The 71,179-nt window shown below is 39.1% G+C and overlaps 5 protein-coding genes across 7 annotated transcripts; 2 read left to right on the top strand and 3 right to left on the bottom strand.

Moving 5' to 3' along the window:
- The first annotated feature begins 16,839 nt into the window (after window positions 1–16,839).
- LOC121987962 (zinc finger MYM-type protein 1-like) lies at window positions 16,840–19,525 on the top strand. Its single transcript, XM_042541662.1, has 3 exons — window positions 16,840–17,893; window positions 18,105–18,457; window positions 19,424–19,525. Exons 1-3 carry the CDS (start codon window positions 16,840–16,842, stop codon window positions 19,523–19,525), a joined length of 1,509 nt encoding a protein of 502 aa, XP_042397596.1.
- A 14,170-nt stretch (window positions 19,526–33,695) lies between these two features.
- LOC121983842 lies at window positions 33,696–40,560 on the bottom strand. Its single transcript, XM_042536491.1, has 10 exons — window positions 40,345–40,560; window positions 39,632–39,708; window positions 39,470–39,547; window positions 38,463–38,575; window positions 38,313–38,378; window positions 37,001–37,102; window positions 36,383–36,926; window positions 34,560–34,765; window positions 34,321–34,484; window positions 33,696–34,055 (listed from the first exon to the last, which is right to left on the bottom strand). The coding sequence occupies exons 1-10, from the start codon at window positions 40,482–40,484 to the stop codon at window positions 33,902–33,904; spliced, it is 1,644 nt and encodes a 547-aa protein (XP_042392425.1). The 5' UTR covers window positions 40,485–40,560; the 3' UTR covers window positions 33,696–33,901.
- Window positions 40,561–41,796: 1,236 nt separating this feature from the next.
- Window positions 41,797–51,031, bottom strand: LOC121983839 (nuclear pore complex protein NUP85-like). 2 transcript variants are annotated; one of them, XR_006112721.1, is made up of 20 exons: window positions 50,535–51,031; window positions 49,826–49,928; window positions 49,574–49,684; window positions 49,411–49,494; window positions 48,409–48,480; window positions 48,247–48,303; window positions 47,674–47,793; window positions 47,406–47,606; window positions 46,605–46,715; window positions 46,484–46,521; window positions 46,215–46,371; window positions 45,139–45,240; window positions 44,477–44,533; window positions 44,239–44,385; window positions 44,084–44,154; window positions 43,871–43,958; window positions 42,960–43,016; window positions 42,357–42,578; window positions 42,108–42,205; window positions 41,797–41,944 (listed from the first exon to the last, which is right to left on the bottom strand). XR_006112721.1 is itself a non-coding variant. In XM_042536487.1 (19 exons), exons 1-18 carry the CDS (start codon window positions 50,912–50,914, stop codon window positions 42,381–42,383), a joined length of 2,154 nt encoding a protein of 717 aa, XP_042392421.1. In that variant the 5' UTR covers window positions 50,915–51,031; the 3' UTR covers window positions 42,011–42,205; window positions 42,357–42,380. The 2 variants fall into 2 exon arrangements, 1 of the variants encoding a protein (XP_042392421.1); XM_042536487.1 differs by lacking the exon at window positions 41,797–41,944 and having other exon boundaries at window positions 42,011–42,205.
- Window positions 51,032–51,827: 796 nt separating this feature from the next.
- LOC121983841 lies at window positions 51,828–52,577 on the bottom strand. The gene has a single exon (XM_042536490.1). It carries the CDS (start codon window positions 52,486–52,488, stop codon window positions 52,189–52,191), a length of 300 nt encoding a protein of 99 aa, XP_042392424.1. The 5' UTR covers window positions 52,489–52,577; the 3' UTR covers window positions 51,828–52,188.
- Window positions 52,578–52,674: 97 nt separating this feature from the next.
- Window positions 52,675–57,778, top strand: LOC121983840 (protein CONTINUOUS VASCULAR RING 1-like). Of its 2 annotated transcripts, XM_042536489.1 has the most exons (8): window positions 52,675–52,934; window positions 53,743–53,795; window positions 55,138–55,247; window positions 55,691–55,858; window positions 55,931–56,028; window positions 56,916–57,042; window positions 57,141–57,242; window positions 57,510–57,778. In XM_042536489.1, the coding sequence occupies exons 1-7, from the start codon at window positions 52,755–52,757 to the stop codon at window positions 57,209–57,211; spliced, it is 807 nt and encodes a 268-aa protein (XP_042392423.1). In that variant the 5' UTR covers window positions 52,675–52,754; the 3' UTR covers window positions 57,212–57,242; window positions 57,510–57,778. The 2 variants fall into 2 exon arrangements, with proteins under 2 accessions (XP_042392423.1, XP_042392422.1); XM_042536488.1 differs by lacking the exon at window positions 57,510–57,778 and having other exon boundaries at window positions 57,141–57,397.
- Window positions 57,779–71,179: the final 13,401 nt, after the last annotated feature.

Here is a 71,179-nt window from a genome sequence, read left to right as displayed (position 1 = left end):
CTAAGTTAGGTCCTGCGTTTGTTTAACCCTTGTGTCTAAGTGTGCAGGAGCTTAGGAACACAGGAAGTCGAGCGGAAGACACGGCTAGCGAGAAGGACGGCACGGGAGAGAGCCGACGGGCTCGGTGCGTCTGAGGGACGAGGTGTCCGCGGAAGAGTACACCGGTGGACGAGAAGAGCGTGCGCGGCGCTCGAGGGACGAGAAACCGGGAAGGAAGGCTGCTCGAGGAGAAGGTCGGAACATGGGTTCGGGTGAGCCCTATTCCGGAAGGCCGAGATCACCCAAGCTAGCGGAGCCGGAGCGAACAGACCCGGACCGAGACTGGGACTTGATGGAGAAGTGATCCCGGATAAAAAGTCAACCACAGTTGACTTTTTGCTCCGGGGCGCCCGGAACCATTCCGGGCGCCCGGAGCATGATTTTGACCAGGATCGCGATTTTCGCAATCTGACCGTTGGGGGATAAAGTTTATCCCCCCGGGGGCGCCCGGAACCCTTCCAGGCGCCCGGACCAAGACTATAAATATAGCCTTGGTCCATCAAGAAAACTACTTGTAATCCGAGTGCTTTCATTTGTGTTATTTATTTCTGTGCAACACTGTAAGAGGCTACTCCGCCTGAGGAGAATCAATTAGTGCATTTCTTTGCATTAGCAATCCTCGATTGCAAACCACGTACTTCCTCTGTGTCTATTTTCTGTTTTAATTAGTCTCTGCCTTTTTAATTACAAGTTCTTTTAAGTTAGTTGAATATCCGAGAAGGGTTTTTGGTTTTATTTTGTAGGGCAATTCACCCCTCCCCTCTTGCCGGAGTGGTATCGAGCGAGGGCGCTTCAGGAGGACTAACCGCCGATCGAAGCAACAAGATGGCCGGACCAAGCATTGTCCCACCAAAATTCGAGGGGAACTTCGCAGACTGGAAGCGTCGTATGGAGGTATTCCTAAAAACAGATTTTGAAATTCGATTTATTATGAAATATGGTTTTGTAGCTCCAATAGATAAAGATGGAAAAGAAAAAGAAGAGAGCGATTGGACAAAGAAGGAGCAGAATGAGTCGGTAGCAAACAGCCGTGCGGAACATCACCTGCTGAGCGTGTTACCACCTCAATAGGTCAACCGCATCGGAAACTATTTATCTGCTAAAGAACTTTGGGAGAAGTTCTTGGAACTCCACGAAGGCACGTCCGAAGCAAAGCTCGCTAGAAGGGACATCCTCCGCAACAAACTGATGAACATCCGTCTGGAGAAAGGTGAGAAAGTAGCCGATTTACACGCAAAGGTAAAAGAACTAGTTACTGGTCTCGAGAACCTCGGTGAAACGATAACAAACCGGGACACTATACGCTACGCGCTCAACGCGTTTCCAAGAACTCCGGAATGGACATCAATCGTCGACGCTTACTACATCTCAAAAGACCTGGAGGTAAGCACTTTAGAAGAGTTGTTTTCTACTCTTGAATTGCATGAAACCAGGTATGCAAGAACGACAAAGGACACAACCCAGACTATGGCGCTGAACGTAACCCAGAAGGATGAACTCGAGTCAGACTCCGAAGACGATCAAGAAGATTACATGGTAAGAAATTTTAAAAAGTTTTTTAGATCTAATAAATTTAAAATGCAGAATAAAAGGAATCAAAAAGGTGGAAGAAAGGTGCGGTGCTACCAGTGTCAGAAGGAGGGACACCTAAGAGAAGACTACCCAGAACTCAAAAAGGCCAAAAGGAAGTCTCCCAAGAAACACAACCTAAAAGCAACTTGGGACGACACTTCTACATCCGAATCAGAAGCTCAAGAATATGCCGGAATAGCACTAATGGCAAGCTACGATAGACAAAGTATATCAGAACCTAGCATCGATGAAGGGGGAGTGACCTCGGATGAAAGCAGTGAAGCAGGGGGAGATTCAGGCTTCAAATCCGACATGGTAAGTGAGGTATGCCTCTTACCCCCTGATCAGCTTTACTCTGGTATCAAAGCTATGACTAAATCCATGTATAAATTAGAAAATAAAAATACCAAATTAGAAAATGAAATTTTAGAAACAAAGAGAATTTTGGCAAAATCATGTCTTATAGAGGATTTTGAAAAATTGAAAATTGAAAATGAAAAACTAAAAGAAGAAATAGAGAGATTGAAAAAATCTAATGGTTCAGATATTCCTACTTTTAGAAATTTAAATTGGTATTATAGATTTCATCAAAGTCAAATTAGAAATATATCAAAAATCTATATACCTAGGAAATACTTGGTTAATCTTGTAGGTAGGAACCTTTACTGGATTCCAAAAACCTGTTTAACTTAAAATTAAAGTCAGACTTAGCATTTTCAGCAAGGAAATTAAACAACTAATTTCTTTATGAGGCTTTGTCTAAGGAAGTGGTTGTTGCTCCAATAACCAAGAAGGCCTAGTGCCTCGCCACGACCTGGAAGCCAACTATCGAAATGAAAAGTTTAATTGACTAACTGAAAAAGCATTAATTTAAATTACTTAATGCTTTAAAAGAGTTATTCAATTTGTGTTAGAAAATAGTTAAAAACTTTCTAACTTAACTTAGAAATCTTTTATTATCTTAGAAATTTTAATGAAAATTGACTTAGAATTTTTTTAAAAAAAATTGCCTTATCATTTTTTTTAAAAAAAAAAATTTCACTTAGAATTTTTTTTTAAAAAAAAATTAGAAATTTTTTTTTGGGAATGCTGAGATAAGTTTTAAACTTAAATTTTTAACACTTATGACTGTTCTTATCTGAAAAATATTTTTTTCAAACGAAAAATTCTGAAGAGTGTCTTTTCTAAATATTTTACACTTAAAAGTTCTTGTTTGAATTTACCTTAGACTTTTTTATAATCCCAAATTTTATGTGATCAAAGGGGGAGAAGTCTGTTAAGTCTAGGGGGAGGTACTATATAATTTTTCAATTGAAAAATATTTGAACTTATTTTAATATAAATTGTTTTTATTGCATATGGTTACCCTAACTTAACTTGGGTTGCTCACATCAAAAAGGGGGAGATTGTTGGAACCCCAAGGTGTTTTGATGTGATCAAACAAGCTAAGTTAGGTCCTGCGTTTGTTTAACCCTTGTGTCTAAGTGTGCAGGAGCTTAGGAACACAGGAAGTCGAGCGGAAGACGCGGCTAGCGAGAAGGACGGCATGGGAGAGAGCCGACGGGCTCGGTGCGTCTGAGGGACGAGGTGTCCGCGGAAGAGTACACCGGTGGACGAGAAGAGCGTGCGCGGCGCTCGAGGGACGAGAAACCCGGAAGGAAGGCTGCTCGAGGAGAAGGCCGGAACATGGGTTCGGGTGAGCCCTATTCCGGAAGGCCGAGATCACCCAAGCTAGCGGAGCCGGAGCGAACAGACCCGGACCGAGACTGGGACTTGACGGAGAAGTGATCCCGGACAAAAAGTCAACCGCAGTTGAATTTTTTCTCCGGGGCGCCCGGAGCATGATTTTGACCAGGATCGCGATTTTCGCAATCTGACCGTTGGGGGATAAAGTTTATCCCCCCGGGGGCGCCCGGAACCCTTTCAGGCGCCCGGACCAAGACTATAAATATAGCCTTGGTCCAGAAGCAATGATCAATCAAGAAAAACTACTTGTAATCCAGTGCTTTCATTTGTGTTATTTATTTCTGTGCTTTCAACGCTGTAAGAGGCTACTCCGCCCAGAGGAGAATCAATTAGTGCGCCGTCTTTACCTTGGATTAGCAATCCTCTGATTGCAAACCAAGTAATTCCTCTGTGTCTATTTTCTGTTTTAATTAGTCTCTGCCTTTTTAATTACAAGTTCTTTTAAGTTAGTTGAATATCCGAGAAGGGTTTTTGGTTTTATTTTGTAGGGCAATTCACCCCTCCCCTCTTGCCGGCCTCCAAAGGGACCTACAATACCATTTTGTTGTAGTGTCTCTGACATTGTGTATTGAGCACAAATGTTATGTGGTTATAAATATTTAGCAAATGGACTAGGGCATTGTTTAGAGTTATCATACTTTCCATAATATTCATCACTGTTGATACAGTCTGACCTGGATGTTGTTTTGCTGTTGACACTGATTTAAGTTTGTATCAGACAATTAACTCAGATTAATTACTAATCCAGGTTGACTAGGTTGACCTGATTGAAGCAGTTGGAAAGTCCTGGTGAGTGAAGCCAGGTGAAAACCCTAGTGAGTGAAGCTAGGTGCAAGTCCTGGTGAGTGAAGCCAGGTGAAAACCCTAGTGAGTGAAGCTAGGTGCAAGTCCTGGTGAGTGAAGCCGGGCAAGGGAAAATCCAGATGGATCAAGGGTGATCGGACATCTGGTGTTGAAAAGTCCAAGAAGGAAACTTGGCATGCGGAGTCAGAAAGGGTTCGGTAGCTCGTTCTCTAGGACCAGATGAAGTCGGAGAGGGCTAGGGAGCTCATTTCTCCGGACTAGGTCAGAGAGGGCTCGACCCGGACTGAGTCAAGAAGCTAGATCGGTCTGCAGACCGATCTAGTGAAACCTTATACCTGATCGGTCTGGCGACCGATCAGGAATCGATCAGTGGCTACTGATCGGTCTGCAGACCGATCAGAAATCGATCAGTAGCCCACTGTGATTTTACTGATCGGTCTGCGGACCGATCAGAAATCAATCAGTAGCCTACTGAGATTTTACTGATCGGTCTGGAGACCGATCAGGAGGCTTTAAGCACTGGGACGAGCGACGCCTGATCGGTCTGGGGACCGATCAGATTAGTACCTGATCGATCCGCAGACCGATCAGAAGCTGCGCACCTTCGGAAAGAGCGACGCCTGATCGGTCTGGGGACCGATCAGATTAGTTCCTGATCGGTCCGCAGACCGATCAGCAATGATCCAGAAAGCGTGGTTCGGTCTGCAGACCGACCCACGGTATTGTTTGCTTTGCATGCACTTTTTCTGATTGCCGTATTTGTATTCACCTATCTGTTTTTAACCATTTGCTGTGAGTCTTTCTAGCTTGCAGGTTGCAGGTCACATTCTCATGTTTGGATTCAAATTAAGCTTCATTAAGAGAAGAAGACAAGTACCCTTTTCACTGTAATTTGCTGCAACAGATGCATTTGAGGCATCAACGTTCACTGACGAAATCTGATTACGTTTGGGCTGCTCAGTTTGACCTCTAGCTATTGGTTCGTATCCAGAGACGCCAGTGATTTCCATTGGCATGGGTTCAGAGAATCAGAAGAGGAGGAGGTGTGATTGGCTACGCCTGGCTGGCAGCAGCGATTCTGCAGACGGCGGTGATTCGAGCAGAGAGACATAAGAAGGAAGAAGAGGAGTTCAGAAAGGGATTCTGAATTCTCTGTCTTTTGTGATCAAGCCTTCGAGAAAGCAAGTTGGTGAAGCTGTGAGCTCTTTGCTGAGAAGGTTGATTGTGCGCTCTCTGCTCTGTTCTCTTCTCCGCGTGGCTGTAAGCTCATCTTAATATTTTTCTCAGCCACTGTAAGTCTTGTGCTTAAATCTATAATCATCTGAGATTTTGTTGAGAGGTTGCTCCACCGAGAAGGAGACATCTTTAGCCGGATCTTGTCTGGGGTGTGATCTACCGAAAGATCAAGGAGTCGTCCTCCTTACGGACACGCCGAGGAGTAGGGGCAAGTTATCCCCGAACCTCGTATATCCTTGTGTCTTCTGTGTGTGCTTTTGTTCCTTCGTCTTCGTTTTAGTTTTCTATTTCCGCTGTGCTAACAAGTTTTTCTTGAAGAAATTTCTGTTTAGTGTTTTTCAAAGAGGCTATTCACCCCCCTCTAGCCATCTAAGATCCCAACAAGTGGTATCAGAGCCTGGTGCTCTTCATCTGGACTAACATTCCAAGGAGCAACAAGATGGCCATGAAGGAAGGATTCAGCACTAACAGACCACCCTTCTTCGATGGAGCAGACTTCCAGTATTGGAAGAGCCGCATGGAGTATTACCTCAAGACCGATATCTCCATGTGGTTCTCCGTCAAGGAGGGATTCTCACCTCCAAAGGATGAAGAAGGTAAGGAACTTGACTCATCGAGATGGTCAACCGAGCAAACTCGCTAGGGACAAGCCGATGCCAAGGCGGTTGTCACTTTGCAATGTGGGATAGCCAAGGATCAACTTGTCAAGGTTGGTCCTTTCACAAGTGTGAAGGATCTATGGAACAAGCTCATCGAGCTCCAAGAAGGGACTCGAGACTCTCGGATCGCCAAGAGGGATTTGTTCCTAAACCAACTACAGAACCTTGTCATGAAGGAAAATGAAACTGTAAGTGAGATACATGGAAGGTTCAAGGAGATCATCAATGGTCTCCATTCGGTGGATGAACGAGTAGAAAACCGTGACCTCGTAAGGTATGCTCTAAAAGCTTTTCCTAGGAATGCCTTGTGGTCATCTATGGTGGATGCCTACAAGGTATCCAAGGATCTTTCCATTGTTAAGTTAGATGAATTTTTTTGTGAAATGGAATTACATGAACTTGCTAACAAAGGGCAAAAAGAGAAAGGTATTGCTTTGGTTGCAGAAGAAAAGAGCAAGGAGGGAAGAAGGAAGAAAGAAAAGAAGAAGGAGAAAGAAATTGTTTCATCTTCATCCTCCTCCGAGTCCGATGATGAAGGTGAATCATCATCAAGCGAGATGGCCAACTTCGTGAGAAGAATCATGAGAAGGAGCAGAAGATACAAAGGAAAGGAAAACCTAGTGAAAAAAATATTGACACACCTAATGTTACATGTTATGAGTGCAGAAAAGGGACACTATCGAGCGAGTGTCCGAAATTAAAAGGAAGGAGGAACGAGCCAAAAGAAGGAGGAAAGAGTCAAGAAGAAGAAGGCTCTAAAAGCTACATGGGATGAGTCTTCTTCAAGTTCATCTGAGGAAGAGAAGAGGGAGAAGAGTACACGGTAGTTAGCCCTCATGGCAAGAGAGGAGTCCGAGTCCGAGAGTGAGGACTCAAGCTCTTCAGCCGCGACTTCATCATCTTCGGATGATGAAGAGGTAACATCTCCCCATTTAGAAAAGTGTTATAAAACAATTGCACATTTGTCTACTTCCCTTAAAAAATCAAAAACAGAAACTAAACTGCTAAAAGATGAAATAGAGAAATTAAGGGCCCTTAGGGCAGATGAGGTCGATGACCTTTATCAAGAGGCCCTAGAGGATGAAAACAAAACCTTGAAGGGTGAAATTGAGAAGCTCAAGAAAATGCTTGAGAAATTCTCAACCAGCTCTAAGACCTTAGACATGATTCTAAATGCCCAAAGGGCGGTCTACAACAAGGCTGGATTAGGATACCAACCTAAGGAGTCTAGTTTTATTTCTTTAGTGTCAAGAACCCAATTTCATAGATCGCATGTTTCTAGGGTTCATGAGACTAGGAAGAAGGTAACAAAGGCATGGGTGCCTAAGTCTTTCATTGTAGATGCATTAGGTCCCAAGATTTGGGTACCTAAAACATCTATCTTTCGTGTCTTGTAGGCATTGGTAAAGGGGGAGCGTCTATCAACTTGGTTTGTTGATAGTGGATGCTCCAAGCACATGACCGGGGACAAGTCACTATTCTCTATCATACAAAATAAAAATAGAGGTAATGTGTCTTTTGGCAATAATGGTAGTCTTAAGGTTATAGGGGTTGGAGACATTCATATATCCGAATGTCTCCACATCAAGAATGTTCTTCTAGTCAAGGGGATGACTTTTAATCTCCTAAGTGTCAGTCAATTGTGTGATACGGGTTACACAATTGAATTTCATTCAAGTCAATGTTTGGTTAAACACATTGACACATTTGACACGGTACTAGTAGGCACAAGGGTTGATAATATTTATCAAGTATCGTTTAAAAGTGCTACTAATGCTTTGATTAAGTGTTTCATGTCAAAAGAAGAAGAGTCTTGGCTATGGCATAGAAGGTTGGCACATGTCAATATGAAGAACATCCGGAAGTTGGCCAACCAAGGATTAGTGCGAGACTTACCCAGCATCAAGTACCACAAGACCAAACTATGTGATGCATGTCAAAAGGGTAAGCAAACAAAAGGTGTTCATAAAGGTAAAAGCATTGTAAGTACATCTACTGCTTTAGATTTATTGCACATGGACCTATTTGATTGCAGTGAGTGTAATATCATTGAATGGAAGTAGATATTGCTTGGTAATCGTTGATGATTTTACTAGATACACATGGACTTTCTTTTTGAAACATAAGGACCAAACTATAGATATTTTTATTTCCTTTTGTAGAAGAACTGAAAATGAAAAATCAACAACAATTAAAACCATTAGAAGTGATCATGGTGGTGAATTTCAAAACCATAGGTTTTTAGAATTTTGTCAAGCAAAAGGGTATAGACATGAGTTCTCAACTCCAAGGACCCCACAACAAAATGGGGTTGTGGAGAGAAAGAACCGAGTCTTACAAGAGGCTGCACGAAGCATGCTCAATGAGTACTCACTACCGAGTTACTTGTGGGCTGAAGCTGTGAATACAGCTTGCTATGTGCAAAACCGAATCCTGATACATAGGTTTTTAGGAAAGACTCCCCATGAACTTTGGTTTGGGAAACCACCTACAATTAAACATCTTAGGGTGTTTGGTTGTAAGGTGTTTATTTTAAATACCAAGGACCATCTTGGAAAATTTTCGGCCAAGGCTGATGAGGGGATACTGGTTGGGTACTCGCTCACCAGCAAAGCCTATCGAGTCTACAACAATAGGACTAAATTGATTGAAGAGTCCTCTGATGTAGCTTTTGAAGAAATCCCTAACTTAAATGATCAACCAAGGGATGTAGGAGAAATTCAATTTGAACTTAGAAATCTAAGTTTGAATGATCAAAATGAAGAACGAGTCGAAGTTGACTCTGATGTTGATGAGCAAAGGCAACAAAGAACTCAATTTGATCCTTTGCCTGATATTGAGTCCTTGCCTGTGCCTAGTGAGACCATTCATGAGGCACCACCAACACCAAGACAATCTAGGATAACCACTAGTCATCCCCAAGACCAAATTGTGGGAGACATCCAACAAGGGGTTAGGACTAGATCATTCTTCAGAAATGAGTCTAATGAAGTCGCATTGATTTCAGAGATTGAACCAAAATTAGTTGATGAGGCATTGCACGATCCTGATTGGATCATAGCTATGCAAGACGAATTAGGTCAATTTGAAAGGAGCCAAGTGTGGGACTTGGTTCCTAGACCGAAAAAGACCACCATTATTGGAACTAAATGGGTCTTCAAAAATAAGTTAAATCAAAAGGGAGAAGTTGTAAGAAACAAGGCAAGACTTGTAGCCAAGGGCTATAGTCAAGTCGAAGGTCTCGATTATGATGAGACTTATGCTCCCGTGGTCCGATTAGAGTCCATTCGTTTGATGCTAGCTTTTGCTGCACATAGAGGTTTCAAGCTCTATCAAATGGATGTTAAATCTGCCTTCTTAAATGGTTTCATTAAAGAAGAGGTCTACGTTGAACAACCACCGGGGTTTGTGAGTACCGAAGCTCCAAACCACGTATACAAGCTCAAGAAAGCTCTCTATGGGCTTAAACAAGCACCACGAGCTTGGTACGAAAGGTTGTCAACATATTTACTAGAAAAGGGTTTTGTGAGAGGCCAAATAGACCCAACACTATTTCTGCGTAGAGATGGTGACAATATTTTTGTAGCCCAAGTATATGTCGATGACATAATTTGTGGCTCAAATAACAAGGGCTATTTGAATGAATTCATTTTTCACATGGAAAGTGAGTTTGAGATGAGTCTAGTAGGAGAGTTGACATTCTTCCTCGGACTTGAAATCAAACAAACTCGAGATGGAATTTATGTCCATCAGGCAAAATACACTCAAGAGATGCTTAGAAAATTCAATATGAGTGACTCTAAGGAAGTGTCCACTCCAATGGCGACAAGCACTCGCCTTGACAATGATGAGAGTGGAAAACCAATTGATCTAACGCAATATAGAAGCATGATTGGTAGTCTTCTATATCTCACCGCTAGTCGATCGGACATACTTTTTGTTGTGGGCATGTGCGCTAGATATCAAGTCCGTGCCAAGGAATCTCATTTAATTGCAGTTAAGAGAATATTGAGATACCTTAAGGGCACAATTCGAGTAGGTCTATGGTACCCTCGTACAGAGTCTTTTGACTTGATAGGCTATACCGATTCCGATTATGCTGGGTGCAAATTGGATCGGAAAAGCACTAGTGGGGGTTGCCAATTCTTAGGTTCATCATTAGTTAGTTGGTCAAGTCGGAAGCAACATTGTGTTGCTCTCTCGAGGCCGAATATATTGCCATGGGAGAGAGTGTATCACAGTTGTTGTGGATGATACACACCCTAGAGGATTATGGACTTTCTTATAAGGGTGTACAAGTGCTATGTGACAACATTAGCACGATCAACCTAACTAAAAATCCAGTCCATCATTCAAGGACCAAGCACATTGAAGTGCGTCATCACTTCATAAGAGATCACGTAGCTAGGGGAGACATTGTGCTCACATATGTGGAGTCAAAGTCAAACCTAGCCGACATTTTCACCAAACCCCTTCCGGAGAATGAATTTAGTCATTTAAGGAGGGAGTTGGGAATGTGTTTGGCTCTTTAGGTCATTAGAACTTCACCATGATCAATAAGGACTATTAAAATGACAAGAGTAATTGGGACAATAATTTGGGCAACTTGGGAACATCTCACACAAACTATAAGGTTTAACAAAATATTTTTGTTTGCTAGAAATGGGGTGAGATGCTAGGATCAACCTAATTATTCAAAATGTATCATGCATCCCTTGAATAATTAGGTTGAAGAGACATTAATGGAGTATGGGGAAGGTCATTACATAATTCACGTGTATTTGGCTCCTAGATCTTACTCATATATTCCATCCAAGGAATCTTGGTTGGACTCTTGCCTAGAAATTTTTCTAATCATGGTTGATGGTTGATGGTTGATGTGTTGATTGGTATTGTTGTTTGGTTCATGTCATGACTTTTGATTGATAAAACGATAGGTTATTAAAGGAAATAATAATAAATTGGATATATTTTGACAAACTTGAAACTAAACATAACAAGAATCAAGAATTTCAGCTTTCATGCCTTGATTGCAAATTAGGACAAGTTGTCTATTTTGACAAACTTGAAACTTGTCTGAAATCTCAGTGTTTGTAGTCGAATTTGAAAGTCTCAAATTATAAACAAATTCACACCATAAGAGCCCATCGTTAGGACATAGTTATGCTTGTAGATTCTCAGGGTTCTAGATATTGATTTTGAAAGTTTTACTGGAGAAACTTCTACGAACTATCAAACATATCTAAGGATTTGATTCTGAAATCACCGAAAATTTCGATGTCGAGACATCGATCGGGCTACCCGATCAGAGAAGATGGATCGGTCGACGACCGATCCAACTTCCCAACCTTTACATGTCAGAATCTGATCGGTCGGGACCGATCGTTATTTTACTCACCGATCGGTCCAGGACCGATCGGATAACTGACACGCATAGGCTCTTCCGATCGGTCCATAGACCGATCGGTGGTTCCAGAAATTCCTGGTGACTCTTCTTTGTCGATCTCCGATCGGTCTACGGACCGATCGGAAGTTCCGATCGGCGGTGACCGAGAGGGCCACTGATCACCTTCCGATCGGTCCACAGACCGGTCAGGAGGTTCCCTGATCGGTCTGGTGACCGATCAGGGGCGTCGGATACCTTCTGATCGGACAACCGTCCGATCATTTCTTCACTGTACACCCATCTTAACCCTTAAAACCTCCCGATCCCCTCTTTCCCTCATTCACGCGAACCCTAGCCGACTCTTCCCACCAGCCCACCCTTTCTCTTCTCCTTGCACGCCGAAGCTCCAGCCCTCGGAAGCCCTAGCCGAGAGTTCCATGGCTCCAAGGTAACTCCTACCTCTATAGAACTTGGCATTGTGTTTTCATTTCTCATCTTCTGTTGTTGTGTTTGTCTCGGTTCTTATTTGTTGGTGGCTCCGGTGCTCACTCATTGCCCCATCTTACCCCATTGTGTCCCCTTAGGAAGAAACCAGTAGGAAGGTACCAAGTCCAAGAGATAAATCCAAAGCTCCTGCTGCTCCTTCTCGACCCCAACCAGCTAGTTCCAGTAGATTCCCAAACCGTCAGTCTGAGCAAGCTTTTCAACAAAGGACATTCAAATTACTTCCTTGTAGGTCCGTGGATAGAAAATTCATGGACAAATTTTGCCCACAAGTGTCCGAAATCATAGCATACTACAAACTCGATTCACTAGTCTACTTGGAACGGGATATCAACTATGACTTGGTCTCTGAGTTCTATAATAACCTTCATGAGACTAATGATCAAGGTTTTAAAACAAGAGTTGCTAAGCGGACTCTTGATTTCAGTATCTCATCTTTCTTTGAGTATCTCGATTGTCGGAGGTGTTCCGGTGATGTCTTTTCGATATTTCCTGACTTACCAGATCAGTTACTTCCACCGTTTGATATCTCATCTGACGATATATATGAGTACTTCTTCAGACAGCCTAGACAAGGGCTAGATGAGCTAGATGTTGACTTCCCTACTTTTGCAGCCTTGAGATTATCTCCTCAAGATTACATTCTTTTTAAAATTGTCACGAACTGCCTTCTACCTATCACATCTAAACCATTATCTGAGATCCGATCATATCATTGTCTTATGCTTTATGGTTTGCGTCGGCGTCTCGATTTTGATATCATGTCGAACATCTACTCCTCGATCGTATCATATTCTCAGCCTAGCGGCTTCACTATTTATATGTCTTATGGGTATATAATTACTGATTGGCTTGAGACCCTTCAGGTTGATGTCTCTAAGGGTAGAATAATCAAAATGGTCAGGCAAGATTGCCGACTTGGGAAACGGGCATTTTCCAAGTCTGGAATCATAGGGCGAAATGGGGATGTTCAGTGGAAGGATGGGAGAGCTTTAGGTGAGTTACCACGACAGGCTGCAGCTGCTCCTGTTGCTGCTCCTCCTGCTGACATTGGCGAGGCGGATCCAGACCTGCGCTGGCAGATCGCTGAGTTGGAGAGCCGATTTGATCGTCACGAGGAGATGGTGGCTGCTGAGTTCGATGGACTACGCATACGGATTGACCGGCGCTACGATGACCTGCGCGGGCATATTGACCAGCGCTTCGATGATATGCGCAGTCATCAGGTGGTGACACAGCAGTTGCTACTCGGATGGATGGCACGCTACCCGCCTCCGCAGTCTTACCCAGGCTATTCATCCTCCAGCGTGCCGCCGGACGTTGATTGATATATTGTGTGTCACCTTGTCTGTATGTATTTTGGATGTTATTTGTTAGTCTGATCTGGATGTTTACACTTCTGATGCTACTCATATATTTATGCTACTCGGTTTTATATTTGCTTGCTCCTTATTATGCTTCATTTTCTATGTTTTTTTAATAATATGCTGTTCCTATGCCATGATTTGATTGTATCTTTTGTCTTTCTTACTGTCGTATTGTGACCTTAGAGGGAACTCTAGGTCAGTTAAAAGAAGGCAGTATGGATTAAGGGGGAGCCTTTTTAGTTTTTGTCACCTCATTTGCACCTTTTCGGTGTTTGACAAAGGGGGAGAGGATACCTAAGTTTAGAAATTAATGATCTAAAGATTTTAGGGGAGAGGATAACGGGAAGGATCTTGATTCCCGTCCTTGACTTGGTGGTGTATCCGTCTTAGGGGGAGGATCCTGATTTCCCTAAAATTATGGGTATATGAGCATTTCTGATCTAAACTTAAATCGTGTTGTCAAACAACAAAAAGGGGGAGATTGTTGATACAGTCTGACCTGGATGTTGGTTTTTTGTTGACACCGATTTAAGTTTGTATCAGAACAATTAACTCAGATTAATTACTGGTTGACCTGATTGAAGGTAGTTGAAAGTCCTGGTGAGTGAAGCCAGGTGAAAACCCTAGTGAGTGAAGCTAGGTGCAAGTCCTGGTGAGTGAAGCCAGGTGAAAACCCTAGTGAGTGAAGCTAGGTGCAAGTCCTGGTGAGTGAAGCCGGGCAAGGGAAAATCCAGATGGATCAAGGGTGATCGGACATCTGGTGTTGAAAAGTCCAAGAAGGAAACTTGGCATGCGGAGTCAGAGAGGGTTCGGTAGCTCGTTCTCTAGGACCAGATGAAGTCGGAGAGGGCTAGGGAGCTCATTTCTCCGGACTAGGTCAGAGAGGGCTCGACCCGGACTGAGTCAAGAAGCTGGATCGGTCTGCAGACCGATCAGAAATCGATCAGTAGCCCACTGTGATTTTACTGATCGGTCTGCGGACCGATCAGAAATCGATCAGTAACCCACTGTGATTTTACTGATCGGTCTGCGGACCGATCAGAAATCAATCAGTAGCCTACTGAGATTTTACTGATCGGTCTGGAGACCGATCAGGAGGTTTTAAGCTTCGGAAAGAGCGACGCCTGATCGGTCTGGGGACCGATCAGATTAGTGCCTGATCGGTCCGCAGACCGATCAGAAGCTGCGCACCTTCGGAAAGAGCGACGCCTGATCGGTCTGGGGACCGATCAGATTAGTTCCTGATCGGTCTGCAGACCGATCAGAGATGATCCAGAAAGCGTGGTTCGGTCTGCAGACCAATCCACGGTATTGTTTGCTTTGCATGCACTTTTTCTGATTGCCGTATTTGTATTCACCTATCTGTTTTTAACCATTTGCTGTGAGTCTTTCTAGCTTGCAGGTTGCAGGTCACATTCTCATGTTTGGATTCAAATTAAGCTTCATTAAGAGAAGGAGACAAGTACCCGTTTCACTGTAATTTGCTGCAACAGATGCATTTGAGGCATCAACGTTCTCTGACGAAATCTGATTAAGATTGGGCTGCTCAGTTTGACCTCTAGCTATTGGTTCGTATCCAGAGACGCCAGTGATTTCCATTGGCATGGGTTCAGAGAATCAGAAGAGGAGGAGGTGTGATTGGCTACGCCTGGCTGGCAGCAGCGATTCTGCAGACGGCGGTGATTCGAGCCAGTGAAGCAGAGAGACATAAGAAGGAAGAAGAGGAGTTCAGAAAGGGTATTCTGAATTCTCTGTCTTTTGTGATCAAGCCTTCGAGAAAGCAAGTTGGTGAAGCTGTGAGCTCTTTGCTGAGAAGGTTGATTGTGCGCTCTCTGCTCTGTTCTCTTCTCCGCGTGGCTGTAAGCTCATCTTAATATTTTTCTCAGCCACTGTAAGTCTTGTGCTTAAATCTATAATCATCTGAGATTTTGTTGAGAGGTTGCTCCACCGAGAAGGAGACATCTTTAGCCGGATCTTGTCTGGGGTGTGATCTACCGAAAGATCAAGGAGTCGTCCTCCTTACGGACACGCCGAGGAGTAGGGGCAAGTTATCCCCGAACCTCGTATATCCTTGTGTCTGCTGTGTGTTTGTTTTCTTTCGTTTTAGTTTTTCTATTTCCGCTGTGCTGTGCTAACAAAGTTCTTGAAGAAATTTCTGTTTAGTGTTTTTCAAAGAGGCTATTCACCCCCCTCTAGCCATCTAAGATCCCAACAATCACCTCTATCAAATCAGATAATTTTTAACTTCTATCTAATTGTCTTTCAACCTCATTAAAAAATACCTCTAAGATATTTACCAATAGATATTTTTCATGCAACAAATAGACATAGTCATAATGTCAATAATCATGAAATATTTTTCTCTTCCAAGGGATTGAACATCAAAAGGTCCACATATGTCGGTATGTACAATTTCTAAAAGTTGTGTGCTTCTTGTAGATATTTTCTTAATTATGTGTTTTGTATTTTTCCCTTAATACAATCCACACAAATTTTAAGATCAATAAAATCCAAATCATGAAAAATTTCATTCTTTACTGCCCTTTGTAACCATTCTTTAGATATATAATCCAAATGTTTATGCCACAAGTAAGCTGAGATTTCATCCATTAAACCACATTTTGTTCCAATATTATGATGTAAGCTAAATAGAGTCTCAATAAACAAACTATTAAGCTTTAATGTATACAAGCACTGGCGGAGCTTACACGGGCCCAGTGTGGGCAGTTGCCCACACTGGGCCCGGACAAAAAAAAAATATATTATTAATCTTTTTTTTTGCCCTAAGTCAACCCCATTAAACTAATTGCTCTCTGCCTCTCTAATCTTGCGACGAACGAATTCTGCAGTCTCCACGCCGAACCTGCAGAGAGCCAGAGGCCCAGAGGAACACCGAACACGACTACACGAGTTGGGAGAAAAGTATCGTGTGCGACCACACAGTCGGCTACACGCCTGCAAGCTGCAGCAACCTCACAAACGCCTCCCGAAATACCCATCTTCATTCTTCAGTAGTCAGTCTTTCCTCGCCGGCCAGCGGCCGCCGCCTCCTTTTCGACTTCATCTTCCTCCTTTGCTGCCGCACTCCATAGCAATCTAAGAAGCCCAAGGACCCAAGGTAACCCTTAAGGCCTTAACCTAAATGCTTTTTTCCTGTTCCGAAAAAAAAAACGGCGAACTATGCTTGGGTAAAAAAGTTATCTATATATTTTTATTAAATAATTTTCAATAAAAAGCTATCTATATATTTTTTTGTTTTCTACTATATGCTAATAATGCTTAAAAATTAACAACTACAGCCACTGCCCACTAATGTGATAGTTAACTATGAGAATTTTTTTTTTCTTTTGCAATAATTATTCATATACAAGGTTGTGCACGGCAGCATGGGTAAAAAAGTATGGATAAATATTAAATCTATGCTATGTTAATTAAATATATAATTTGATAATTTTAGAATTTTGTTTAAGTTTGGATTGTTAATTTATTTTTTATTTATTTATATTAGGAAATCACTATGTCTACAATGCATAGATTTTTTAAAAGAAAAGCTCCAGAACCAGAAGAACAAAATACTGGAAATGTTACAGTTGGAGAATTTGATTTTTCACAACTACCAGCAGATCCTGGACAAAGGATTCCCATTTGTTCTTATAATGTTAACATTAGAGATCAAGTTCGAAGGATATATTTACAAAAAGGCCCATGTCAACCTTCAAGTTATGAATTCCCAAAACGAAAATTTGGAGTAAGCCAATTTAGACGGTTCAATCCTTCATGGTTTAAAGAATTTGGCGATTGGTTGGAATATAGTATAGAAAAAGATGCAGCGTATTGTTTGTATTGTTATCTTTTCAAGACAACTAAGGGGAAACAAGCCGGAGGAGAGACTTTTGTTAGTGAAGGATTCACAAATTGGAAGAGTAAAGATAGATTAAATATTCATGTTGGCCAACATGATAGTGAACATCATAAAGCTCGAATGAATTGTGAAGCTTTGATGAATCAAGATGAGCACATCCAATCAATTTTTCACAAACAGTCAAAGCAAATGCGAAGTGATTATCGTATCCGTCTCACTGCTTCGATTGATTGTATTAGAGTTCTGTTGCGACAAGGGAATTCATTTCGGGGTCATGATGAGACTGAAGGTTCTCTTAATCCGGGTAACTTTCTTATTCAACTGGAGTTTTTAGGTGCTCATAATAAAGAGATTAATGATGTGATATTGAAAAATGCTCCTAAAAATTGCAAGTTAACATCACCGGATATTCAGAAGGATATAGTAAGGGCTTGTGCAACTGAAACAATTAATGTTATTATCAAAGATATTGGTAATTCATTATTCTCTAATTTAGTTGATGAATCTCGTGATGTGTCAATGAAGGAGCAAATGTCAGTTGTTTTGCGCTATGTTGATAGTAGTGGGCATATAAATGAGCGTTTTATTGGAATTGAACATGTTACTAGTACTACAGCACTCTCACTTAAAGCTGCTATTGATAAGATGTTCGCTAAATATAATTTGAGCATATCTAATGTGAGAGGACAAGGTTTTGATGGAGCAAGTAATATGCAAGGTAAATTTAATGGTCTAATAGCACTCATTTTAAAGGAGAACCCATGTGCATTTTACATACATTGTTTTGCCCATCAGCTTCAACTAGCTCTTATAGCTGTGGCCAAGAAAAAATCTTCCAATTTCTAATTTCTTTCGTATTGTTGGTGATGTGGTAAATGTTGTTGGATCATCCTGCAAACGTTCTGATCTTCTTAAGGAGAAACATTCAGATTTTATTGTTGAGGCACTAGAGAGGGGTGAAATTTCAAGTGGTCGAGGGCTTAATCAAGAAACTACTCTTCAACGTGTTGGGGATACACGTTGGGGGTCACATTACAATTCTTTGAACAGTTTGATTTCTATGTTCTCTGCTGTCAGTGATGTGCTTGAAATGATTTCAGAAGATGATTCCAGTTCTCCTGATCAAAAAACTGAGGCATTTAATTTATTGGAGTCAATACTTTCATTTGATTTTGCATTCAATCTATACTTGATGAAACATGTCTTAGGGATTTCGAGTGAATTGTCGACGGCATTACAAAAGAAAGATCAGGATATTGTAAACGCAATGGATTTGGTACAAGTATGCAAACACCGACTCCAAAATATGAGAGAAGATGGTTGGGATTCATTTTTAGAAAAGGTTTAGTATTTTTGTCAACAACATTACATTGATTGTCTCAAAATGGATGATATGTTCACACGTTGGGCACCACGTGGTCGTCCCCATCGTAATCCACCATAAGTGACAAATTTACATCACTATCGAGTTGATTTATTTTATGGTGTTATTGATATGCAACTTCAAGAATTAAATGATCGTTTCTCAGAGGCAAGTACAGAGTTACTTCTTTGTGTAGCTTGTTTGTGTCCACAAAACTCTTTTATAGCTTTTGACAAGAAAAAATTGTTGCAACTGGCTGAGTTTTATCCACAAGATTTCTCAAGATTTGATCTTCTCGTACTTGATGATCAACTTGAAACTTATATATGTGATATGCGTTCTAACAAAACATTTCAAGGATTGAAAGTCCTCGGTGATCTTTCAGAGAAGTTAGTTATGTCAAAGAAAAATATGGTGTATCCATTGGTTTTTAAACTTTTGACATTAGCATTAATTTTACCAGTTGCGACTGCGTCTGTAGAGAGAGTATTTTCTGCCATGAGAATTGTGAAAGACAGGTTGCGCAATCGAATGAGTGACGATTGGATGAATGATAGTCTTATTGTCTATGTAGAGAAAGATATATTTCTAACGGTTGATAATGAAGCTATTATACAAAAGTTTCAAAATATGAAGACTCGAAAAGAACAATTGTAAGGTAATTATGTTGTGATGTTTGATTTCATATTGCATGCTTTGTTAATAAAAGAATTAGCTTCTTGACTTAAACTCTTTACAACTCTTCTTTGAAATGAATTTATTCTTTAAAAAATCATGTAGTTTTACTAATTGTTGAATATGTCACGTTATCACTCATAAGTATAAGTTTTAGCTTTCCATTTTAAATTTTCATGGCAAGTGCTAATTTGTCTTATTCATTTGCAGCTATATTTCTATACAGATTTCATCAACGTGGATGGTATTGGCTTGATGCTTGAAAATTATGAACAACTTTTGAGTGTATCTTATAACCAAGAATCTTTTTGAAGATGGTGGAATAGATAGTTTTTTTGATATTAGGGAGGATAATCCGGTTGGACAAGCTCAACGGGTTAGTTTTCATTTTGTCATTTACGGTTTAATTATTATGTCAACTTTTAATCTTTTATGCATCATATTCTGTTCTATTATATATTGCTTAGTCTTTGTTGATCTTTAATTTTATACCATTACAATTATAAAATTGAATTTTGTTTTACTTTATTAAATATATTTTATTATTGCCTACACTCAACCAATATCCTAGCTCCGCCCCTGTATACAAGTCATCATAAAAAATACCAAAACCAATAGAGTGATTATTCTTAAACAAACTGAAATATTTATTTTCAAACTTAAATGAGTATCCAACTATATCAAGTTTTGATAAAGAAATTAAATTTCTACTAACAGAAGAAATATAAAGAGTTTGAAAAAAAAAATCTAAATGATATCTAGTGTATAAAATCAAATAATAAGTTCCAATAGCTTTAACTGGAGCCTTGACTCGATTTCTCATAAAGGTAAACTTTTCATTTAGCTTTATGATTTGGATCGTAAGAAATCTCTACATCATATTTGAAACATGAGTAGTACAACAAGAATCAATCCACCATATATTATAAGGAACTTCTGCCAAATTTGATTCAAAATATACAAAAACAGCAGGTTTACTTTTCTTTTCTACCAAGTCTTTCATTTTTGATAATCTTTCTGAAAGTGTTCAGGCTTATGATAAAAATGATACTTATCATTCTTTTGTCTCTTGTTTTGATTTTGGACAGATGACACATTTAACTTTAAGTATCCGTTATTGTTCGTTGTATTTTTCTTTCTTGATTTCTTTTTGACATGAGATTAATTGAGTGAACTCTTTGTTTTTTAACCTTGCTTCCTCTTGAATAAGCATACTTTACAATTTAGTCACATTTCATTTATCCTTTATAGTATTATAGTTGATTTGGAATGACTCATACTCAAGAGATAGGGAGTTTACAATAAACTACATAAGGAAGCTTTGGCTCAATTTCATTCTCATGGAATTCAATCTTGCAGTAATATTCATCATTTCAGTGATATGCTCATGCATGATAATCATCAAACTTCATGATGGTTAACATACCCATTAATATCCCATAATAACTTACCAACAGACTCAAATTGAGATAGATTTTCTACAAACTTCATAAATTCTCTAGCATCATCAATTTTAGGAATTGTTGACTTAATGATATCTGTTACGAGCATTTGCATAAATATTAAGCTAAGTCTATTTGATCTTTCCCAAATCTTATGGAAAGATACTTATTCAATGTTGCAAGTATCAGTAAGTGCAACAGGTTTATTTATAAGAAGTGTCAAATCAAGATCTAAAATATCTAAATGAAGCTGGATTTGTTTACTTCATTCAGAAAAAGTAAACCTATTGAACCTCGAAATAGACAAAGCTTGTGAATGAAGAGCAACAGTTGTTGATGCTGCAAAATATATAAAATGCTCATGCTTACTTTGAATTATAAATCATAATGTAAAATTTAGATAACATTCATATGAACTTTAAATGCATAATGAGATTCTCCTTTGGATGATACTACAACATGTTGGAGCAGCGGGGTCGGTAAGAGGGTGCATCGTCTGTTAAAAAGTAAAACAAAATCTTTCTCTGTTTTTTCAATTAAGATTAGTAGCACTATCACAATAATTATAAACTCAAATCAACAACTGAAACAATTAAAAGAGGCTAACAGGTTTAACTTAACTACAACCTATGTGGTTGTTAATTCAAGACGGTTGCAAAGCTCCACTAAAAATATCTCCTTTTTGTAGGCGGAGAAGTCTCTTATAATCTATGAAAAGCTCAGAAAAGACTAGAAAATTGATTACAGCAGTTGTTGTGCTATTTCCTAGCTCTAGGGGCCTTTTTATAGCTTCTGGATGTTGGATCGTGTAATTCGATGGAGGGGGGGGTGAATATCGATTTAAAATTTAAGCGAGTAAGCAGCGGAAACACGAAAATAGAACAATGCTAACACAAGTAATTTTTTACTTGGTTCGGAACCTATGTCGACTCGTACTCCAAGGCCCGCACTCATTGAGTGCTTTCGTTGGGCAATCCACTAGAAATTCGAAATATTACAAAAGTAAAGTACAGAATTGCTTTTAAAGAAAAAGAAATACCGACAATAAAGAGTAAAAAGAAAAACAACACTTTGTCGATCACAACGTCGTAGGAGCACAGTAGAGCAAGCAATGGAAGATCTTGTGTTGTTAGTTGTCTTTGCTCCAACCTTCACCCTCCTTATATAGGAGGCTCCGGGCACCCGGATCCCTTCCGGGCGCCTGGAATGTGACGTAGCCCAGCCAATCACGAAGCTCCACGTGTCGACGTGCGTTGGAGGATAAAACTTACCTCCGGACTCCCGAACCCTAGTTTTCCAGCAATCTCCTTCCTGCAAGAAAACGTTAGTCCGAAGGCAAATGTAAATTATATATCCTGTAAAACAAAGTGTTAGCACAGTTTATAATTAAACAGAATAGTAATTAGATTCCGTCTCACCGAGACCGAAATCTAGTCAAGATCTCAACTTAGCGTTCCAAAATGGTTTTAAGTTGGATCGACGTCTAAGTTCCCTTCTCGGGAACGCGTCCTCACAGTCACTCTCCTCCAGTGACTTACCACCACTTACTTGCCAGACGTCCGGTCAGCCCTTTGACCTGTCTGGACTTCGTGCCAGCTATCAGGTCAGCTCATCAACCTAGCTGGACTTCGTGCCAGATGTCAGGTCAGGCCATCAACCCGTCTGGACTTCGTGCCAGCTATCAGGTCAGCCCATCGACCTAGCTGAACTTCGTGCCAGACGTCAGGTCAGCCCGTCGACCCGTCTGGACTTATGACAGCCTGGGTTAAGTTAGTAAAAAATATGCAAGTAAAACAAGCAATTATAAGGTTTTTTAAGTTAGTCTTTATTTGGTATTTCATTGATTTATTTTAACTAACTTAAGCCACCTAACCCTCCCCCTTTAACATTCATCAAAAAATAACACAGAAAAATAAGTGATTTAGGGAAGTAAGAGAAAAATTAAAGAATTAAAGTTAAATTGACTTGGGGGAGTCTAAAGTAGAAAACATAGAATATTTTACTTAAAACCTTAGCTTTTAGCTTTCTAAAAAAAATAACTAAGTTTTAAAGGAAGATAACTTTTGAAAAATAACTTTGTAAATTTTTGAGTGATTTTTAAAGATAAAATTTGCAAATTTAACCTAATTTTTGAAATAAACTTTGTAAATTTAAGACACAATTTTCAAATATAGCATTTTTACAAAAGGAAGATTATTAAAGCTAAGTCCAATTTTCAAATCAAAATTTCAAAACTAAGTAAAATTTTATTTTTCAAGACTAAGTTTGTAAAATCCAACTTTTAAAATCAATTTTCAAAACTATGTTTGGAAAATCCAACTTTCAAGACCAACTTTTAAAACTAAGTAAAATCTGTTTTCAAAACCGAGGTTGTACATGAAGGGTGCTGGAATTCCGTTCTGTTTAAATTTCCTCGTACAAAAATTGTACAAGTACAGAACTATTCTTAGCAACCCGCATGTTCGATCAGACATGTGTTTGATCAATCAAGCAAGTTCTTGACGGATCAAAGCACACCTTGATCGAAGTACAAGATCGCTGGCCTCTTGTGTTGGTATTCAAAATCAATAAAAAGAAAACAAAACTAGATACGCAGCGGAATTAAGAACTAGTTGTACATTTTCTTTGTAGCTAAAGACCTCTTGATCTTCTGTCGTATTCCTCTCCTCTTCTTGGACGTCGTGTGGGCGACGATCTATCAAGACAACACCACTCTCCTTCTCTTCTCGGTTTCCAAACCACCGGCTACAAAAGGAGGCTCTAGGATGGGGCACCTTCCAATCTTTTTCCTTCTTCTCTCCTCTTCTTCCTCTTCTTCCTTTTCTTCCTCTTCTTCTTGCCGCCGATGACCAATGGATTGCTAGGAAGGGGCGCCGACCCTAGCTAGGAGAGGAAGGGGGAAAGGGGTGCCGACCCTAGAGGGAGAGAGAGGTGTCGCTGACCACAAGATAGGGAAAAGAGAATTAGGAAAATTAGGTTTTAGGAGCCACCACCTACTCCTTTTTATAAGCTTGCCATCGGTTACAAAAAAAGAAAAATAACAGAATTTTGTTTAGAAAAAATCTCCCTTTCTATAACCAAGTTAAACCAAGACAAGTTAAACCAAATCAAGTTAAACCAAGCCAAGTTAAACCAAACCAAGTTATGCATGGGTGGATGCAAGACTTTATATAGAGGCTACAACAGAGACCTAGAGGAGAATTGATTTAGGCCACCTGATGGGCTCGGGCTTCCTGTGTTCGACCCGAACATCCAACCCAAGTCCATCAATAATAACTCATACCACTAAAGGGTTATTATTGAACTATCGTACCAATCTCATATTACAATATGAGCTCCTTCTTATCATGAGTGAGTTAATCTCCCCGTGTTTAAGATATCGTATGTTCATTAATTAATTAAGTCACTAACAACCCAATTAATTAACATCTGATTCCAAGAGTAGTACCACTCAACTTTATTATCATGCCGGACTAAGTCCACCTGCATGGTTTATATGATAATCCTTATGAGCTCCTCGAGGGGACATCATTAGCTTAAATAATTAGGACACAGTTTGCTTCTGTAATTAACAACACACCATATAAATAATACTATCTTCCAACTCATCGGGCCTATTGATTTAACGAATAAATCTCATCCATTGATAAGTTAAAGAAATAAATACTAAGTATACGTGCTTGTTATTATATAGAGATTAAGAGGACGCATATCCATAATAACAAAGGTGTTGTTCTTTTACGTAGTCAGTACAAATAAAACAACCTCAAACGGGCATGCTCAATACACACATAGTGTATTAGTATAATTTTATAACCAAGATAGACTAATACCAAATTATACTACAACCATTCCAATGGTTTGTCCCAATCCATCTTGGTTATGAGCTACTATTTATAATTTATAAGGAACCAATAACATGATATTTTGTGTGGCACCACACACCATGTTATCTACAATATAAATTTGTTGGAGTGTATATTGAAAGCCTAAGCTTTTGTAAACATTTGTTTTGAATAAAGAATCACATTTGGTCAAATTATCTACATTTGTTTGTAGTTGTTCAATTAATTTATATTGTAGATAACATAGTATGTGGTGTCACATGCAGAAGATGATGTTATCAGTACCTTATAAATTATAAACAGTAGCTCACGACCAAAATGGAAAGGAACAAACCATTAGAAGGTCGTAGTGTAATTAGGAATTAGTTTATCTTAACTATATAATTACACTAGTACACTTAAAGTGTATTGAGTAGGACCATTAGAGGTCGTTTCTTTTATACTGACTTTATAAAGATATTAAAGACCTCAGTTATTATGAAAGTGTGTGCTCTTAATTCTAATATAATAACAAGCACATATATTTGATATTTATTTCTTTAATTTATCAATGGGTGAGATTTAGTTCGATGAATCAATAAGCCCGATAAATTGGGAAATGATATCACTTATAGTGTGTGTTGTTGATTATAGAAGGAAACTGTGTCCTAGAGATACTAGGTTGATAATGTCCCCAAGAGGAGCTCATAAGGATTGTCATGTTAAACCCTGCAGGTGGACTTAGTCCGACATGATGATAAGGTTGAGTGGTACTACTCTTGGACTAAGATATTAATTAAATGAGTTGTCAGTAACTCACTTAATTAGTGGACATTCGATATCTTAAACACAGGGAGACTGACACACTCATAATAAGAAGGAGCCCAAAAATATAATTTGGGATTGGTGCGGTAGTTCAATAATAGTTCTCTAGTGGAATGAATTATTATTGATAAAATTAAGTTGTGTGTTCGGGGCGAACACAGGATGCTTAATTTTATCGGGAGACCAAAACCAATTTCTCCTCTCGGTCCCTATCGTAGCCTCTTATTTATAGAGTACTATACCCACCTATACCCACCTTCTATACCCACCTAAAGGGGGCCGGCTAAGCTAGCTTGGGGATCAAGCTAGGGCCGGCATAAGCATGGTTTATGGGTGGCCGACCCTAAGCTTGAACCCAAGCTAAAGGGGGCCGACCTTAATAAAAAGAATTTTAATTTTAATTTTTCTTATGTGGAAGATATAATTTATTGGAGAGAATTAAAATTAAATATCTCTCTTAAAAGATCTACAAAAGATTAAAGAAAGAGATTAGATCTCTTTCCTTATTTGTAGATTGGAAAAATATTTTATTTTCTCTTTGTAAAATTATTCACATGTTGAAAAATAAAATTATAGAAATTTCTTTTTAACCATGAAGGGATTTTGAAGAGAAATTTTATTTTTTAAAATTTCCAAAGACAAATAAGGAAGTTTTAATTTGTTGATTGAAACTTGTCTAATTTGTCTCTCTATGATGTGGCCGGCCATTATAAGTTTAATTGGGAAATTTTATTTTATTTTTCTCAATTAATTCATGTCAAGGAAAATTAAGGAAGTTTTATTGTAATTAAATTTCCTAATTTACCAAGGCTAAGGAATATAAAAGAGGGGGTTGGGGTGCCTTCAAGAGGTACAACCTCTATTATTTTTCTCCCTCTCTTATTCCTTGGTGTGGCCGGCCATCCTCTCCCTCTCTTCCTCTTTGTGGTGGCCGAAACCTCTCTCTTGCTTGGAGCTCTTGTGGTGGCCGGATACTACTTGGAGAAGAAGAAGAAGGAGGAGAGAAAGCTTGCATCCCTTGGAGCTTGGTTGGTGGTTTTCTTCATCCTTGGTAAAACTCTTGTTTTGGCCGAACCTAGCTAGGAGGAGAAGAAGGTGCTTTGGTGGTTTCTCATCTCGGAAGATCGTTGCCCACACAACGTCCGAGGTTAGAAGAGGAATACGGTAGAAGATCAAGAGGTCTTTCTAAAAGGTATAACTAGTAATTTTTCCTTTCCGCATCATACTAGTTATTTTTGGAAATAATACCAAATACAAGAGGCTTACGATTCTAGTGTTTCGAATTTATTTTCGATGTAGTGTTCTTATGTTTATTTCTTTTCCTTGTGATTTGATTGTTCCTTTCGGTTAACCTAAAGTTATTTTAGGAAATTAAATATTAGCTTTCCATAAAAGGTTTTGTCTAGTCGATGGTGGTTGCTCCCATATCCAAGAAGGTCATGTGCCTCGCCATGTCAGTACTGGGAACCAATTATAGAAATTAATATTTAATGGAATTAATAACTTAGGTGATTTGGATCAAACGTGTTAAGTTCCGCAGGAGATCCACGTCTAAACCTAAAAGAACAAATAGATTAAGTTTTGGATCAAACGTGTTAAGTTCCGCAGGCGATCCAAAATTTAATTTAAAAGAACACATGGTAGCTAGGAAAAGGTTCAGACTTTTGTACAAAATTTTTGTAGAGTGGAACCTCTAGGTTTTCCGAGTAGCAACCAACAAAATTAAATGGACAACTGCATTGACATATATATAAATATAAAATGCAGACATTTGACCAAGGTGATTCTCATTTCAAAATATTTCAAAACAGATATTCATACAAAAGCTAGGCTTATAGTATACATCCTAACAATCTCCCACTTATACTAAAAGACTATGTTGCCATAAATGCTGTCATACATCTGATTCTCATCCCCTCAACATGCTTATCAAAAGCTCTCGTCGGAATGACCTTAGTGAAAGGATCTATCAGGTTATCTGCTAATGTAATCTTGGCGACAACAATCTCTCCTCGTTTTACGATGTCTCGTATCAGGTGGTACTTGCGCTCAATGTGTTTACTTGCCTTATGAGCTCGTGGTTCCTTCGAGTTTGCTACTACACCACTGTTATCACAATAAATTGTGATAAATTTGGGCAAACCAGGAATCACATCTAAGCCTATCAAGAAATTTCTGAGCCATACAACTTCTTTGGCTGCCTCAAAGGCTGCCACATACTCAGCTTCCATGGTGGAGTCTGAAACACATTTCTGCTTAACACTCCTCCATGCTATGGCTCCACCTCCTAAAGTAAACACATACCCCGAGGTTGATTTACTGCTGTCCCTATCTGATTGAAAATCCGTATCCGTGTAGCCCACAGGGAGCAAATCATCTGCCCGGTAAAGCAGCATATAATCTCTAGTCCTCTTCAGGTACTTTAATATATACTTTACGGCAGTCTAATATCCAGTCCTAGGTTACTTTGATATATGCTAACCATGTCCACGACAAAACAGATATCCGGTCTCGTACATAACATCATATACATTAGTCTTCCTACAGCTGAAGCATAAGGAACTACCTTCATCTCCTCTATTTCCTTTGATGTTTTAGGACATATCTCTTTAGATAAAGGTACTCCATGCCGAAAAGGTAGAAAACTTTTCTTGGAATTTTGCATGCTAATACGAGCTAGGATAGTATCGATGTATGAAGCTTGGGATAAGCACAACATCTTTTTCTTGCGATCCCATATTGCTTTGATCCCAAGAATATGCTCACATTCTTCCAAGTCCTTCATATCAAACTGCTTGGACAATGATAATGCACAAAATCTATATTAAATGTCACAAATAGGCTTTATCAAATTAGCAAATGTATATTCCACTGAACCCCTTAATTTCACAATAGCGTTGTAGTAACAAGCCCAGGATCGATCCGAGGAACCAACGGTAGAATGTAATTTAGGATTGTCTTTTATTCCTATTTTTCGGGGTTTTCGATATAAAAATGGAGTTGGGGGTTTAAGCTTTAAATCTAAATCTAACAGAGGAAAAACACAGCAATTAAGAAATTAATCTAAAGCAAGACTGAAACATAACTATGTGCCAATGAACAAATCATTTCGCATTGTCACACTACGTTGTGATAAATCCATCAACACACATCAAACTAAGGATGAAATTACGAGACTCAAATAAATCTGATCTAAAACAAGATGTAAACCCTAACTTAGAACTTAAACTCTAAACAATTAATCAAGCACAACTTAAACTCAAATTAAACTACAACAAGGTAAAGAAATACTAAATTACTTGCATAAAAACATAACAACCATTAAAAGAAACAAGTTCTAAGCTGTTGAACAGTAAGAAAAAGAACTAGAAAGAAATAAAAACCAATCATCTCACAATCAACTCACAAACTTCATACTCTTGCCGTCACACAAGAGACCGAAATCGAAACCACCCAATTTCGGACCTCAGTGGAGAATCTCATCTGCGTCTTAGCTCAAGGAAGGCTCAGCTACACCGACGGACCACCCCCGACGAGCTAGAACAACCCGGAACCCCATGAATGGCCGAAAATCTGGATTTCTGCTACCCGGAGCTCTCTGGATCTGGGATGATGCTGCGGACTGCGGATGGGCATCGGATGAAGCTCAATAACGCCGGCGGACCACCTCCAAGCGCCACTGATGGGAATCGGAGTCGCCGATTGGAAGACCACCTCCAAATCGGGCTGGAACAGAGAAGTTCCGAGAGCAGATTTCCGTCGGAGAGAACACCCAACGACGGTTCCAAATGATCGGGATGAGCTGCTGTAGAGATTATCCACCGAGGTTGAAGCTTGGGAAATGGATTGGAGAAGGAAAGGGGTCGAAATCCGAAGAAATGCCGCCGGGACGAAGCTGCTGTGCGTGGAGAGATCGACGAAGGAAGCTGGGTACTGTAGCTTCTGTTTTGAATCAGATCTGGATCTGAACGGACGGCTGGGATTGATTTGGAGCTAAATCAACGGTGAAAGTTTGCCAAAAATCCGATCTGAAGGTACTGATGTTGATCTAGGGTCTGGATCTACTCTCCCGTAGGTCGGATCGATCAGATCATCACTGGATGGCCCGGATCTGCACAGTCATCATTGAACGGTCCAAATTAATCCGGCTGGATCAATGGCTGGATGAACTCAGATCTGGATCAAAACTTCTGGATCTTCATCAATGGCTTAGATCTGCTCCCCATTAGGTTGGATCGGCCAGATCTTCAACGGATGGTTCAGATCTGTCCTATTCTTGATGAACGGTCCATAATGCTTCAAAGCTTGATCTTCTTGTTTGGACTCCGATTCGAGCCCAATTTCGGTCCAAATAGATCCAAATCTAAGATCCTTTGATGCCTACAAAATAAGAATTAAATATTAGCATCAAATAACACCAAAAATAATATAATTTGCAATTAAGTCTAAAAATACACACTATGCACAAAATGTGATATAACCATGATTTAAACTATGAAATCAACATCAAACCATGCATATATGAATCAAAATAATGCAGTAAAATCATGGTTATCAGACAACCATACCCTTACGTCTGGCAACACTTTGTCATTGTTGCCAATGAGCAAAATGTCATGTACAAGAAATACCACCATATTTCCGTCACTTTTCTTGTATACACAAGACTCATCCAGACACTGAATGAATCCATAAGACTGGATCACTTCATCAAACCGGATGTTCCAAGATCTCGAAGTTTGCTTCAGTCCATAAATCGAGGACTTCTTTCTCATGTCCGGAGTCCATTGTTCCGGGTCTAGTGGGTTTCCGGAGTTGTCGATTGGCACCTTGTAGCCTCTTGTGACACTGAACCATTGATCAAAATCGGTCTTCAGGTAGACCTCCATCCGCTTCTTCCAGTATGGGAAATCGTTCCCGTTGAATAGGGGGGCGTACTGTGCTGAAGCTTTCAATTTGAGACATATTTGTCCTGCACACACAAACAAAAGCAAGAAATCCCAAGACTTTGTCTTGGATTAATAGTGTGGTATTAAGAAAAATATGTAAAATTGAATTGGTGTTGCACCAATTCAGATTGATTGCGACGAGAAGATTTCTAAAAAGGTAACGATACCAGTTTAGAATATAACGAAAAATTGAAAATCAAAAAAGAAAATGGAAAAGAATTTCACCCCCTGTCTGATTGGTGGTTGCACCAAATCAGAGCGGTGCTTGCTCTGATACCACTTGTTGGATCGTATAATTCGATCGAAAACAGAACAATGCTAACACAAGTAATTTTTTACTTGATTCGAAGCCTATGTCGACTCCTACTCCAAAGCCCGCACTCGTTGAGTGCTTTCGTTGGGCAATCCACTAGCAATTCAAAATATTACAAAAGTAATGTACAGAATTGCTTTTAAGGAAAAAGAAATACCGACAATAAAGAGTAAAAAGAAAAACATCACTTTGTCGGTCGCAGCGTCGTAGGAGCACAGCAGAACAAGCAATGGAAGATCTTGTGTTGTCAGTTGTCTTTGCTCCAACCTTCACCCTCCTTATAAAGGAGGCTACGTCACATTCCAGGCGCTCGGATCCCTTCCGGGCGCCTGGAATGTGACGTAGCCTAGCTAATCACGAAGCTCCACGTGTCGACGTGTGTTGGAGGATAAAACTTGCCTCCGGGCGCCCGGACCCTTGTTTTCCAACAATCTCCTTCCTGCAAGAAAACGTTAGTCCGAAGGCAAATATAAATTATATATACTGCAAAACAGAGTGTTAGCACAGTTTATAATTAAACAGAATAGTAATTAGATTCCGTCTCACCGAGACCGGAATCTAGTCAAGATTTCAGCTTAGAGTTCCAAAATGGTTCTAAGTTTGATCGACGCCTAAGTTCCCTTCCCGGGAACGCGTCCTCACAGTCACTCACCTCCAGTGACTTACCTCCACTTTCCTGCCAGACGTCCGGTCAGCCTTTCGACCCGTCTGGACTTCGTGCCAGCTATCAGGTCAGCCCATCGACCTAGCTGGACTTTGTGCCAGACGTCAGGTCAGCCCGTCGACCCATCTGGACTTCGTGCCAGCTATCAGGCCAGTCCATCGACCTAGCTGGACTTTTTGCCAAACATCAGGTCAGCCCGTCGATCCGTCTAGACTTCTCCTGCACATTTCGTAGAAGTGTTAGATCAATATGAAACTAATTTAACCTACTTTGTCATTCATCAAAACTTGAGTTAGACCGTTAACGTGACTGCACCAACACTGGAAATCCTATCCGTAGCTTGAGAGCGCCTCCCAAGGACTTGGAGGGCGCCTCCAGCGAGACGTCAAAGGATAAAACTTTATCCTTTGGCAACGGCTAGAAATTTAGTCAAGGGTGCCCTCCATAAGCATGGAAGGCGCCTTCCATGCTTATGGAGGGCGCCCTCCATGCTTATTGCAGGGCGCCTTCCGTCTAAAGGTGGCAGAGGCGCGGGCGCGCCTCGGAGGCGTCTTCAACCCTTGTTGAGGGTGCCTCCAGCAGTCTTTACAGCCTCTCTGCTCTACTGCTGCTCTGATCGCCTGGGTGATCGTGGCCAGCCGAAATAAGACTCACCCGAACCCAATTTCTGGCCTTCTTCTCGGGCAGACTTCTGCTCCGGCTTCTCATCCCTCGAACGCTGAGTACGTTCTTCTCATCTACCAGTGTAATCTTCCGCAGCACTTCGTCCCTCGGATGCACCGAGCTCATCGACTCCCTTCATGTGTCATTCTTCTCGCTAGTTGCGTCTTCCGCTCGACTTCCTGTGCTCCTAAGCTTCTCCACACTTAAACACAGGGATCAAAATAAAACATGACCTAACTTTAACTTGATTGATCACACACGGGTAGGGCTGTAAATGAACCAAACGTTCGTGAATAAGCTTGGTGTTTGGCTTGGTAAGAGCTTGTTTATGTTCGTTCAATATACATAAGATTAATTAAACAAACAAGTTTGAACATCTCGTTAAGCTAAACAAACAAGCTTGAACACATATGTGTTCAGCTCGTTAATGTTCGTGAACAACGTTCATGAACAATGTTCGTAAACAATATTTATGAACCATATTCATTAATAAAACTCTTTTCAATGTGTTAAATAAACAATAAAATAAAATAAATAAATTTAAATTATCAAGCTCAATAATCAATCAAACAAGTTTAAATTGAGAGCTTGATAACATCTAACGAACCAAACTCGAACCAAGCTTGAACCAAACTCAAGCCAAGCTTGAATTGAGAGCTTGATAACACCTAAATGAACCAAGCTTCAAACAAGTTTAAGCTCATAAAAAATAAACCATGCCAAGCTTGAACACTCATTTCAAAAGCTTGGTTCATTTTAAGCTCGGCTCAGCTCGACTTTGTTATCTTATCAAACAAGCTTCAACACCTTAAAGCTCGACTCGGTTTATTTACAGCCCTACACACGGAGGGTCCAATACAACACACATAATAATTGATGTTCAAATAAAATTTCATATACTATATATATATATATATATATACTCTAATTAAGCATGTTTATTATCTTTGAATATACTAAGATATCTAATAAAACATATAAATAAACGACAATTATAAGTAATCAATCTTGGGAATGATTCTTAATTAGCTTATAACCAGTCAACTTTAAATTATTCACGATAAAAAATAAATATTTCCATTATATTATTTCATAACAGCACATAATCTGAATAATTTAATATTATTTAATTAATGATTAAAACTTTTTAATTTGACCATTTTAATAACTAACAAATTATATGTGTTTAAATTTTAATTTTATATCATACTCATAGAAATCTAAATATAATCAACCTCAAAGGAGAGGAAAACATTTATAACTCGCATATTAAGTAAATATGTGATGATCACTTAGCATATGATGGTCATAATTATTTATTTTAATAAATGAATATATTAAAAAGTATATAAAGATCTAATCAAACATAAATAAATGTAACATATTTAATATAATAGATCTATTAGTAAGTTGAGATGTCAATAAAAGCATAAACAAAAGTTGGCACAATTAATACTAAGTTAACTTTTAATGGGTGTAAAAATATCTCATTGTATTTGTTGTAATATATCTTGAAGTTAGTTGGATGTCTAATTTCCTCTATACAAAGGGTCACTGTACTAGAATAAATAACTTAACCATCAAATTCATTAAAACACAGGTAAAATACACAAAAAAAACCATGATCATGCCTTGGGAGTTCAACAATTAGTTTACTCTTAGGCAGTTCTCATTAAACCAACTAGTCCAGCTTTGCAACCCCTATTCCAAATCTTAAACGATTCAACATGATCGCTAACAGAAAACTAGGATCAACAATAAGGGAAAAAAATCATTATGGACAAATTGCATGGTCAATCAGCTAGGAAACGAACAGAATAGAAGAAATATAATAATAAAAATAACAAAATACAATTCAAACATGCGCAAACTGCAAACTCAAATACTTGATGAGCTTGGCATACATAGGTTTGTCCTTGTGTACAAGTGTCGTGAGCGGAGAAAGAACCCAAGCAACATGTTTACCAAACTTCACTACTTTTTTATTCTATACCAAAGTTAGGATGGTTCACTTTCTTTTATCACCTCTAGGTGTGTCGTCTACAACTGATGCGCTACGGATTCCCCAAAATGACTTCGGAAGTAGATTCTTTTTTGTAGCAGTAAATTGCCAGCCAATATTTGAAGAGCAAGAACCACAGTTTGCGATGGACCAAGCATACCTGCATCAAATAGGCATGTAGTGATTGTTCATATGTGTATATGAAAACATGTATAGTAGTGTAGATATTTCCACTGCTTTGGAATGACTAATCATGCTAAATGGGTGCGCAGCATTCAAGATAACCAGAATAACTTATTACAGAAGGAACTTGTCCAAGAAGGAATCAAGATGATCAGTTTTTAGGACAATATAATTCAATAATAACAATATACAAACCATCTCATGATCAAAAGAGTAGGCTTAGCAGAGTAATATTTTCATACCCTGGAAACCAGCTGTGCTCTTTTACAGGTGGACCACGGATTGCAAGTCCACTGGCATTATAAACAGTTATGGTTTCATGAATATATCCATGTGGATTCACATAAGCATTGAGAGGACCATCACTGGACATTACCAACATGTCACTCCGCTTGGCAATTAATGTCTGCCACAGAATGAAAATCATCAAATATAGTATTGAAGGTCTGAAGAAGATACTGAAAATCTACACTTAGCTTACCTGACATATCTTGCAACGTATAAGGTTAAACCCATTAAGTAATTCGATTTCTCTTTGTAACCTATAGGAAATTCCATCAATCTCTAGCAGCTCCTGCCTTGTAGCTTCTGACATGGGAAGTTTGCTGGCAATATAAAATGACAGAACATCTGGTTTTCTTGCATACTCATCCAAGCTTGGTTTCCCAATTACCTTTCCCCAAAGATCTGCACCACATGCAAAATCACCTTAGAGAAGCACAAAGATGCTTGCATCGAGGGTGGAACACTACAGTAGAGAGCCCATCACCAACACAATACATTGAGATAACTGTATTGAACAACAATACAGCTCTATTAATCAGACTAGTCTTTCTTCTAAATTGTATTTTAATTTGGAAAGGAGGATCAATGCACAGAGAACAAAAAAATCTCATCCATAAATACAAGCACAAATAAAAAAGTATCCTGAATATATTAGAAGTGATATTCAAGTATTCCGATGAGAATCTAGTTCAAATATGAAGGATTATATCAACAAACAAATAAAGAACATAGTAGTTCAGGAAAAAGTCAAAAATCAACTTGACAACCTTAATTCATTTCTATTCAATCCTGAACTTTTGAATCTTGGCACAAAATTATAACTTACCTACATCAATCAAACACTTCAGATTGATGAAATAGCCCAATCATTCAAAAAAGAAGCAACAAAGTTGTCATGGAATATTCTCTTGCTCTCTATAAACACACTATTCGTACTATTAAAAAAAAATCAGGGTTTTAATTTCGTTTCTAGCCAGTATGCATGAATGAAACTTTTCAGTCAGCCTGCCAACCGGAACATAACAAGCCTTGAAACTCACAAAATTCTCAGTATGTAGCCAAGACCTAGCAAATAACTTCCAACAAACACCGTTGCAGGTGCCACCTCCTCAACCTCTCACTGCTAATCTCTATCAATCTCCACCTCAAATCTCACTGCCAATCTCTGTCATCCTCTGCCTTAATTGTCTCTGTCAATCATTGTCAATCTATACCTTAGCAGCACCTCCCTCCCATCTCCTCTGCCTCAACACTGCCCACCTACACTGTTCTGCCCATCCACAAAGGCACAAGGCTCAATCTCCATCTCATAGCTCAGCGACCTCACTTGAGTCCACTTGTTCATGAGGATAAAAGGTTTGAATTCCAGATACACTTCTTTCCTTTTATTCCTCTTTCATTGTTCCCTCTTCCTCTTTGCTGGCTGACACCATGTGTAGACTCTGAAGACAAGGTACCAATACAGTTTCATTTCATCCGGAGGCCCGGACCAGCTCGGAACAAAATTTCAAACCTTGAAACAAACCTTATATATAGAGATCCAATGACCCGAATTCTTTGAAGTATAAGAGAAGAAAAAGAAAGCATAGGGCATTAACCTTCACCAAACCCAACTTCAAGTATTGTGCTAACAAGCCTTATATTTATACAAAGAATCAACATGAAAGAGAGAAACTTGACAAGATATTTTATTAAAAAAAAACTGTCTAAATTATCATGGCAGGACTGCAAAATGCTAGCAAGGTTCCTTGAATATAATAGGATTGTAGTTCATCATGTATAAACACTAAACTAGAACAGATGTGCCAACTCAGGTACCATACTAACGTGTAAGACAATACTCACTTCTCAGCAAGATTCATGCCATATGGCATCTGAAGAGAATCATAAAATAGTATGAAAGAAACACAATCAAATAAATGGGAAAAAGTACCACAATATCCAGGCTAAAATCAGTAACGAATTTAATCTTTTCATGCTGTATAGTGCATATTATTCTAATTGTGACCATATTTTTACCTGCCGCTCTATGAGCAAGAGAATATGAGTCGTACATTTGGTAAATCCAGAAAGGTAGAAAGGATAATGGGGCAGGAGATTGCCATTTTGATTTGTTGACTACCAAGTTTGTTTCCCATTTTTCACAATCATCAGATATCTTTTCTGGAGAATGCTCAGATCCAAATTTCCGAGATTTGGCTAGTCCACCCAATATTTTTGAAAGGGATTTCTTCATCTTTCTATCTTGCCCATGCATGAACTCCTCATCACTCGATGGTTCATCAAATCTGTCATAAAGACCTAAAGAATCACCAGAATCACTTGTAGAAACCAATAATTTCATGTCAGTTGAATGATCACTAGTGATGCTTCCATAAGATCCACAGTCCCAGCTGTTTTCTACCCCATCAAATCCTTGGTGTTTGGCAGGAGAGATACGTGAAGGTGTAACACATGTAAAACTGCTTCTATGAAAGTTACTAATTGAAGCTACTTGGGCAAATGCTACATTTGGTGTTCTAAGAGGAGCATCTTCCTCAACAATTTGGACCTCTCCACATGCCTGTCAAAGGAAAAATCTAACATCAGTAATCTATAAACCACAGCTAAATTGCAATGAATGTAACTGAAACTCACTGCTCCATCATCATCTATCCATTGTCGCCTCAACCGAAAACGTTGTTGACCACGAGCAACTACATTCAATGAACCATTGTCTAATCTGCGGTATTGTCTTATCTAGAAAATCATATAAACAGTGTATGTGATATTATTAAATCGTCGGCAACTTCAATGCAGAGGTATTCCGGGAACAAATCAAATTTAACCAAAGGGACTAATAAATTAAGTAAAATATGAACGACACTTGATATTTAATTTAGAAAGAAATGGAAAGGGGCAATTATAAAATTTAAAACTGCCAATTAAGATCTAAGAGGAGCAGCAAGGCAAACTAAAAGTTTGCAGGCAAACTGCGACATTACCTTTGAAGTTCTAACTTCAAGCGCCAACATGAATATGTTATTCAACAAACTAGGGGAAAAGGATTCATATGACCTAGATTGCAAGCAAAAACATTTGGCACTAACTGTTAGACAACCTGACATAGTTCAACATTAATGAGTTTAAACAAATTTTATTATGGAGAGATATAAGAAATTTGACCTCTTCAGTGATTAGATTTTATATAACCATAAAGTTGGATACCCATGATGCACATGCATGTAAAGCATCCTCAAAGGTTCAATACATAATTACTCAAACCAATCCATCATGTTCAAGGAAATATATCGATGTGGGCCACATATCACTAGTATGCTAAAAATTATCATTGTGCTAGGAAATACCCAAGTAACCATAAATTATTCAAACAATAGAGAAGAAAGGAAATTTTCCTGAAGATCAATCCCTCTCGTCTTCCCTTCTGCAGTCAAACTCCTTCATGTACTATATTCCCGCCTCTTCCAAACTTCTTAACACAATCATAATTTTCAACCAAACAAGGATGAAGCAGTGACTCGAAACAAATCTAATTCAGATGAATAGCCTCAACAGACATCTTTCTCAAGATAAGCAACCTTCAACCAGTTTAACTAACTAAAAATAACAAAACTAGTTTAAAATATGGGTATATCCCTAGATCCATCAAATACAGAATGTTCCCATGAGTTGGTGATTTGGCCTCATAGGGGTAATTCCAAAAACTAATCAAGAATCAAACCAATATTTACAGCTCGTTTAAGTTGTTATACATTGAGATCAAATAATTGGGCTTAAGTTGCATTCTGTTTTTTTTTCCCAATGAGTGTTTGAACGAATCATCAGATATGTTCTCAAGGCATAAATGGATCTGGATAGTAAAATTAGCTGGAAAAATGTCGTGTTGCATAAATAGTCCAGAAGGAAATGTGAGAATACATTGTATTTGCAGCCATAATTAAATATGCACCTCGGCTGTAGTGCCAGTTGAAGCAAAGACAAGTTTCCCATCTTCTGGATGCACATGAACTCTAACCTGAAAACAAGTGCTACATACCCATTACTCAATGCCTCAGAGAACAGTATAAGTAAAAAAGGGGGAAAAGAGGAATTAACATACCACACCTATTGTGCATGGTGCATTAGATTGTGTAAGAGCCCTTTCCACAGAAGCTATAAATCGCCGTTCAAGGACTCTAAGAGGAATTGTTGCTTCAGGAAACAAAACAACTCCTGACGGATCAAAATTTTGTTAAAATATAATTCAATATAGCATAACTTACTCTATGCTCAGTAAAAGTCCAACCTAGGGCAAAAAGGACATTTTAGAAAGGAAAAAAGTGAACTCTAAGAAAGACTTCAGCCTAATCATTCTTGAGCTGCCATCATCAAAGGGCATCAAATACATTGACAGGGAGCAAAATACAACTGCAAAATTTTTAATTTCTGAAAACCTGTTAGCACACAGTGTTCTATTGCCAGTCATGTAGTGTCAAGCATGGAAAATTCTATATTTTGAAAGAATTAGCTTGCCAACAAGATAATACTTAGACCAAATTTTCACAATTTTAAATTTTCACAATTTTTCTCTCACAAATGATGAAGCAAGAATTACAGAATAAAAGATTAACATGGCACTTTCTACGAAATTCTGCCAAGTTGTTACATAGTGCTCCCAATTCTGATCTGTGAACTAAATTCAAAGAGAAGATTTGGGAATAAAATGATTATTCTCCATGGCTTTAAATTTTCCAGTACACTATTACCAGATCCACACCGGCATTTTTTCACAGGTAATCTGAACTCAATCAGTTAATCAACTATACTCTATAGATTGGCCGGAATCAGTTGATCAACAGATGCATTGACTGCTTGGTCAATTTTTAGACTTCAATTAAGAAGTGAAATGGAGAAAGAATAACAAATAACAAAGAAGAGTGAGGCATTTTTTTAAGAAAAGTGGAGTTGACAAAGCAAGTACTTAAATGTAAGACAGAAACAATGGCAATAACTTTCAACCTCAACTTGGAAACAAAACAAACAAACAAGAAACAAATCTTAAGCAGGCAATTTTAGGATGGTGAAGGATTCCAGCAAAACTATAATTCTATTAGTAACTGTACCCACCTTCAGTATAGAACATTGGAAGGTTCAAGACTGTGCCACCATCCAAAAATGATAGTCGAGCATGAGTACTGTCAACCTCTGTCACAGATAAGGACAAAAGAAGCTTTAAACTAGTAAAGCCCAGAGACAATTTGTAAGGAAAATCAGTAAAGAATATATTACCGCCAAGATATGAATGCAATGAAGCCAAACATGTATTGTAGGTGAATCCACCAAGCGAACTAGCGCCTCCACCACCACTGCCACCAAACCAAAAGCAAAGACCACCTCGTTAGATAACTGTTTTATATATCAGCTGACAGCCTCATGTCGGACTAGACAGATGATTTATTCTATTGATTTTTGACCACTTGTCCATTGTATGAACAAAAAAGAGTAAACTTCCATGCTTATTCAACGCAGACAAGTATCAGAAACTAGAGAATATAACTGGAAAGGCAAATGAAGGCCAAAGTCGTATATTTTGACTATCTGAAGCACGAAAGAGCTTAAATAAGCAGGAAAAGCGAGTCAAATGTTATAGTTTAGTAACTACAGATGTTAGTTGAATAAGTTCGCCTTTGCCAATCGAGGTTTAACTTCGCTGCAATTCGTAAAATCAGGTATCCAGAACATCCTACGACCCACAAAACTTTGTCGTAGTCGCGGGTAAAGCTTCTCTTAATCATAACAATTTAAATTCAAAAATAACTCGAAAAAGTTGTCCATAGCAATCAAATTAGGGTTGCTTTTCTCCGGTTCACGCGAGCCGCGATTCGAACAGCAATAACTCAAGAAGCGAGGAAATCCCTAATCCCGACAACATTTTGCATCATGCACCCGTAACCATCATCGAAACCTCAGATCGAGGTTGCAAGCTGAAAATCAAACCCAACCTGATTAAGCGGGGGTCATCGTCGTCATCGGAGGAGTTGCCATCGACCTCCTCGACCCGGAGCTCCTCCATATCGAGCTGCCTTATCTGTTCCATTTGGAGCCTCTCGTGCTCGAGGATCCGCTCGTCCATTCCACTCATTCGTTTGTCTCCTCTCTCTTTCGTTCTCACAGTTCGACCTTTCCCTCTTCTCGAGAAGGCTCCTTTCGCTGCGCATATATAGATATTGTTTTCTCGATTGGCGCCTGCGCATCACGTGACGCAAAAGCGGATGCGGCAGCGGTCGCCAATACTTTTCTACGAGCCAACCCCCTGAATCGACCCACGTTAGAGATACGATAAACTCGTGGAACCCACAACAAGGAAGCGATGGATTGGATCCCTCGTTTGCAGTCCGTTGTGGTGCGTCAGGTACAACCGGAGTATTTTGGACGAGGGGAGAGCGACCGCACTAACTAAAACGCCTGTATCGACCAAAACAGGGAAGAACTACGCAACCAGCGAAAAATCCACGGACATGATGTGGGTTCCACGTATATTTCTTGCTGCCGGATGACTCGGTCGACACGTCTTAATAATTACTTGTGTATGTTATGAGCAAAATATGAAGAAAATTCCACTAATCCTTGTCATTAGTTGGAAAGACAGGCAAGTTGATATAAACCATCAAAAAGATTAGTCAATTTGAATGCCAACTCGAACTAGATATTTGTTCAAAATGATCCAATCCCCAGAGTCCTGGTGTCATAATAGAACATCTGAATTATTATTCAGATATCCATGATTCAAATCCTAACTATAATATATTTATAAAAAAATTTTCTCCAAATGAGAGACGTAATTAAAAGATATTAGATTTCTAGATCAGTTGTCACGTGTACTTCCCAATTTATCCTGATGACTAATAAAAAATTTTTATGAGACGAAATCAATCATCAAAGATAATTATTTAGACTAACTAAGATTTTTTTTTTTCAAAATGATTCAGGCTTTTAGGAATCCATTTAATAAGAGATTGTGAAAAACAAGAAATAATGAAATAAAATAAAAGAATATCCCGTTTACTTGTAGTGGTAAAAAATAATTTGCTCGTCCTCATAGTTTAAATCTTCTGTTCTATAATTGTCTATAATTGCTGATGATCTCTTGATCCCTTTTATAATTTGCACAGATTTCAGTTAAAATTTAACCAAAATTAACTATAATCTTCGCTGAATTCACCTTCTATCTAGATTATAATTTGAATTGAGACAAACGATTAAAAACTGTTAATAAATTGCATAATGATAACATGATAACTTACATCCTGAGAGGATAATATCACGATAAATACCACCTTTATATGTTAGTCACTATTTCAAAAACTAATAATCATTTATAATTTATCTCCTCCGTATTAACCTAGGATGAATTAACGAAGACGCTGAGGATAATCGTATTCACCTTTTACAATACTAAGAGGATAATATCACGTTTACTCGTGTTCCACATCCGGAGAGGACGATATCACGTTTACTCCTGTTCCACTGATTGGGACGGATGGGCAAACAGCCTAATGGCAAACCGACCGGAAGATGCTCCAGCTTCGCATGCCAAAGTACCTAGACATTTTTTTTTGTTTAATTAAGAATTATAATAAATATAATCGAATGCGGCGCCTTTTCAGATTATCCAGAACTGGTTGGTCTACCTTCTGACTTTTAAATTAATTTTCCAAATCAAATTTGGTCAAGTTAATTAATGATTGCATTGAACAAACCATACTTGACATTGCTTAAGGACAAAGCCGTCGTAGGTAGACGCACGAGCTTCAAATGATCACTAATTTGGCACCGTTGAAACTTTTGCAATGAGTTGTCCTCCTGCCAATGAAAGGAATTTAGTTAGAAAACAATTTCAGCAACTAGAGTGGATTTACTAATTAGAAATAATCCAAAATGGCATGCAGTGAGGATGCAAATCTCTGAAAAGAGGGATGCAACTCGCGCTCGGCAGGAAATGCAAACATTTCACCTTGTTGTGGTGGGTCTAAAAGCATCAGCATTCTTCAAGAATAGCACGCCCGAGATTCTTGGCCAGGGCTAATCTGACAGAACTAAGAGCATGAGACGGCAAGTTGGAATCGACAAAACCAGGGCACATCTTTGCCATGGAGAGATCTTGCAACTTATTCAGCAACAGATTCGTTTCTGAGACCCTTAACAGTGGTTGGGCCTTCCAGTTTAACAGGCTAACCTGCATTTCAATCAGAAATCAATTGATTGATTCATTCAAATCTGCATTTGGAACATGGGCGAATTCCTCCCACAATCTCGAATCAGTTTAAATAAGTATTCTGAGTTTGTAACCTACATTAAATGGTTTGCATAAACAGTTGTCATTTTAACATTTATATTTCTATAAATGCATTTCCCTGATAGAGTTCGCGTGGAAACACTGTTTTCGATAATCCTGCATTGCAATGTTTAATACCATACCGACCAATATGTCAAACATGATTCCAAATTCAAAAGGAATATAAAACATTCTGATTGAAAAGTCATGATACTTGCAATAGTCTAGTCTAATACGATAACTATTAGTGATTGCGTAGCAGGTTTATGGACATGGACATACCGAATCGTACAAAAGGGGAAGCCAGAATTGTTGTGGAGTGGATGGACTTTTCATCAGCTGCACAAGGTAAAGTGAACATGGTGAATAAGAAGTTAAAGCAGTAAATTTCCAGTCCACTGTCGCGACAATGATGAGCAACCATATAATATGTTTAATCAGATGTCGATTACACAACTAGAATACTTAGAATGGACAGTTAACCATTGCAACCATGTGAAACTAAAGCTGTATGATTTCACATTTGCTCAAAATCTACTTAGAATAGACAAAAAGATAGCGTCTGTACACAATATTGCTTGGAATAACAGTGCTGCTGTGTCCATGTTTATACCAAGGGTGGAATATGATAGATACTGAAATCCATATTCCAGATGTAACATCTGGGCTAGTATGTAGGAAGTTAAAAGATATCCATTTTTAAATCCAATTTTTGGAGGTTTAATGATTTTACAATTTGTAATGTAGTGCTACGAGTCTCATTTAGCATTTGGTGGGGAGAATTGGCGCTAAACAGCAAAAAAGTAGCATATTAAGTTGAGACATGAATTTTCGGGAAGACATGATTAATCAAAATCCAACATTGCAATATAGTCCACCTGACAAAAAAGAAATATTCAAATCTCACTGTTACTTTTTCATTCATATTCATATATAATTAGGCACTAAAATTTAGTTAAGCTAGAGAATAAATTGCAGGGAAAAATAATCCAATATCCGCTATAGCATTTAGCTGTCACAAACTGCAGTTATCCTCATTCCAAAAAATACATTTTGCCGATTCATTTTTATTTTAAGTTTCTCTATATCACATGTCAAAAATGTGATGATTATCAAGCCAATAACCTTTCCGTAGTTCCTCAACAGAGTTATGTAAAATCATATTTGTAAAAATTATAATAATGTAAAAGCACCTGTACAAGTGATTCAGCAGCAAGCCGAGCAGCATTCACTGCTCTTCCATCTTCCACCTGCTTAAGTAATCTCTTCAAGTCCCGATATCTATTGTGCAAAAAGATTTTTAAAAGAAAAAATAGAAATTGTTCAATAGGTAATCTATAATACTGGTCATCATCAAGCATAGACTACAATACGATTACTATAGTTGTATAAATTAGAAGTGATACTTATGAAGAAACTCCAGCCCTCCTGAACTTCCTACTCGTGTGCCTAGCAGTTCGATTAATCCCTCCCATTGCTGTTAGCAAGAAAGTCAAATCATTTACCCAATTAGGTCATTTGATAGGTAAACATGCTATTTGTGTATATAGTCAAGGAAAACCTGGAAGCTATCATCAGACAGTGACCTCCCAATGAATTCAAAAAGCTGTTGAGCAATTCTGTTGAGACGAACTTCATCACGGGCTAGTTGAAGCCAGTAAATTCCAAATCCTTTCCTCCCATGCTTCCAATGGTGCATACCAGCAATCTTTCAAGCAAAAGAGGAATTAATAAAATGGAATACCATATCAGTTAACCCAATGACATAAAGCGTCAATACAGTCAAAGGCTACAAGTACCTTCATAATACTCGCACTGATGTTATCAAGATCATAGGAACGACTCAGATCAAGATTCTGGTCAGAAGTACAAACAGTTCATTAGAGTCACGAGAAAAATTGAGAGGAAATATTAGAGTGATATAGGAATTAAAACTATATATTGGAACAGTCTTAACTAAAACTGAAATATAGATTTCAATCATGCTCAATTTGGCCTACAAAGTAAAAAAACTGAGTCCAACTAAGAGGTTTAGCGAAGACTTCTAATCTGTTCATCCAAAGAAGCATGATGTGCTGATCTTCAAGACATAGCATCCCTAATGAACCCAATTTCTTTAATACATTCAAGGAACAATGGATTACATTGCAACATAAATAGAAATTAAATTTTAACAATGCATGTCTACTGGTTAACTTGTACATGTTAGATCATCTGTAGAAGTCTCCATTCACATCTCATAAGCAGTGCTTGTCAAGGCTCTATATTTTGCTTCATAACTCCAGCGACTATAAGGCTACGACTTACTCTTTCTTGTCACTGAATTACCGGCAATATAATTTACTCTTTTATGTCACAATCAACAAAAGACCCAAGCATAACAATGAATAAATAAATATAAAACTAAAATTATTAATTCTAAGCATTAGAAAAGAAATAAAACATAGGAGAGAATAATTACTTTAAAAATCCCTTGATGGTGCTGAAGAGGCTGCTTATACAATAAAAACTCTAACAGCCCTAATCCTTGCTTTGGGCATTGTGCTAGATATGTGGATGCAATCTGCCATAGAAAGACTCAAGGTAACGGAGACTAACATGTTAAACAAAAGAAGTTAAAGCTACTGGCAAGAACAATAACAATCTGCATAAAAAGATTGTTGATCATGGAATATAAACAGACAAATAAGACAAATCACATAGCCAAGCTGGTTATCAGATCAAGGACAATATTGCATTTAGAAAGGTACCATTGCAACGTATGATATTATTCTAATTATACAGGATCAAAACAAGTGGGTCCGTATCAATAATTTGGTAGCAATGATTTATAGTTTGCCTCTGTTTTCCAAGCCATGGTAGCATGAAACTAGTCATTTTGGTGCTAACTGATTGGTCAATGCCCGGAAACAAAATGGTAGGATGACATCATGTGAGTACCTCTTCTTTCAGTGCATCATTCAGAAGTGAAATTCAAAATGAGGAAAACTTAAATATGTGACATAAACAGTGTTTAAAAGCCCAGCTTTAGATTCAAAGCAAGCTAATAAAACCACAGAGATTTGATGCCTTCATCTCTTTCAGATGTCATAAAAGGACTTAAATCTGGCTTCACAAATTTCCAGCTCAGATAATGACCATAGATAAATTTGTAACTGATGCACTTAATATAAAATGTTCATGATCTTTATAAGCTGCTAAAAAGAAGAGTATTCTTAACTCTATGAACTACAAACAAACTTTAGGATTGCACTACCTATTTCCATCTTATTTCTGAAGAAGCATTTTACTTTAGGGGAAATCATATGTACATTCCTATTGCATGCAACCTCATTTTTTTCAACAACAATATAATAAAAATAATAATCACCATTTCAGTTCATCATATGGCTTACTTAACCTCATTTAATATAAATTAAAAGTGTAAATATAATTACCCTTATAGTTATCACCGTTACACCCTTAATCATTGTTATACTAAATCAAGTGGGTGAACAGCTGGGATCGTCTCAAAATGGAAAGAAATTCTGAACTCACTTGCCAAGTCAAGGGATGAGACGAAAGGACTTGGGCATATACAAGCCAATGGAGTTCCTCAATGCTGATACTTCCCAGGTTGTATCTCTCTTCATGCAATTGTATGTCAGCATAATCACTGCCAGCTGCCAACAACTCTGTTCCATGGGCAACCATCCTGTCAAGAGATTCATGTTTCATTTATAAAAATAAGCATCTTCAATCTAGCTGTCAAGAAGAATATGTGAAAGAAAAACACTCCAGCATCTTTCAAATCTAATGCAGCTTACCAAGGACCATATGTTCTGGAGCATTCTGCTAACACAGCCTTCAAGGACAAGAAAAAGGAGAAATAATTGTAATTTGTTCATGTTGCAAATTAAAAAAGAAGGTTCCAAGAATTAACTTCACCTCGGGGCTCTCTTGAAGGATACCCATCAGAAGACTCATAAGACCATTATACTCAGCAGTAGGCTTCAACTGCTGACATTTTTGAGCCAAGTTGTTCAGCCCTTCTAAACCCTGAGAAATGTAAATAAATTCCCAGGATGTCCAGATAAAACAGTAGGGGCTTGAAAGAAAAATCACAACATATGAATAGACAAACAACAAAGAGATTTCCATGAGGTTCATCAACTGACTAGTCGCCTGCTAGACATTTTCCACTAGCCAAACAATAAACAACAATTGAGTTTATACTTAGAGCTTGCAAATGTGATTAAAGATTTTGATTACATGGTCATTAACATCTTGCAAACTAGTGACTATCTTTACTATCATTAAACCTAAACAACAATGGCAAGTTCAAAAAATGTGTCCAACTGAATATATGACGAGAAAGAACTTTACAACTCCACTGACATGAGAAGTTAAAATGCAGCCTAGCTAAACTAGCATCAAAAAGTTATCCATGCTGATTTGTAACATTCATTTTTGGAATGAAAACTAAATCAAAGCAGGTGAAAAAAGGACAAAGCATCAGAAATATATATATATATATATAGATATAAGGGGAGCCTTGGCGCAACGGTAAAATTGTTGCCATGTGACTAAAAGGTCACGGGTTCGAATCCTGGAAACAACCCCTTGCAAAAAGCAAGGTAAGACTGCGTACAATGGATCCTTCCCTGGAATCCCACATGGCGGGAGCTTCATGCACCGAGCTGTCCTTTTTTTTATATAGATAGATAGATAGATAGAATATGAGCTGACCATTATGAATGGTCTTGTATAAAGTAAATGAGAGATAAGAAGCTCCATCCAGTGACAAGTTGCAGATGTAAGATTGCTTATGTTGCCCAGCAAAATCTTTAACAACTTCTGGAGGCCTTCCCGAGTTTGATGATGGCTACACTGCACCCAATATGCACTCCGTTCTAGTTTACTGACCTGGCCGCGCCATTTTTCCCAAGCCTGCACTGAAATTGAATTAAAAGTTCTTAAAATAAGGCAAACTAATAGACAAAACTAACTCCCATACCTTGATAAAATCTGGTTTAGTATCATAGCATTGACCTATCTTTTCAGAAGATAAGTCAGGGCACAAGCGTGGCATTGTTAAGATGAGAACAGCAACAGCCTCTACTAACCCATTTTCAGTCTGGTCATCAGAAAAGTCACAAATGATACCTTGATATCTCAAAATGATATCAAATGAGCATAATTATGTAAAAGTTCCTATATTAAATTGGTGAAAGACAACATAAAAAATTACAACATCATCATCTTAATAATAAATATTGCATGGCAATAATAAGATAGAATAACATTCTTAGAACAATGTGGCAGTGTTTCTTTTTCAAAAAATGAGAATGCCTAATCCCCTTGATCTTTTGGTGCTCCTGTGCAGTTTACAACAATGGTCCATGAAAGCAGATTAATGGAGCTATCTAACAGATTACCCACAGCCTTGGCAAACAGAATTTGCTCACCAATACTGTGCATAAAAAGTCAATTCCAAGTAGAACAAAATACAAGGATTAACATAATATTTTAGGAGAAAAGGTTCACATTAAAAGGAATATTAAATTTTTTTGATGGGATGTTCACCAACCTCACGGTCATCAAGCTGATCCAATTGGTAAGAGCCATGCAGTCTCAGTAATTTTGCCTGCAAAACAAGAAAGTTACCTCTCTACACGATTAAGCAATTCAATGGCATGCAATGATATCCCTAAACGACAAAAACAATTGCAGTGAGACTTTAGAAATTTACCACAGTATCAAGCCAACCAACTGCAAGGGCTGATGACACTGCTTCCCAATAATCAGGGTTATCTTCAATAACCTGAGTAGCATTGAAACAATATATGGATGAAACATAACTTTAAAATAGCATCCTAAAGTTAACATAAGAATCATATGGTTGAGGAATTTCAGTACATTATGTTCAAAATAATACACCGCAAATGAAGACTGAAGGGCGCAGGCGCATGTTAATCGTGGAAATAAAAACAGGTGTGCAAAAAACTGCTGTGAGCTATACAGATAATGGGAACACACAGAAAGACAATTCGGCAATAAATTATAAAGTTTATTTCACAGATCTCTTTATTCTACAGATGCATGCAGTAATACAGTTTTAAGTTTATATTAGGGGCACAGTACCAGATACCAAGGGTGAGAATAGCTCCTCTTAGACACAGAGGATTCAGGATCTTGGGCATTGGTTCAATAAGCACCTTGATCTTATTGAAATAAGGTAAGAGATAAACAAAGGTTTGATTAAGCTAGCTTAAACGCTCAATATTATTGCTGTAAGAAGATCATTATGTACACAGACAGAGTTCAAAATCTTGTCAACTCCTGATAGATCTGATCTAAATCATAGAAACTAGGCAAACAAGGCTTCTACCTAGTCCATTCTCTTCCCTGTAAAATAAACTCAGTTTAGGACCTTGGTACATGGCAAACCAACTTCTCATATTAAAATCAATTACAATATGACATGCTGACTTCTTCAAGCAAAATCCTGAATACAACTATAAAAATTATAAATCATAAATTTTTAAAAATCATGATATTCAGATGCAAATTTTGTTCAACATGAACCATACAAATTTTATTTCTATCTTAATATGGTTACATGTTTAATCATCAATGGAAACAAATTCCAACCATACGTCTAAAAAAATGCATATCAAATCATTCAAATATGTTTATAATATAAGTGCAGAATCATTGAAATTAAGGGTGAAACTATTTTCACAAATCAAACCTTGAAATCAACAAGTTTCTTTTGCATAGCCACTAGCTTTGAATAAACTGTGAGGTCAGTCCTGGTCACAAGGCTATCATACTCCTAGGTAAAGAAAAGCGAGAAGTGTTACAAATAATGTTAGATTCACAAGATAGAAGAGTGGTGAAAGAAGTCTATTTACCTCTAACCAATCCACAAGGCGCTCTGGAAGCCATGATAGTGATTGTTTATCAATAAAAAATATCTCCATCAGTTCCCAAGCAGCTCTCAAACTGGAGGTCTCCTTAAGAAGCTGAAAGGAAACAACTTCCATCTAGTGAACTCACTAGAATGTAGAGTAGTTAATGGGGAGACAGACTATCCGGAATATTCTGTCAGGTTATCAGTCAAAAACAGATGAGGATGAGGCTAAGAAATAGCAATAGCAAATCACCTTCACAATTATCCTTGGATCCTCGATCACATTGTCGGGAGGAATCTGATGAGTTTTGAGAAGCTCATTTACTTTTCTACTGTACTCTAAAATATACTGCCACCTGAGTTAAACATTAAGAACATGACAAAAAACTTATCTTCCATAGCATTCCAACTCATGTAGGTACCAAAAGAAAACAAGACAAGAAAACTATATCTTCCTTGCTCAAATAACAAAGTCCTTGTGAAACTTATTCCACACTGTGTGATGGCCTTAACACTACAAAAAAGCAATACCCCTTGCTAATTTCCATCAGGTAAGTGTTACTTTGCTAATTTCCATCAACAGTGAAATAAATCCAGATCATTCACTTCTCTTATTCTATCTTAATCACTTACTTCTCCATTCCTTTCTTCTCTTATGGCGTATCCGTAGTCTAGAAGCAAATAAATTCTCCAGGCAACATCATATACTTTTTTATGATTGAAAGTTTAAGTCAAAAAGATGCACCTCCAATTTAACAAAATAATCGACTTTAGATAAAAAGTAGTGTTGCATTAGACATTATAAGCTTTTGAATAATGCAGAATCAAATAGCTAAATTTTGCGTGAAACTTGAGCAATTACCTTAATATGAACAACACAAAGAACACTAATTTAGTTCAGACTTCTATACTTGCACCAGACAATCTGAATTAAGAAGAATTACTTTCAGGAAAACGCTTACTTTTCCGTGCGGAACGAAGAGGATGACATCATGGACAGAGAAGCGAGCGAATTCTTCCAGCTCTGGAGCTCCACAAAGGGAGGGACGGAACCATACGCGATCCTTCGCATCTGAGCCTCACTGATTCCGCCATCGCCCGTTCCCAGCCTCACCTCCACCACTTTCCCACCTTCCTCCTCATCGTCTCCAGCGCCGTCAGGTTCCAGAGAAGGCGGGCGGAGACAGGCTACATGGAGAAGACTGCCACGGGACCAAGAAATGTAGACGCGGAATACCGGGGCGGAAACACCGTGACGTAGGGACAGCACAACCGGCTGTCGGGACTCCAGCGATATCGGCACTATTGTGTCTGCTCCCGGATCCGACAGCCGCCCGGGCATCTCCGGTAGGGGTCCGGCCGTAGCAGCTCTATTACGACAAGGGGTTTTAGGGTTTGAGGAGCAGTGCCGAAGGCGAGGAACGTGTTTATGTTCCGGTGAGGAACGCTGGTGTGTGAAAGTAAATAAATGGGTGCATACGAGCCAGAGTTTAACATTTTACCATTAAAATTTAAAATCCTTATAAATAAATAAATTTTAAAATGATCTATTAATTTACAAATTAAAGATTTGAAACATATTCGGATTTTTTTCTCTTAAAATTTATTTTGATAAAACAATTTTGTAAATTGCTTTATAAACTATTTTTTCATACAAACTTAATTTTCTCTTAAATCCTGGTGTTAGAAAAAATTTATTCTCATTTTCTCGTATAATTTTTTTATTAACTATTTACATAATTACTTTTATATTTTTTTAATATAAAAGTCTAAACTAAAAGTATAATTTCTCTATCGGAGTGGAAATAAATGGGATTATTTATTAGGATATCGTGCAAAATGACTGAAATACCAAGTCACATGTCGGACCAACCCACACTTCGATTAAGGTGACTGAGATACTGGGTCACATGTCGGGCACAACCCAAGTGTGTGCATTAAGGCCCGAGCACTGTTAGCATGTTTCTATCTTTAATTGTACCTTCAAATACCTATACTAATGACACTAGTAATAATTTATCTAAAAATAGATTAGACGAACAAATCATCCATTGCCACGTATTTCCACCATTGTTATATCTATTTATTTAAAAATGCATATCTATTTTAAAAAAAAAATACAATATTTTTCTCATAGAAAAATCAAGTTTATTCGACGCGAAAAATATTTGTGTGTGTGATGGATAATAAATATTTCGTGCCTTCGTTTTATATATGTAAACCAGAAACAAAAATGTGGAAACAAGTTCCCCAAATCAAAGATAAAAAACAATTAAAAACAGTTAAACTTCTTGGAACCCCTTTCTAGAACAATGATTTTATTTGTTTATTTTTCGATTTCTATGTGCGAACATCGTGATGTCCGAATGTATGCGCTCCAATCGAGAAAACTAAGTTGCTTCGCACTCTAATCAACTCAAATCTTGCATTTGCAATACCAGATCCAGCATTGATCATGCCCACACCGACATCCACAAGATCGACAAACACTCAACCGGCGATCTTTTGATGAACGAAGAAATTTTACACAACAAAGATTCGATTTATACTCAACGATAAGGCAGATCGATCGAAGTACCGTAGATGGAGATTGAAATGGAAGGATGAAGCGGATCATCAGGAACTGGGGGCCTCGCAGGAGAAGATCTGGCCGGGGAGGCGCCAGGCCTCGGCGGATACGAAGCACATGTCGTCGAGGGCGTCGCTGCGGCACCACCGGCACCACTCCGACTTCCCGAGGCACTCGGCCCTCGACGCCATCGCGCGGCAGTCCACCCCAGTCGCGCCGCGGACCGCGCGCTTCCTGGACGGCACGTAGGCGTGGAGGCCGCGGCGGCCACCATCGGCAGAGGCAGAGGCCGCGAGGAGGAGAAGGAGGAGAGCAAGCAGCAGCGAAGTGAAGGCGCGAGCAGCCATCCGCGCGGCGACGGGATCGGAGTCGACGCCGCGAAACCCTACCGCTACAAAGCAGATCGATCGATGGAGAGAGCGAGATGGAAACGGGAAAGGGTGAAGAACGGCGGTGGGATTTATTATTTATGAAGTTTTTTTTTCTCTCTATAAAAAAAAATTAGAAATAAAAAGATTTTTTTTCTCTCCCCTCGTAACGGCCGAAACGTTACGTTCATCGCGATAACACTGCCAAATCTTCAAACCGTCTGAGGAAGGGAAATTCACAGGTGATGGTCGACGACAAGTCGGCGAGCTTGATGGCGAGCAGAGACAGAGATCGCGAGCTTCTCATCACCGTTGCCGAGCGACCAGTGGAATCCGAAGACGATCACGATGGCAAGGCTTCCTCGTCCGCCGCTGCCGCCTCTTCCTCCTCGGCCTCCGCCGACGTCCCTAGCTCAAGTAGAAAGGTCAGTCCCTCCTCCGTTTCCTGATTTAGGTATGTTATTTCCGTTGGTCATTCCCCTCCTTCACAGTTCGTATGCCTCCTCCTCCTCCCCTTCCCAATTTAGGTTTTTTATTCTGGTCGATCTAATACTTTTATTTTATCGATCATTTGCAAGCACGGATGCTTATATCCCTGGCGGTTTGTTATACGGACTATTCGGATCCATCTTGTTTGGACTGGTTTGTCTTCCTGGAGTTACTTTTTCATTAAGTGTTTAATCAAATTAGAATAAGCTATGAAAAAAACGCTCCTTCAGATTTAATGGAGCTAATTATGTTCAGATAGGAAACGTCGAGTCAATTAAATGCGACCTAGAATTCTTATCCGTTCCAGTTTTGCAAAAATCCGTTAATTTGGTGTTGAATCTTATCAAGAACATGTAACTTGATTACTCAGATTGCGTTTCTCGTCATATCAAAATCAATTCCCGCAGACTGTGTAACTCCGTATATCTAGCTGCAAGGATGTTATGTTTTTATTCTTGGTATCATTGATATTCACTTCGAAATCAGACTATTAGATCCTGTACCTGCAGTAAAATCCGTGCCTGCGGTTGTAATCTCTGTGATATCAGCAACTGCTTATTATCTTGAATTATCGGAAGATGGTTTTAAGAATCAGAAACAAAACATTGGTAGACCTTTTATTATTACTATTATTTATACATGTTTTTTTTCCCATGAGAGATCACCAAAACTTCCACAAATCCTTTTACTTCTTGACACTGGTATTAAGGAAACAAACTTGAGTAATTTGACTTGTGCTTGTAGGCATTTTATAAAGTAATCCGAAGTTGGGCCTCAAAGAAGTTCATTACTGGATGGTAAGCTTGTCTATGTTATCTTAATTTTTTGTGGCTCTTTGCAAGTAACTGATTACTTATCCTCTACTTTCTGCATTATCTTCTGGATTTATATTTTGGTTTTTTTCTTACATTGTCTTAGTTTGATCAATTGAAACACTTTGACATATCTTGAACTCATCGTGTCGCTAAAAAATGTCTGACCTCACAACTCAGGAAACAACTTAGAAAGATGGGAATATTATTAAGCTAAAGATACCCCAATATACATAGGATCCTAACCCCTTCTATAGATTTTAAATAAGACTCTTCCCTCATAATTAGAAAGCCTTTTATTTAAAATAACAGAAATAAAATAAAATCCTAAACTACATCAAACTACTACTAGTGTAAATTGAGGAATTATTTATTGCATGACAAACATCAATAAGCTATCAGATTAATCTCTCGTGATGGTTGTCTAGATTCTTCATATTTTGTGTTTCTTGCTTTCTTATACTTTGTGATTTATATGCTGGCAATGCACTAAATTTGAAAGGTTAGTATTGTTAGGATGAATATATTGAAATTGGTATTTATTTTCTACTTTCTAGAAATTTGAGAGAGCGGAATTTCTCTCCCTCCCAGGAGTCATCTTTCTATAGTTCCAAAAGATGCTCCCTCCCTTGATGACATAGTAGTGACGCTTGCTCCCAACTGTTTATGGAGATCTTAGTTTAATAATTGGATTTAGTTTCTGGCTAAGTCCACAAGTCCTTAGTCAATTGGGTACAATCTTTCTCATCTATTTAAGCCTTGTACCCGTGCAGATATTCTTAAAATCTGAACAAGTTACTTTGTGGCTGCTCCTAGGGGTGCTATGTTTTTTGTGAAAAAGGTTAAGTTTCAAATTGACTTACCAAAAAGCTGGAACATAATTTGTGGCCTGTTCAAGAATTTATGCTTACTTATAATTTCAATTTCATAAATGAATCAGGATGTAGGATGTTTGTTCTTGAGTGAGAGAACAAAATTTGTTCAATTTCAACTCACACGTTGAAGAACTGTGTCCTCTGCCACTGCATGTCCTGTGCCACAGTCTCTGATGATGGTTACTTTTTTTTACAATAGGTTTTAAATAATCATGTATAACCATTTATGCTTGAAAAATGCACTAAGTGGAGCCAAAGTTTTTTTTGTATCAACAATTTATTGTTCATAACTTTGCTATATGAATGAAATTGATCTCATTTTAAACCTCTGATCTGGATAGAAGTCATGCATACAGTTAGTTTGCTATGTGTTTTATTTAAACTGGATCTTTCAAGTTCATTTAGATGAAGTCTTAATTCCTGAACTATAATTATAATTGTTCATTTTGCAGTGTCATCCTGTTTCCTATTGCAATCACCTTCTACATCACCTGGTGGTTTATTCATTTTGTTGATGGCTTTTTTTCACCAATCTATGCTCAACTCGGGATTAACATATTCGGTATGAAAATTGTTTTTATTAGAGAATTTTTTGCTTATCTTCTAGAATATTCCTTTCCTGTATCCATTATCAAAAAACATGCAAGATGCATCTATCAGCACATTTTATAGTTGCTTTTTATTCACCAATAAATGTTCTACTCAGGATTACATCTTTGGCATGAGAATTGATTTTCTCAGAGGATCTTTTGCTTTATCTTCCAAGAATGTTGGCCTACTTGTATGTCAAATATAGTGTATCAAGGTACCATTGAACATGTGATTAGCCATTATCAAGATTCAAGAATGATTTTTCTTTGTACATCATATAACCGAACAACATTTCAGAGCACCTTGGATGAAGATTGTGCTGCAATGATTATCTGTTAACTTTAAAGATCTTACTTGTGTTGTCTTAATTCATCATTTGGTCGGACCTTGAATCAATTTTTTTTTCCAATATAGGGCTTGGTTTTGTGACTTCAATAACATTCATCTTCCTTGTTGGACTATTCATGTCATCATGGTTGGGGGCATCTGTCCTCAGCTTGGGAGAGTGGTTTATCAAGCGCATGCCATTCATTCGACATATTTATAATGCCTCAAAGCAAATTAGTTCTGCTGTATCACCTGGTAAATTATTTTTTTATGGGTTCTCTATCAATGGTTGTCTGTGCATGCATAGCTCATGTTCTCTCATTGCAGACCAGAATAAGCAAGCCTTTAAGGAAGTGGTCATTATTAGGCATCCTCGAGTTGGTGAACATGCCTTTGGATTTATCACTTCAACGGTTCTTCTTCAGGTTCATTGCAATTATTAAATTCTTTTTTATATAAATTTGTTTTAGATAGTCCATGCAAATGCTCACCTGGGCCTTTTTTTGTGCTTTGTTTTTTGCTGCATGCATTGATCTAGCATGGTTTTCAACTTCTTAGGAGCTTTACCATATAACTCTTCATCCTCCGGTCATTTTGATTTGACACTATATCTCGAGACATTTGACTTCTAGAAATAATTTATGAAAAGCGAATTGATGTCTCAATAATTTGAAAATGGCAGAATTCTAGTCACCCCGTTTATTATAGCCAACCCCTGATAATTGGGATAAATAACTTGTTTCAGGTGATGCTAACACCTATTGTTCTTCAACATGTGCATATGGAGGTCATCATCACATATTTGTTTCTTTGCTGATTGACTTTTGGTCAAATCAGATATTGCAAAATTAGATTTCTGCTATTTCGTCTAAAGGTCAGATCATTTTTGGTCTATTTATCAGTGATAGCACTATAAATCAGATGGCATTAATGAAAGTCTATCATAGTTGAGACTCATCATTCTCACTGATTTATTGTCTTATAAAAAAACAGTAAGAAAAGTAGATCGGAAAAAATGAGGGTTGAATGCGCGAACATAGATGGTAGTAGAGGCACGGGATGAAGGTGGAATAAGACTGCACAACCACTAAGCGAAATGTCGCCGTTCTATTCGTGGAAAGATAGGAGTACCAAATATCAATCTTTGTTTATGAACAGACTCTCAACTTGTAGTTTTGTCAGTTTGAAATACCTTAGATGTTGCTTCAGAATCATGTGAAAACTTTTTCATGTTACAAGAATCTTATGAATCTCCCATTACCATTCATAAATTTCTCTTCCACATCACCTCAGTTGCTTAATTGTACCACAGACTTACAATGGCGAAGAGGAATTGTATTGTGTCTATGTTCCAACAAACCATTTGTACATCGGTGACGTTTTTCTAGTCAATTCGAAAGATGTCATACGACCAAATCTCTCAGTGAGCGAAGGAATTGGTATGCTACATCTCTCCATTTTCGCCTGGTCTTCCATTATTATTCTCTATGTAAGAACTCGGAACTCATCCCTATTAATCTTCGATGCATAATTGCAGAGATTGTGGTATCTGGTGGCATGTCAATGCCGCAAATACTCACGACACTTGATGAAAGCTCGGTACCCTGATGGAAGTAGAGCTAGCAGCTGCCACACTGAAGTAAACCTTTTCTTAGTCTCACAGTGCTTGGCTTAGATTGGTAGATCTATCTCAAGACAGATGTGCACTATTTGTTTCTCACAGAACAATGTTGTATATTAGAATTTGTTTAAACTTATTTTTTTATTAGTAAGGAAAAATCTCCAATCAAATTATAATCAATCTCAATTAAAATCTTAAATTGAATCCCATTCCAATTAGGAATTGATATCTCAGACAGAATCGAACTTCTATTAGGAATTGAATTGATTTTGTCTATTTACACAGGCCTGTCTTCAAGGTACATCACTGATCATCCCTAGTAAGACTCTTCGATGACAGAGTTCTGGTTCTTTTGGTAGAAGAGGGGACCCATGGATGCCGGCGATGGACCGCCGCCCCTTAAACCTGCCCCCATGCGCCGCCTCCGGTCATAGTAAGATAAATTTGTTATTGATTACGAATTTTTAAATTATTTCTTTTTGTGAAATAAATAAATAACTTTTATAAAATCAAACTAATTATCAGCAAATCAACTGCTGAAAAAAAAATCGAACTAATTCTCTATTAATTTATATTTCAATTAATAGATTCATTGACCAGTTTGTTTCTAAAAAAACCTCAACTAATTATCTAGTAATTTATATTTGAATTAATAGATTCATTAACCTGTTTGTTTCTAAAAAATCTCAACGAATTATAACGATAAAAACGCCAGCCAAATTTTGAATATAAATAGAAGGTCACTGTGCGATGCCTTTGCACATCACGCTCCTCTCTTCGTCTTCGCTTCGATGGAGCGTACACTGGTCTCGCCTTCGGGTGTTGCAGTTCGACTGGAAGCCGGCATGCAGCACAACGTGGCGACGGCGACGCACTTGTCGGTGCACTTCCGCTGCGTCACGATGGCTCCTGCACCGGCTGCCGCTACCGGTAACGACTACAACTTTTACTTCAGCACGCCCTTCTCCAGCATTCTGCACGAATCTAGATGGGAGCGGGAGCGCGAGGTTGAACGCATGATGATTCATGTCGCCGGCAACCTCGTCCATCCTTACGACCTCCACTTCCTCATCAGTACCATCTGCGATTACTGTCAGGATGCGGTTCAAAGCTTCTACGAGCAAGGCGGTAGCAGCGGTGATCTCTTGTCCATATATGTATCGGTCCAGATCCCTCACGCAGTCGTGGAGTCGCAGCTGCAATTTCATCCTCCTGACATTGCCATCGATCCGTTCAATCTTCCGGGGCAAGCATATCTCCCCAACGCCACCATTGCCGGAGGCCCCTACAACCCTCCGCTGCCACCTCATCCTCCTCACGCAGGCGTCGGTCTGTCCGATGAACCGTCACTACAGCAACCTCATCTCACCGACATTGCCATCGATCCATTCCATCTTTGGGAGCAAGTATTTCTCGCCGTTGCCGCTGCCACCGCCATCACTGCTGACGGCCCCTACAATCCTCCGCCACAACCTCATGACGAGCCATCGCAACCACAACCTCATCTTCCCGACATTGCCATCGATCTGCACGATCCTCTGATGCAAGTGCCTTTCCCCGATGTTATTTTGTTGCCACTTAATTGGGTCGACCAAGGTGTAGCAGAGCATTTTGGGAACAATCCACCGTCGGCCTCAGTAGTGCAGCAGCTCGAAAGAGTCGTCTTCGGGGAGGTGGCCAACGGCCGTTGCCGAGAAACTTCCTGTGCCATCTGCATCGACGATTTCGAGGCGACCTCAGTGCTATCGGTGATGCCGTGCGGCCACAGCTTCCACTCTGCTTGCCTCGACGAATGGCTCGCGCGAAGCAATTCGTGCCCTCTCTGCCGGTTTTCCCTTCCCGCCGTCAACTAGACTTGCGCCGTTCGCCATTGTAAACTTCTGATTTAGTGACTTCCAGTAATGTTTATCGTGCAATGCAATTTGGAACATGTACAGATTTTGCTCAAAATGTTATAGGAATTTTCTCACAGGCCTTACCAATGCAAAAGGAGAATTGAAACTGTAAAGATTATTCTAAACACAATCTCTTAAAATTAAAACAACAATTTGTAGGATATGATGACTTCAAAAAAAACATATGAAACTCTAAAATTAATCAAGACTCTAATATGCAGAACAGGATACACGGATCAGGATGTACATATTAGGATAGGCGGCCTAAGGTTTGCAGGTTCGGACTCACAGGATAAGACAAACAGAATAGGAGACACGAATCAAGACGTACATGTCAGGATTATGGACCAGGACATACAGGACAGTTCAAGGTAGGCGGACTAAGGCTTACAGGTCAGGGCTTATAGGATATAGTTCCGGACTACAGGATAAAATACATAGCAGGGCCATGCATACAAGACCAGACTTGAGGAACGGTGAGCAAGGGTCTCGAGGCGTAGGACGGTAAGAGTAGGTCTGGATCTACCGGATTCATTGAATGGAAAATATAGGATTGGGCGTACAAATCTGGATTTACGGGACAACAAACACAAAATAGAGAATACGCCAAGGAGTGCAGGTTTGTGCCTACAGGTCAAGATTTGCAGGTACAAGGACCCAGTCTAAGGTTAACAGACCGGGGCGAGCATACACTATACGACAATCAAGTCAGGGAATCGTAACAACCCGTCAGAGAATAATCACCGCATGTCAGGGAATATGCTAACGGTCTAGGGCTTATTGTCCACCGATCCCTCCTTAGACCTATAAGAAGATGCCATGTGTCATTCACCGTCAGACAAATCCTAGCACCCGACATTCCCTGGCACTCGTCAAACTCCAGAAGCACCCACTGCCATATAAAAAGGGAGGTTTTGTCTCTATGCAGGTACGCTCACTCGTCTTTTCACATTCGTACTTTACTTTTCGTCCTTTTACTGTGCTTTTGGGAAAAAAGTACCTGACTTGAGCGTCGGAGGGTCTGACCCGGGGACTTTTTCCCTGGTTCTTGGTCTATAATGGCCTAGGAGCTTGTCTGAGTGTGCGCAGGAGATCCCCACCTCGTTCGCCTCGTCATTGTCTTTCGTCACCCTCCCACGGTAGTCCTTGCCGGAGGTGCAGCTTCAGCCACGCATCTCAACGACCCTCGTCAACGCCTACGACAGCGCAGCCAGCCTCTGTCCGACTCAGCTTCCGGACGGGATCAAATTTGGCGGCATCTGTGGGAACACATCTGTTGGTTCCTTTGGAGGCCGGCAAGAGGGGAGGGGTGAATTGTCCTACAAAAATAGACACAAACCTTTCTCGGATTTTCAACTTAATAACAGACACTTGTAATAAAAGAAATAGAGACTAAATAAAGAAATCAGATACAAGAGATTTACTTGGTTTGCAATCAGAGGATTGCTAATCCAAGACAAATACGGTGCACTATCTGACGATCTCCTTCGGACGGAATAGCCTCTTTACAGCGTTGAGAGTACAGACAGAAAAGTAAAGCATTAAGAAACTGATTACAAGTGAGATTAAAAATCTGTGCAGATCAGTGCTATATTTATAGCACTGTTCGGGGCGTCCCGAAGGGTTCCGGGAGTCCTGGGGGATAAAACTTTATCCACCAACGTTCAGTCAACGCCCACATCATCGTAGATGAGTTTTGGGTTCTGGGCGCCCAGAAGGGTTCCGGGCGCCCGGACCCTCAAAAGGTGCCCAGGGCGCCCGGAATAATTTCGGGCGCCCGGACCACTTAAGTCAACCTTGTTGACTTTTTGTGGTCCGGTTCCTCTGCTCCGGTTTAGCACGTCTCGGTCTGGGTCTTCAACTTAGCTCCACTAGCTTGGATGATCTCGGCCATCCGGAATAGGGCTCACCCGAACCCAAGTTCCGACCTTCTCCTCGAGCAGCTTAACAGCTTTGCTTCCCGATTTCTCGTCTCTCGAACATTGCGTACGTTCTTCTCGTCCGCCGGTGTACACTTCCGTGGTCACCACTCCCCTCGGACGCACCGAGCCCGTCGACTCTCTCCCGTGTCGTCCTTCTCGCTAGCTGCGTCTTCCGCTCGACTTCCTGTGTTCCTAAGCTCCTGTACACTTAGACACAAGGGTTAAACAAAATAGGACCTAACTTAACTCGTTTGATCACATCAAAACACCTTGGAGTTCCAACAATCTCCCCCTATTTGATGTGAACAACCCAAGTTAAGTTAGGGTAAAACAAATGTAATAAAAATAATTAATATTCAAATAAGTCCAAGATTTGTCAATTCAACAATTATAATATACATCCCCCTAGAATTAACATACTTCTCCTCCTTTGATCACATTAAAAAAATTGGGGTTCTAATACAAGTCTAAGGTTAAAATGAAGTTAAAAGAAAATTTTAAGTTTTGTAAAAATTCTAAGGAATCCAATTTTAAACACTTTCTTAACATGAATTGAAGTTTTCAAACAAGATTTTAAGGAAAAAAAATTTCTAAGTTTTTGAAAATATTTTTGAATATATTTTCTAAAGCAAATTGAACAACTCTTTTAAAGCATTATTTGCAACAGAAACATTTTCTAAGAAACAAAATTTTCAAAACAAATGTTAAAAACTTTTAAGTATTATTTAATTCTGACTTTAATACTTTTTCCAGAAAGTTAATTAAACATTTGATTTCAGTATTTTGGCTTCCAGGTCGTGGCGAGGTACTAGGCCTTCTTGGTTATTGGAGCAACAACCACTTCCTTAGACAAAGCCTCATAAAGAAATTATCTGTTTAACTTTCTCGCTGAAAATGCTAAGTTTAATTTTAAATTCAAGTTAAACATGTTTTTGGAACCCAATAGAGGTTCATACCTACAGGATTAATTAAATATTTTCTAGGTATATAGGCTTTTGATATTTTTCTGATTTGACTTTGATGAAACCTATAGTACCAATTTAAACCTCTATAATTTCTAAAAGTAGAAATATTTGAGTAGGTGGAATTTTTCAATTTTTCTATTTCTTCTTTTAATTTATCATTTTCAAATTTTATTTTATCAAAGTCTTCTATTAGATAAGATTTTGCTAAAGTTCTTTTTATTTCTAAGTTTCCATTTTTTAATTTAGTATTTTTACTTTTTAACTTAAACATGGATTTTGCCATAGACTTAATTCCAAAGTAAAGTTGATCAGGGGGTAAGAGGCATACCTCACTTATCATATCAGACTTGAAGCCTGAATCTCCCCTGCTTCGCTGTTCTCATCTGAGGTCGCTCCCCCTTCATCGATGTTGGGTTCTGATGTACTTTGTCCTTCGTAGCTTGCCATCAGCGCCAGCCCGGCATATTCTTGAATCTCGAACTCAGATGATGAAGTTGTTAGGAGGTATACTAAAAGCATAGCTTTTGGTATAAACATTTATCTAGAAATAAGAATCACATTGGTCAAATGTCTACATTTATGATAAATGTAATTGTTCAATTAATTTATATTGTAGATAACATGGTGTGTGGTGTCACACACAGAAGATCATGTTATCGGTTCCTTATAAATTATAAACAGTAGCTCACGACCAAGATGGAAAGGAACAAATCATTGGAAGGTCGTAGTGTAATTAGGTATTAGTTTATCTTAACTATATAATTACACTAGTACACTTAGAGTGTATTGAGTAGGACCATTTGAGGTCGTTTATTTTATACTGACTTTATAAAGGAATAAAGACCTCAGTTATTATGAAAGTGTGTGCTCTTAATCCTAATATAATAACAAGCACATATATTTGATATTTATTTCTTTAATTTATCAATAGGTGAGATTTAGTTCGATAAATCAATAAGCCCGATAAGTTGGGAAATGATATCACTTATAGTGTGTGTTGTTGATTATAGAAGAAAACTGTGTCCTAGTGATCTAGGTTGAGAATGTCCCCAAGAGGAGCTCATAAGGATTGTCATGTTAAACCCTGCAGGTGGACTTAGTCCGACATGACGATGAGGTTGAGTGGTACTACTCTTGGACTAAGATATTAATTAAATGAGTTGTCAGTAACTCACTTAATTAGTGGACATTCGACATCTTAAACACAGGGAGACTAACACACTCATAATAAGAAGGAGCCCAAAATGTAATTTGGGATTGGTGCGGTAGTTCAATAATAGTTCTCTAGTGGAATGAATTATTATTGATAAAATTAAGTTGTGTGTTCGGGGCGAACACGGGATTCTTAATTTTATCGGGAGACCAAAACCAATTCCTCCTCTCGGTCCCTATCGTAGCATCTTAATTATAGAGTACTATACCCACCTATACCCACCTTCTTACCCATCCCATAGGGGCCGACCAAGCTAGGGCCGACCAAAGTTTGGTTCATGGGTGCTTCAAGGTGGTCGGCCCTAGCTTGGGTTCAAGCTTGGTGTGGCCGACCCAAATTAAAATAAAAGGATTTTTATTTTTTTAAAATTTTTCTTATGTGGATAACATGATTTAAAAGAGAGTTTAAAAATTTAAATCTTTCCTTTTATAAGATTCTACAAAAGATTAAGAGAAGAGCTAAATCTCTTTCCTTATTTGTATATTAAAAGGTTGATTTTAATTTTGGTAAAAACTTTCCTTTTAATTATGTTCATGATTTAAAAGAAAGTTTAAAAATTAAAAATTCTCTTTTATTAGTTTCTACAAAAGATTAAGAAAAGATTTAATATCTTTCCTTATTTGTAGATTGAAAGGAGATTTTAATTTTTAGAGATAACTTTCCTTTTTGGAAATTATCCACATGTTTAAAAGAAAGATTTTAATTTATAAAATTTCTTTTTATTAACCAATCATGAAGGGATTAAAATTATTGGAGAAATTTTTATAAATTTCTAAAAACAAATTAGGAAGTTTTAATTTTTGTTTTAATTAAAACTCTCCTTGTTTTGGGGAAATAGGTGGCCGACCAAATAAATTGGAGAAGAGAAAACTATTTTTAATTAAATAAATTTTCCTTTTCATGGCAAAAGAATTAAGGAAGTTTTTATTTAAATTTCCTTATTTGCCAAGACCAAGGATTATAAAAGAGGGGGTAGAGGAGGCTTTATGGTGAACGACTCTATTCTTTTTCTTCCTCTCTTTTCTTCCTTGGTGTGGCCGGCCCCTAGAGGTTCCCCTTCTCCTTCTCTCTTCTCCTTCTTGTGACCGAGACTTCATCATCTCTTGGAGGCATAGAAGTGGCCGGATCTAGCTTGGAGAAAAGGAGAGAAAGGAGTCTTGTTTCATGCATCCCTTGGAGCTTGGTTGGTGGAAAAAGATCTTCATCTTTTGGAGGCATTGTGCTTGGCCAAAACTTGAAGAAAAGAGAAGAAGGTGTTTTGGTGGTTCTCGTCTTGGAAGATCGTTTCCCACACAACGTCCGGGATTAGAAGAGGAATACGGTAGAAGATCAAGAGGTCTTTCTAAAAGGTATAACTAGTATTTTTTCCTTTCCGCATCATACTAGTTATTTTTGGAAATAATACCAAATACAAGAGGCATGCGATTCTAGTATTTCGAATTTGTTTTCGATGTTGTGTTCTTTTATTTTTTTTCCTTGTGATTTGTTTGTTCTTTTCGGTTGACCTAAAGTTATTTAAGGAAATTAAATATTAACTTTCCTTAAAAGGCTTTGTCTAGTCGGTGGTGGTTGTTCCCATATCCAAGAAGGTCATGTGCCTCGCCACGTCAGTACTGGGAGCCAATTTTGGAAACTAATATTTAATGAAATTAATAACCTAGGTGATTTGGATCGAACGTGTTAAGTTCCGCAGGAGATCCGAGTCTAAACCTAAAAGAACAAATAAATTAAACTTAGGATCAAACGTGTTAAGTTCCGCAGGCGATCCGAGTTTAATTTAAAAGAACACATGGTAGCTAGGAAAAAGTTCAGACCTTTTGTACAAAATTTTTGTACAGTGGAATCATTAGGTTTTCTGAGTAGCAACCAACAGAAGTGTCGTCCCAAGTAGCTTTTAGGTTCTTGTGCTTCTTGGGAATCTTGCCTTTGTCCTTCTTTAGTTCTGGGCAATCCTCTTTTAGGTGTCCTTCCTTTTGATACTGGTAGCAACGCATCCTTCTTCTATTTCTTGGATTATTTTTATTCTGCATTTCATTAAATTTATTAGATCTAAATTTGTTTTTAAAGTTTCTTACCATGTAATATGCTTCCTGGTCCTCTTCTGAGTCTAACTCGGGTTCATCCCTTTTGGTTGCGTTCAGCGCCATTATCTGGCTTGTTTCCTTAGTTGTCCATGCACACCTGGTTTCATGTAATTCCAAAGTAAAAAATAGTTCTTCTAAGGTACTTACCTCCAGGTCCTTTGAAATGTAATAGGCGTCGATGATTGACGCTCATTCTGGAGTTCTGGGAAACACGTTGAGAGCGTAGCGTATGGTGTCCCGGTTTGTTACCGTTTCACCGAGGTTCTCGAGATCAGTAATCAATTCTTTTACCTTCGCGTGTAGATCAGCTACCTTCTCACCTTTCTCCAGACGGATGTTCGTCAGTCTGTTTCGAAGGATGTCTCTTCTTGCTAGCTTAGCTTCGGATGTTCCTTCGTGGAGCTCCATGAACTTCTCCCAGAGTTCTTTGGCCGACAAGTAGCTTCCGATGCAGTTGACTTCTTGAGGTGGCAACACACTCAGCAGGTGATATTCCGCACGGTTGTTCGCTACGGAATCATTATGCTCCTTCTTTGTCCAATGACTCTCTTCTTTTTATTCTCCATCTTGATCCGTTGGAGCTACAAACCCATACTTTATAATTAACCCGACCATCCGACCGCGAAACATCTCTAACAACATCTACCTATTCTGGAACGTAAAGATGGAGGATTATGGCAGAATCAGCGTAACCATAACAGCTGGAGAATATGAACTATTCAAAGAAGCCAAGAAGCGGGTGGCCTCCAAAAAGCAAACTACCGCCTCCCGACCGCGAAAGTTGCCAGAAGCTTCCAAAGAGCCGGCCCATGCCTCGGATTAAGGTTCTAAGAGGAAGCAGCCCATGAAATTTCCCCCGGCCTTCTACAGGGAGCCCGACCAAGGTTATTATCAGCCAGAGCCGGGATGCTATAACTACAAGGAGCAACCACAAGTTTCTATGCCAGAAAGCTCTCTGCCTAAGGATTTGAAAAGGGGAAAGGCTACCGTCCTCCGCGAAGAACGTCGGGTGGAGTCAGAAGAAAAAGTGGTCTTCTCCTCCAAAATATTGGAGGAAAAGCTGCCAAAAGAATACATGCCCCCAGCTATTGGGGAATATGATGGCAGCAAAGATCTTGAAGATCACCTCCACAAATTTAAAACCGCGGCCCTGCTACACCAGTATAGTGATGCCGTTAAATGCCGAGTGTTCTTGAATACCCTATCGGGCTCTGCCCAGAAGTGGTTCAATGGACTGCTGCATGGGTCTATCACTTGTTTCTTAGATTTCAAGACTGCATTCCTATGCCACTTCGCCAGCAGCAGGAAATATCAAAAGACTGACCACTGCCTATTCGCTCTCAAGTAAGGACCCTCTGAGCTGTTAAGAAGCTATATCAAACACTTCAACCAAGTGGCTCAGGACGTCCCCGCGACCACATCAGAAATACTTATGAGCGCCTTCTCTCATGGTCTGACAGAAGGAGAATTCTTTAGGGACCTCATCAGAAATCCCGTAAGGAATTTTGATGAGATGCTGGAGAAAGCCGCCAGCTACATCAATGTGGAAGAAGCGCAGGCGACCCGAAGGAAGGCAGACAAACCACCCTCCTCTGCCAATAAGCCGGAAAGAAGAGTACCCCAATCGTCTGCTCAACCTCTCCCATGCGCTCGAGAAGCCTGACCTACCTTCCACCCCGGTCAGGATGTTTGACCGATCTCGCGCATAGCTGCAGTCCATGCCCCCCGACCTGGGCCTTGGGGGTCGCGCTATTGCACTTATCATCTGTCACACACTCACGCCACCATCGATTGTTTTCAATTCACTCGTGATTCTCGTCGTGCTGCTGAGCTGGGCCTGCCACCCCCCGAGCTGGCTCCTCAAGTCCAAAGAATGATGGAGGAGAGGCGTGATGCAGCGGGACAGGCAAGCAGACCCCGGGTAGATAGGGGGGCCGAGCATGCAACCACAAGGACGCATCGAGGAGCAAGGAGAAGCTCACGAAGCGGAGAATAGGGGCAATGCAGCCATCCGGGACATAGGCATGATCTCTGGAGGGCCTACTGATGGAGATTCAGGTAGGGCGCGCAAATCCCACGAACGTCGGTTGGAGATTCACGCTGTTGGATGCAGCCAGGAGCAAGTTGTTGGCCCTGTCATCAGCTTCGGACCACAAGACTTGGAGGGATTGGAGTTGCCTCATGATGATGCCCTCATCATCAAAATCGTCATAGCCAATAGTCGCGTAGCCAGGGTCTTCATTGACACCGGGAGCTCTGTCAACGTATTGTTTAGGACTGCTTTTGAAGAAATGCATATCGACGCCAGCGAGTTCAAGTCGGTGGCTACTTCTTTATATGGCTTTACTGGTAATGAGGTAAAACTCATGAGACATATCAAGTTGGCCATATCCTTGGGGAATGAGACATTAGTGAGGACCAGGAGGAGTACCTTCATAGTGGTAGATTCACCCTCGTCTTACAACGTCATTTTCGGCCGACCATCTCTACATGAATTCCAAGCTGCTGTCTTTACCTTCCACCAGAAAATCAAGTTCCCAATGGGAGAGCAGGTCAGGGAAGTTAAAGGAGAGCAGCGGGTTTCTCGGCGATGCTATATTGACATGGTCAAAGTGGAGGCGCGTAAGGCGCAAAGGACTCAGGACGGGGTTGTGCATGCCATTCAAGAAGAACCTATGCCTATAGCGGAAGAGACCATCCCCTGGGAGGAAGTCTAGCTATATCCTGAGCACCCAGAGAGTCTCACTCGTATAGCTGGGGACCTGTCGCCTGAGCTTAAAGAAGAATTGATCCAGTGCTTGACCCGCAACAGGGATGTCTTCGCCTGGTCTGCGGTAGACTTACCCGGGGTCAGGCCCGAAATAGCAAAGCATAAGTTACATCTCTTGCCTGACGCCCGGCCGGTCAAATAGAAGAAGCGAAATTTCTCGGCTGATCAAAATAAAATTATCCGAGCTGAAGTAGATCAGCTCAAGAAAGCGGGTCATGTTAGGGAAATACAATTCCCGTCATGTCTCTCTAATGTGGTCTTAGTGGCGAAACCCAATAATAAGTGGAGAGTTTGCATAGACTTCCGGGATCTCAATCGCGACAACCCTAAAGATTGTTATCCCCTGTCCAGAATTGATCAGCTGGTAGATTCAACCGTCGGTTGTGAGAGAATTTGCATGCTGGATGTTTATCAGGGGTATCACCAAATCCCCCTGGCCTTAGAGGATCAGGAAAAGGTCAGTTTTATTACGGTTGATAGTACTTTCTGCTACACTGTCATGCCTTTTGGACTCAGAAATGCTGGAGCTACGTACCAAAGGATGATGGATAAAATTTTCCGGGAGCAGGCCGAGCGTAACGTGGAAGTTTATGTGGACGATATACTCATCAAATCCCCTTTAGCCACAAACCTGATAGCAGACGTGGAGGAGACCTGCGACACCCTCCGACAGTATGGGTTAAAATTGAATCCCTTGAAGTGTATGTTCGGAGCCAAAGGAGGGAAATTCTTGGGATACTTAGTGACGGAGCGGGGAATTGAAGCCAAACATGAGAAGGTCCAAGCACTCCGGGACATGAAGGCTCCCCAAAACCTGAAGGAGGCTCTGAAGTTGGTGGGCAGGATAACAACCTTGTCCAGATTTATCTCCCGATCAACAGACAAAGCGGCACCCTTCTTTAAAGTGCTCAGGAAAGCCTCCAAATTCCAATGGGACGAGGAATGCACACGGGCTTTTGAAGAGCTAAAAAAGTATTTGGAGACTTTACCTTCTTTATTCAAGCCTATTACAGGAGAGCTGTTTTGGGTCTATCTGTCAACCACCCTTGAGGCCGTGGGGGCGGTGTTAGTAAAAGAGCAGGACAATGTATAACAGCCAGTGTACTTTTTAGTCATCTACTGAAGGAGGCTGAGTCTAGATACACAGCTCTGGAAAAGTTAGTTTACGGACTAGTGCTCATGGCCCGGCGTCTAAGGCCTTATTTTCTGGCACATCCCATCACGGTCTTGACCAATAGCACCATGGGTAAAGCCCTTACCAATGTAGAGGTTGTTGGTCGGCTTATCAAGTGGGTGACAGAATTGGGAGAGTATAATATAGTTTATCAACCTTGCACGACTATTAAAGCACAGGCCTTGGCTGATTTCTTGACCGAGATTCATCAAACTGATTCCGAAGAAACTTGGAAGGTATATGTGGATGGATCAGCCACACAGTAGGGAAGTGACGTTGGAGTTCTTCTGATATCCCCTCAAGAAGACATCTTGCAGCTAGCCGTGCGGTTGAACTTCAGAGCCACTAACAACGAGGCAGAGTATGGGCTTTATTGGCAGGGTTGCAAGCAGTCTGACATGTGGGAGCTGCCCGATTATGTTAGGATATATACTAAAAGCCTAGCTTTTAGTATAAATATTTATCTAGAAATAAAAATCACATTGGTCAAATGTCTACATTTATGATAAATGTAGTTGTTCAATTAATTTATATTGTAGATAACATAGTGTGTTGTGTCACACACAGAAGATCATGTTATCAGTTCTTTATAAATTATAAACAGTTGCTCACGACTAAGATGGAAAGGAACAAACCATTGGAATAGTCGTAGTATAATTAGGTATTAGTTTATCTTGACTAATAAATTACACTAGTACACTCTAAGTGTTTTGAGTAAGACCATTTTAGGTAAGTTCTTTTTATACTGACTTGATAAAAGAACTAGACCTTAGTTATTATGGAAGTGTGTGCTCTTAATCCTAATATAATAACAAGCACATATATTTGATATTTATTTCTTTAATTTATCAATGGGTGAGATTTAGTTCGATAAATCAATAAGCCCGATAAGTTGGGAAATGATATCACTTATAGTGTGTGTTGTTGATTATAGAAGAAACTGTGTCCTAGTGATCTAGGTTGATAATGTCCCCAAGAGGAGCTCATAAGGATTGTCATGTTAAACCCTGCAGGTGGACTTAGTCCGACATGACGATAAGGTTGAGTGGTACTACTCTTGGACTAAGATATTAATTAAGTGAGTTGTCAGTAACTCATTTAATTAGTGGACATTCATTATCTTAAACATAGGGAGACTAATACACTCATAATAAGAAGGAGCTCAAAATGTAATTTGGGATTGGTGCGGTAGTTCAATAATAGTTTTTTAGTGGAATGAATTATTATTGATGAAATTAAGTTATGTGTTAGGGGCGAACATACGATGCTTAATTTCATCGGGAGACCAAAACCAATTCCTCCTCTCGGTCCCTATCGTAACCTCTTGTATATAGAGATTTATATCCACCACACACCCACCTTCTTACCCAACCAATAGGGGCCGGCCAAGCCAAGCTTGAAGCTCAAGCTTAGGGCTGACCAAGCCTAAAGGTTAAGCCTTAAGGTGGCCGGCCAATAGCTTGGAGCCCAAGCTTAGGTGGCTGGCCACATCATATTAAAAAGGTTTTTTGATAAAATTATTTCTTATGTGAATATCATGGTTTTAAAAGAGAGTTTAAAATTTAAATCTTTCCTTTATAGCTTTCTACAAAAGATTAAGAAAAGATTTGAAATCTTTCCTTATTTGTAGATTGAAAGGTAGATTTTAATTTTGAGAAAACTTTCCTTTTTAACCATGTTCATGATTTAAAAGAGAGTTTAAAAATTAAATATTCTCTTTTATAAGTTTCTACAAAAGATTAAGAAAATGTTTGATATCTTTCCTTATTTGTAGATTAAAAGAGATTTTAATTTTTAGAGATAACTTTCTTTTTATCCACATGTTTAAAAGAAAGATTTTAATTTATAAAATTTCCTTTTTATAACCCACCATGAAGGGAAAAATTATTGGAGAAATTTTTTATAAATTTCCGGAAACAAATTAGGAAGTTT

Source organism: Zingiber officinale, chromosome 5B (assembly GCF_018446385.1).
Source record: "Zingiber officinale cultivar Zhangliang chromosome 5B, Zo_v1.1, whole genome shotgun sequence".
NCBI lineage: Eukaryota > Viridiplantae > Streptophyta > Magnoliopsida > Zingiberales > Zingiberaceae > Zingiber > Zingiber officinale.
The sequence above is the reverse complement of the archived record's forward strand: the minus strand, read 5'-3'. Positions and strand labels throughout refer to the sequence as shown.

What these genes read in the sequence shown, in the direction of transcription:
- LOC121987962 (XM_042541662.1), top strand. Translation starts at nt 16,840, where the DNA reads ATGCATAGATTTTTTAAAAGAAAAGCTCCAGAACCAGAAGAACAAAAT. An exon ending in TGGAGCAAGTAATATGCAAG is followed by an intron (nt 17,894 to 18,104) that starts GTAAATTTAATG and finishes AGAAACATTCAG; the next exon opens with ATTTTATTGTTGAGGCACTA. An exon ending in ACGCAATGGATTTGGTACAA is followed by an intron (nt 18,458 to 19,423) that starts GTATGCAAACAC and finishes ATTCATTTGCAG; the next exon opens with CTATATTTCTATACAGATTT.
- LOC121983842 (XM_042536491.1), bottom strand. Translation starts at nt 40,484, where the DNA reads ATGAGTGGAATGGACGAGCGGATCCTCGAGCACGAGAGGCTCCAAATG. An exon ending in ATTGCATTCATATCTTGGCG is followed by an intron (nt 39,548 to 39,631) that starts GTAATATATTCT and finishes TATCTGTGACAG; the next exon opens with AGGTTGACAGTACTCATGCT. An exon ending in TCTTGCTCATAGAGCGGCAG is followed by an intron (nt 34,766 to 36,382) that starts GTAAAAATATGG and finishes CATGTGGTGCAG; the next exon opens with ATCTTTGGGGAAAGGTAATT.
- LOC121983839 (XM_042536487.1), bottom strand. Translation starts at nt 50,914, where the DNA reads ATGCCCGGGCGGCTGTCGGATCCGGGAGCAGACACAATAGTGCCGATA. An exon ending in TCCTTCAAGAGAGCCCCGAG is followed by an intron (nt 46,522 to 46,604) that starts GTGAAGTTAATT and finishes TTGTCCTTGAAG; the next exon opens with GCTGTGTTAGCAGAATGCTC. An exon ending in TTCCCCTTTTGTACGATTCG is followed by an intron (nt 42,579 to 42,959) that starts GTATGTCCATGT and finishes ATTGAAATGCAG; the next exon opens with GTTAGCCTGTTAAACTGGAA.
- LOC121983841 (XM_042536490.1), bottom strand. Translation starts at nt 52,488, where the DNA reads ATGGCTGCTCGCGCCTTCACTTCGCTGCTGCTTGCTCTCCTCCTTCTC.
- LOC121983840 (XM_042536489.1), top strand. Translation starts at nt 52,755, where the DNA reads ATGGTCGACGACAAGTCGGCGAGCTTGATGGCGAGCAGAGACAGAGAT. An exon ending in AAGAAGTTCATTACTGGATG is followed by an intron (nt 53,796 to 55,137) that starts GTAAGCTTGTCT and finishes TTCATTTTGCAG; the next exon opens with TGTCATCCTGTTTCCTATTG. An exon ending in TAGTTCTGCTGTATCACCTG is followed by an intron (nt 55,859 to 55,930) that starts GTAAATTATTTT and finishes CTCTCATTGCAG; the next exon opens with ACCAGAATAAGCAAGCCTTT.